We start from the raw sequence: 70,111 nt of genomic DNA on the forward strand, positions 1-70,111 counted from the left end.
TGGTCTAACCACCTCGCTAGTTGCGCCCCTGCTCGTCTCGTTCCTACCGGATTCGTAGCGAACAACTGTTTTGCAGGACAGGCGTCCGGCATTCCAGCGTATCCGGCCAGCCTTCACCCCTTTCTGCATACTGGAGTCACCGTAGAGTCACGCGAGCTCGTGGTACATCCATCGCCTCCAAACTCTGTTCTTCTGCACGCCGCCAAAGATGGTTCCTAACACTCGTCGCTCGAATACTCCGAGTGAACGCAGGTACAACCGAGTGTCCATAGTAAGCCCGACTTCAGCTGATCATTCGCCGCCGTATTCCACGGCTGGTGTCATTATCTGCGGTCACCGGTTAGCCGAGATAGACAAAGTATTCGACTATCTCCAGCTCGTCGTCGTCAATCGTAACCTTGTTATTATTGGACAAGTAGGCTCAGTCGGTCTTGGATCCACAGGCCAGCATATACTTCGTCTTGGACGTATTAATCATCAACCCAATCCTTTATGCTTGGCGTTTTAGTTTGCGGTAGATTTTCTCCACCGCCGGAGATGATCTGTCGACTATAGAAATATCTTCGAAAACCCAGATAAGTTGACTGGATCTGTTGAAAATCGTGCCCCGTATTTCGCCTACACTCGTCGAACAACACCTTCTAGCGCCACTTTAAACCTTTTTGCCTTTCTAACAGAAAGGTTTGGTTATCGGTCGATTTGAGAGATCATTAATTATGGGTCTTAGACATACCTTTATAGGTACCTATCGACTCAGCTCGACGAGTTCTGTTGATGTCCGTGGATTTGTATGTGCCATTTTAAAAATGTCTAGAACGTTTTTGCGAAACTGGGCTGCACAATTAAAATGATTTTAGTCTCAAAAGAATGCATTTTTTTTTCTACACAACCCTTTCAAAAACGGGAAAAAAACAAAATAGTTGAAACCGTTTTCTTTACCAAATACATATCATACTTATTATGGCATAAAAAAAAGTTGCTAGTGGCGCCTCGAAGCAGCAGCACCAGCAATCATTTATAAATTGAAGATAATCAAAATAAAAAAATAATATTTTTATTAACTCGAGAATTGAACCAAAACCCTTCAGATCCCAAGTTGCAAGCGCTATCCAATAAACCATCGGCACGCTTGATTGAAAGCGGCTCAAACTCAAATAGGTAAAAGGCATTACTAAGACGCACCGTGGTCTGGGCAGTTTCTCAGTCTGCTGGGGCAAATACGGCAACAGTGTTTATATCTTACACTTCTTGCTTTTCAATGCAGCAAATGGCGGATGGGCGTTTCCTTCAGAGTCCGCCATGCCTATAGACATTATAATTTCATTTATGAAATTATAGTGTCTAAAGCCATGCCGGGTGTCAACAAAATGCAGAGCCGTACAGGAAACTGCGTTGGGGGGGAATTTATATGAAGATCTTATGACCCTCGTTTTTTTTACTCGTGTTGAAGAATGAATTTATGTTTTTTTTTTCATTTCTACATACTCATACATAATTTAGATTCAATTTCAGATGCAGAATTCAGATTCAGTTTTCAAATTCAGGATACAGGTTTAGGAATCAGAATTCAGGATTCAAAATTCAGAATTCAAAATTCAGATTCAGAACTCATATTCAGATTCAGAATTTAGATTCAGAATTCAGATTCAGAATTCAGATTAAGAATTCAGATTCAGAATTCAGATTCAGAATTCAGATTCAGAATTCAGATTCAGAATTCAGATTCAGAATTCAGATTCAGAATTCAGATTCAGAATTCAGATTCAGAATTCAGATTCAGAATTCAGATTCAGAATTCAGATTCAGAATTCAGATTCAGAATTCAGATTCAGAATTCAGATTCAGAATTCAGATTCAGAATTCAGATTCAGAATTCAGATTCAGAATTCAGATTCAGAATTCAGATTCAGAATTCAGATTCAGAATTCAGATTCAGAATTCAGATTCAGAATTCAGATTCAGAATTCAGATTCAGAATTCAGATTCAGAATTCAGATTCAGAATTCAGATTCAGAATTCAGATTCAGAATTCAGATTCAGAATTCAGATTCAGAATTCAGATTCAGAATTCAGATTCAGAATTCAGATTCAGAATTCAGATTCAGATTCAGAATTCAGATTCAGAATTCAGATTCAGAATTCAGATTCAGAATTCAGATTCAGAATTCAGATTCAGAATTCAGATTCAGAATTCAGATTCAGAATTCAGATTCAGAATTCAGATTCAGAATTCAGATTCAGAATTCAGATTCAGAATTCAGATTCAGAATTCAGATTCAGAATTCAGAATCAGAATTCAGATTCAGAATTCAGATTCAGAATTCAGATTCAGAATTCAGAATCAGAATTCAGATTCAGAATTCAGATTCAGAATTTTTGTAAATTTATTTTCGGCATATCGGTGAAAAATTTAGATTCATGGAGAAAGAATATCAGAATTAAAAATTGATGAAGCTGGATGTTGCGAGGTAAAGTATGGTGTACGTTAATAAATTTTCCTTGCAAAAATGTTCTTTCGCTCTTTTCATCATCCGTAAAATTTCTCCTCACTTTATCAATTTTCAATTCTGGAATTGTTTCTCCAAGAATACCAATTTGCACAGTTTTTGATAAATTTGCGATGACTTAAAGATCATTACGCATGAAAACACGATTTTGTTTTGTGAAAACTTTTTTTCACAATTTTTCTGAAATTAAGTTTGCTGCATACTTTTAGGGGTAAAACCATACTATTAAAAGTTGTAAAATCCGAAATCATAAAAAAAAATTTGGATGAAAGAAATTTCAATGTTGAAAACCGTGTGATGCAAAACAATCAAAATGAGATTTACAAGATTAAGAATTCAGATTCAGAATTCAGATTCAGAATTCAGATTCAGAATTCAGATTCAGAATTCAGATTCAGAATTCAGATTCAGAATTCAGATTCAGAATTCAGATTCAGAATTCAGATTCAGAATTCAGATTCAGAATTCAGATTCAGAATTCAGATTCAGAATTCAGATTCAGAATTCAGATTCAGAATTCAGATTCAGAATTCAGATCCAGAATTCAGATTCAGAATTCATATTCAGAATTCAGATTCAGAATTCAGATTCAGAATTCCGATTCAGAATTCAGATTCAGAATTCAGATTCAGAATTCAGATTCAGAATTCAGATTCAGAATTCAGATTCAGAATTCAGATTCAGAATTCAGATTCAGAATTCAGATTCAGAATTCAGATTCAGAATTTAGATTCAGAATTCAGATTCAGAATTCAGATTCAGAATTCAGATTCAGAATTCAGATTCAGAATTCAGATTCAGAATTCAGATTCAGAATTAAGATTCAGAATTCAGATTCAGAATTCAGAATTCAGATTCAGAATTCAGATTCAGAATTCAGATTCAGAACTCAGATTCAGAATTCAGATTCAGAATTCAGATTCAGAATTCAGATTCAGAATTCAGATTCAGAATTCAGATTCAGAATACAGATTTAGAATTCAAATTCAGAGTTCAGATTCAGAATTCAGATTGAGAATTCAGATTTAGAATTCTGATTAAGAATTTGGATTAAAGATCAACCTGGAATTTGAAATTGGAACTTATATTCAAATATTAGACTAAGTGTTGTAACTCAAAATTCAAACTTTAGAATCAGAATAAGATTTCAGATTTAGTTTACAGAATGAGATTAATCATTTAATAGTCATATTACTTTCCCCTCCTTTTGTGGGAATTTTTCCTCTATGCATGGTTGAGCTCTAAAAAGGTATCATGCTAGGGCACGCGTCACGGCTATCCATCAATATTGTAGTTGGTTTTACTTATTCAGTAAAAAAAAAGCATAAAAAAACAGTAAGATTCGAACCGTGACCAGCAACGTGAAAGTTCTGGTTGCTACCACGGCACCATTTCAGCGTGTTATAAATCTTGGAAATTCTACTGTTTAAATACCATTCTTTCCATACATAAAATGAGCTCCTTACATACCAGTTCGCTTTTCCCCAAAAAAACGTATCAGGCATCATTTTTTTATATTGAGATTGGAATTTTTCGTGTTTGAATATCTGAAATCATACTTATATGATTCAGAGGGAAGGAATCTATCATGTATATTCTATATTATTTTATATATTTCCAAATATAATTTAAACTCTGTTAGAAAGGCTCCAATCCACTGTTAAGTGTATTAAATCGGGTTTTTTTTCTGGGATTGTCATCCTGTTGGATGATTCATCCCTACACGTTGAACATCATGCAGGAAAGACCAATGTCTTGTCGAAGTCCCCTGCAGGACTCGAATGAACTCGACATTTCACCCGAAATCCGCACACAGCACTGCGTTCCATCCATCGTCGCCTTGATCAGTCTGGTCAGCTTCCCTGAAAAGACGTTCTCGTCAATGATTTCCCATAGCTCGTCACGGTCGATCGTGTCGTATGCGGCTTTGAAGTATGGTACGTAGGGACTTGGTATTTATGTCATTTATGGGAGATTTGCCGTAGTGTGAAGATCTTGTCCGTCGTAGACCGTGAAGTCCATGAAGTCGGCCTGATGACTTCCCACGAATCTGTTTGCTTGTGGCGTTAGGCGGCAGAGTAGGATTCGAGACAGCACTTTGTAGGCGGCATTGGAGACAGTAATTGCTCCACAGTCCAATTTGTCACTCTTCTTGCTGATGTGGCAGATTACCCCTTTTTTCTCCATTCCTCTGGTAGCTGTTCTATGTCCCAGATCCGGACCATCAACCGGTGTAGGCAATCGGCCAACTTGTCCGGGCCAATTATGATGAGCTGCGATGCCACTCTTGCCAGTCGACTTGTTGATGTTCAGCAGGCGAATGGCTTCCTTGTTGGGAGTGGCTCCTCTACGTGTCGTTTGCTACGCCGGCGATGGTGTCCTGCATGTGCGCCGTTCAGGTGTTCATCGAAGTACCGCTACCACCTTTTGATCACCTTCACGATTGTTCGTCAGGATGCCTACGTCCTTATACTAATGTCTTGCAGCACGAAGCCTTTGAAGGAACAAAACGATGTTAAAATATTAAAAAAGGGAGAGTTTGAGGCTTCGTGCCTTTCTTACATTTTTAACTTTCTATTAACCTTTTAGCATTTTTGTTTTCAAAAAGAACAAAGTAACATTATTAATAAAAACGATAAAAATTACAAAATAGGCTAAAATAGAAAAAAAGGGATAGGCTAAGTTCAAAAAAATTAAAAAATTATAAAATGACAAGATTGAAAAATGAGAAAAGATTGGTTAAGGAATAACATCTTGTATATTTATTGGTGTTTTTTATATCTACTCATATTTGGTTTGTAAACGCTAATGCATTTCTGAGCAAAATATTTTAAAAGATACCTACGCTGATGAACAAAAGTAGCTAGCTTATTCCTCTCATTTATTTCAATCTGCAGTAACTCTAAATAGTTTGTGATATTTGCATTTTATGTGATAAGATTCCGGGAAATGTTCTCTGTCTAAGGGCATAAAATTTCCTGTAGGGGAGATGGGGGCATAATGGCCACCTTAAGGAAAACTGTTATTTAACCATAGAAAATAGCTATAATATGGAGGTTACATTATTGTTTCGTGTTCAGACACTTGAAAAGCCTATTCCCTAACGGGCTGAAACGCGAAAAACTAGATGAAAACGTTAAAAAATGCATTTTAAAAAATTTTGCTAAAAGCTGAAAACCAGCCACTGTGGAGGCATAATGAGAACACCCCCTGAGGCAGTATGAGCACCATTAATCAGAGCAAGATGTGCGTTTTCGCCGGGGAATCTAGCAGCGAATTCAATTCGATGAAGTCAGGTGAGTCGTAGATTCATCAAACAAAGCAATAACAAAATAATCTAGGTCTGTTTGTAGAATACAAACAATTCACGCACGCTCATACATTAAGTGCTTTGTTCGGAGGATGATGCTACTAGCCGTATAATGTAACAATAAAAAAATCGATCATGAATTTTTTTTTTTTTTTTTTTTAATCATAGGTTTGTTTATTAAGGCATTTTACTTTTTATAAAGTTTCGTTTTGCCGAGTGTATCACTTTATTAATCTATGTTAGTAGAAGGGGGAGCCGTAATAGTCGCGGCGACTCAACTGTTAGTTGTATTCTAATTTGGGGGTTGGGAAGGGGAGCGTTTAGGGTTCACTATCGGAAACATTTCTCCATCTGGGCTCGGTGGTGGCTTCCTGTAGCTGTGGATGCATGAGCTACTTCAGATTGTCGTCTTCCTGGCCAGACTTCTGGTGGAGTTTGTGGAACCCATTGGACGGTAGGTTACTCTATTGAATAGATGAAATGAACATTAATAGGGTACATATACAGGTGAAAAGCCACGAAGGAAGGAAGACTAAACGACCAAGTCAGACATTTTAAGATATTTGTAGATAGGGTACAAATATTCAAGATCAAGTTTTGCCAAGATGTCTCGAATTGGAACACCAGGTGGTTTACGTCGGGCCCTAAGGGTATCCAGTAGCCAAGCCCTCGATCGATCAAACCGTTCACACGTCCACACAACATGATCAATGTCGTGGTAGCCATCCCCACAAACACAAACATTGCTTGTAGCTAGTTGTATACGAAACAAATGCGCGTCAAGCCGGCAGTGATTTGACATGAGCCGAGAAACCACGCGAATGAAATCGCGACTCATGTTAAAATGCTTAAACCATGCCTTCGTCGGAACCTTAGGGATAATCGTATGGGACCAACGTCCCTTTGTGCCATTGTCCCAGCTAGACTGCCAAGCGTTAATCGCTAAAGTGCGAGGTATTGAAAAATATTCATTGTAAGTTATTATCCTCTCAAAGATTTCACCTTGTAACGCGCCCACCTTAGCCAATGAGTCCGCCTTCTCATTACCTTGTATAAGACAATGAGACGGGATCCAAGCTAAGGTAATCCTATACGAATTTTCGATCAGAGCGCCCAATATCCCTGAAATTTCCTGCAAAAAATGGGAAGAGCGCTTCATCAGTTTCATCGATCGAATTGCTTCAACGGAGCTGAGACTATCCGAATAGATGAAATAGTGGTCTGCAGGCAGTGTGCGAATGTGTTCCAAGGTGCAGTAAATAGCGGCTAGCTCAGCAGTGTAAACGGAGCATGGCTCTCGAAGCTTAAACGAAGCTTCAAAGCCCTCATTATAGACTGCGAAGCCAGTCGCGTTGTCGATTCTAGAACCATCAGTAAAGAACATTTTTATAGGATCAATTTCACGTACTTTTGAAGCAAAGATTGAAGGAATAATGTTGGGTCGGACGTGATCTGGTATTCCACGGATGTCAGCGGTCATGGACAGATCGAATCTTATCAAGGAACTGCTAATCGGGTAAAAATGACTCGTGTCCGAATTTAATAAAGAAGGATTTATTTCTAATTGTCTAAAAGATTTATAATTATTTACATATGTTACTTGCGGATTAATATTCATAAGCCTTTCCAAATTTTCTATCACCAAAGGATTCATAGTAACACTTCGAATTAGGAAACGTAGCGATAAATCGAAGAACCGGTTTTTCAACGGCATTACTCCCGCCAGTACTTCGAGACCCATCGTATGTGTCGACTGCATACAACCCATGGCAATACGCAAACAACGATACTGTATTCGTTCTAGTTTAATCAAGTGGGTATCCGCGGCTGACCCAAAGCAAAAGCTTCCATATTCTATGACCGACAGTATCGTTGTTTGGTATAACCTGATGAGGTCCTGTGGATGAGCACCCCACCAGGTTCCAGTAATCGTTCGAAGAAAATTGATTCTCTTTTGGCATTTTTGTGTCAAGTATCTAATATGTTTTCCCCAGAGGCATTTAGAGTCGAACCAGACACCCAAATATTTAAAACTAAGAGATTGAGTTATAGTTCTACCCATCATAAGGAGCTCTATTTGAGGAGGGGAATGCTTCCTTGAAAAAACTACTAACTCGGTTTTACTAGGCGAAAACTCGATGCCTAGATTCCTGGCCCAATGTGATAGATTATTAAGAGTTTCTTGTAACGAAGATTTTATTTGAGTGTCTGTTTTACCTGTGATATGAACAACACAGTCATCCGCAAGCTGTCTTAGCGTACAATTTTGTGCCATACAAGCATCGATTTCTCGGACATAAAAGTTGTATAGCAGGGGGCTTAAACATGAGCCTTGGGGTAGACCCATGTAACTAATTCGTTCAACTTTGGTTTCTCCATGGCTAAAATGCATGATTTTTTCAGACAACAGGTTGTATAGAAAATTGTTCAAAATTGGTGAAAGTCCGCAAGAGTTAAGATTACTAAATAGCACTTCTATGGACACCGAATCAAATGCCCCTTTGATGTCCAGAAATACTGCCCCCATCTGCTCTTTTTGGGCAAACGCCAATTGAATGTCTGATGAAAGTAATGCTAGACAGTCGTTCGTACCCTTGCCTCTACGGAATCCAAATTGTGTACTTGACAACAGATTGTTTGATTCAACCCATTTATCCAGCCGAAAGAGAATCATTTTTTCGAGCAATTTCCGGAGACACGAGAGCATTGCAATCGGCCTATACGAGTTGTAATCAGAAACTGGTTTTCCCGGTTTTTGGATGGCGATGACTTTCACTTGTCTCCAGTCATGCGGAACAATGTTCAGCTCCAAACACTTATTGAATAAATTCAACAAGCGTTTCTTAGCGGTATCTGGCAGATTCTTCAACAAGTTGAATTTGATTCTGTCCAGCCCGGGAGCTGAATTGTTGCAAGACCAGAGCGCAAGTGAAAGTTCCACCATCGAGAATTGATCCTCCGTTTCGGAACTATTCTCTGTATCCCGATAGTGTCTCTGAGCTGGTGCTGCGTCCGGGCAGACCTTTTTCGCGAACTGTATCAGCCATCGACTTGAACTTTCTTCAGTTTCGTTCGAAGGTGTGTGATTTCGCATGTTTCGTGCCGTTCTCCAAAGCGTGTGCAAAGACGTTTCTCGAGATAACCCATCCACGAATCGCCGCCAGTACCCCCGTTTTTTGCCCCTGATCAAGTTCTTGAACTTGCGTTCCAAGGCCAAGTAACGTTGGAACTTCTCTGGCAATCCGGTTCTGCGAAATTCAACAAACGCCTTGCACTTTTCAGTTCGCGCGCGCGAGCAATCTCCATCCCACCACGGAGTGGGAGGCCGTTTCTGTATCGTCGAGCTTTCATTCCGTCTGACCTGTGCCCCGATTGCACAGTCCACAATTGTCCCGGAAATAAAACTGTACTCTGCCTCCGGAGGCAGTTCTTCTGTTGAGTCAATGGCTTCAATGACGTCCGATGCATACTTTTTCCAATCTATATTCCTTGTGAGGTCATAAGGAATATTGATTTCTTCGGGTGGACTACGACCATTGATGACAGAAATATTGATAGGCAAATGATCGCTTCCCTGAGGGTCTTGGATTACCTTCCACGTACAATCCAAACTCAGAGAGGAAGAAGCTAAAGAAAGGTCTAAAATACTATGCTGTGATTGGGATCCATTAATTCGAGTCACTTCCCCATTGTTTAAGACAGTCATGTTGAAGTCGTCGCACAGCTCATAAATAATGTTAGCACGTTCATCATCACGTGAGCTACCCCAGCCCACGCCATGGGAGTTGAAGTCTCCCAGAACTAGCCGGGGTTCTGGGAGAAGTGAAATAATATTCGCCAATTGGTTCCGGCTCACGCTTGAAGTTGGCGGAATATAAACCGAGGCTAGACAAAGGTCTTGACCTTTTATTCTAGCTTGGCAACTAACGACTTCAATACCTGGAGATGGTTGTATTGGAATACGATAGAAAGAGTGGCATTTCTTGATCCCCAAAAGAACACCACCCCCTCTTTGCCCATCACGGTCCAGGCGAATAATGTTGTGGCTGTGGAAGTTGAAATCTACGTTAGGAGAAAGCCAAGTTTCGCATAAGGCGAATACATCACAATTCAAATTGTGTACCAAAGCTTGAAAAGAGTCTAATTTTGGTAGAATACTTCTGCAGTTCCATTGTAATACAGAAACAATTTCTCTTCCCTCATTGAATGAATTAGCCATCAAAAGAAATTGTTTCTGAAATGAGGGTCATGGTGAGAGCTTTCTTTTTTAAAATTTCTCTCAAAAGGGGTACAAACATACTAATCATAGTTCTCCATCCTGCTGGCACACTGAAAAAGTCCAGGATGAACGCAACAATTTCCGAGAATTTCATCTTACCATCAGCCGAAAAGCTGGGAAAACTATTCGACGATGGATCAGATGCAGTTTCTCTGGAAATTGTTGCATTCCTGTTAGCTACTGATGGGCCTGAATTCTGAAGGGAAGCCTGGGGTTTTGACTTCCCAGAAAGTGGAGGGAAGTCCTTCGGGGATGGATTAAAACCCGGAGGATTCTGAATAGGAGGGGAAGAATTACTATTTCCACTTTGAGGATTTCTTTTAGTTTTAATTTTGCTTGCAGCTAATAGGGGTTGTGTGTTAGTTGTGCGTTTCCTTTTTGTAGCCTGTGAAACATTATTTTTAACAAATGGCCCAGTTGATGTTCCTTCACATGGATCCTCCCCTTCGGACTCATAGTCACTTAGAAGGCCAAACTGGTTTTCTGAGACGATTGGCAAAGACTTCATCAGCATGTCTCTATATGATTTTTGAGAGCGAGTTTTCAAAGAAGCCTTGATTTTTTCCCGGCGCGATATGTACTTTGGACACGCTGAGAGAGCATGAGATGCTTCACCAGTGCAATACAAACACCTGTTTGCTGCTGGTGTTGTACATGAAGCTTCCTCATGCTTCTCCCCGCACTTAGAGCAGCGTGCCTGATTGCAGCAGTAGGCGGCCGTATGATCCAACTGCTTGCACTTCTGGCAGAACATGACCGAAGGCACATAAAGTCTCACAGGTAGACGAACCTTCCCGATCGCAACGTAGTCAGGAAGTGCAGTGCCGGATCATGAATTGTGAATGGAAAAAAATCACCTCGAACAGAAATCTAACTCTAGTCATTTGATTACCTCTCCGACACCTTACCAATAGGCTAAATTGTCGGATGAAAACTAGTCAAGGTGTGGCGCTATAAATCAATTTTAATTCGCTGCTAGATTCTACGGCAGAAAATGCTCATTATGCCTCGATAATATGGTGCTCTATATGCCCCTAGTCAACAAATTTAAGTAAAAACGTGTTTTAAAATTGATAAAAGTGAAAAATCAAAAATTTTATGATGGTAAAAATAGAGAAACAATGTGTACATCATGTTGCAGTGCGTACATTATAGATCAAGGTTATTTTAAGATCATAAGAGCTTATTTCGTGGTGCTCAAAAATTATAATATTTTCGAAACTTGAGAACCAAGCTAGTTTTTTTAAATATCTCTGTAAAGATGATAAGGAGATTCCTTTTTTTGTGAAAAATTAATACTATAGGAAGAACGAAACAAATCCTCATGAAAATTTATTTAAGAAAATACGCACTTTCGTAGAAAAGCGTAGTTCTCATTATGCCTCGGGTGCTCGTTATGCCCTCATCTCCCCTACTCTTCTTCTATAAAGAAGAGAGAATATGTTAAAACAACGAATACTTCAACAGAACACTAAAAGTCTAGAATACTTATGTCATCAGTGTATGTTTTATTTACTTTAAATTAAGGGCCCTGGTAGAAGAATTCTGGTGAACGGTAGGAGTCAAACCCTTTAAATTAGCTTTAGATTTTTTTATTTACAAAGGGGCAGTTCGAATATAATGTTTAAATACAGAACTATCAAATTTACAGCCAACTTTTTATTCTTTACTCTTCACTCGGGTCGAAATGGTCAGCGAAACCGACACGGCAAACGTCTCTATCAAATCGGACGTAACTCTTTCGGTAATCTGCCTCAGTTTGCCATTGCCCTCGCCACACACCAACCGCTCAATGCGTTGACTGGGACAAGTCACCACGGCGCTTGCAAAAATCTTTCCCTTAATGTTTTCGTAAAACTCCAGCTCAGTTTGCAAATTGTAGGGTATTTCTTGAGGAAGATAATCCAACAGTCGCGCTCGAACACTTGCAATGATGAGCTGTTCGGGTGACTGGTCAGTGGTTTCTGATGCCAGATGCTCCCAGGAGCCGAGTTTGGCATGCGAGTAGATGAAATCCATCACCTCTTTCAAGCCATCGCCCGTGATGGCCGACACCATGAAGATTTGAGAGAAATTTGACCATCCCTCAGATTCTGGTTCTTTCTTGGAAGTAGGCGTACTTTTCCTTTTCTTTATGTGGTAGTTTTTTATATTTTCCAGCTCATTGTTCGTTATGTTGCGGACAATGTCCAACAGTGCTCTTTTGGATTTCAGCGTATCTATTTTGTTCAGTATCAGAAAGCTAGGAATATTGGTGTGTTCTTTGAGCACATTCAGCAAGATTGGATTCAGGGTGTTCCGAGTCCAACTGTTGGAAACATCGTGAACCACACCGATTAGATTTGAATTCTGGATTGCATGCCGACAAGCGGATAAGAAGCCTGATCCCAGCTGGTGCTTCTTTATTTCACGATCACCTACCAGCCCTGGGGTGTCGAATAAGATCATCTGTGAGTTGGAACGATTGTGAACGGCCTTTGCAGTATCTCGAGTTGTGTGCACCTTCATCGATGTGGGACAGACCTACAATGGATTTCAAATAATCAACCAAACGTTTTCCTTAACCTGAATTAATAGTTCATTGTAACTGATAGGCTACGTTTAAGTTAATAAATTACAAATTACAATTACAATTACAATTAAAATAGTCTACAGTTATCGGAAAATATTATTACGCTAAATTTAAAATTATTACCAAATATTTTTATTACCAAAAAATAATGCTTACCCTATGATTGATCAAATGGTTTATCAATGTGCTTTTTCCCGCATTCGGTACACCGATTATGGCAACCTTTATCAAACGCTCCTTTGAAGCTGGTGTTGTGTGGCTCGAATCCTTTCCGGCAGAGACCAATCGATCTTCTCTCTTCGAGGTGACCTGTTCCGATGCTTTGACACTGAAGTATCGACTCGCCTTCAGGGAGCCGATCGCACGGCTGCTCCGGAACAAACCTATCACATACATTATGTCCATACCTTGTTGAACTATTCAAATTATAAGGGAAACCGGCGATCCATTCCGGACCGAGAAGAATAAAATCCTGAGCAATGTTTTTGTTTTTCTTTGTTATGTCACCCGCGTGCCCGCGAGATTCACATGCTGTCAATTTTATGCTGAGGCTGTGAAAATTATGTTTACACTCAAAATTAAAAACCTTTTTTTTCTAAATATTTCGTAATTAATTTTATTTTCAGATTTGCATGCTTTTTTTTTATTCCTTATTTATTTCAAACTCACAAACAGTAGTGTAAAAGTTTTCTTATAGAATAAAACTTGTTTTGATATTGAAGCGTAAAATTTTCAACACTTGATGGCTGATATTTTAATGGAATTGATGACTTAAAATTCAAGGCAGTAAGGCCCCTTGTCCCTCATGTAAGTCGTGGACTAGTTTAAAGTGCCATGTATCCATATTAAACAGTAACTGTTAAACTTTAACAGTTCTTTTCAAACATGATTTTCAAACTGCATCGATATAAAATCATATGAGCTAACGTTAAATCAATAAAGCACAATTACAATTACAATTACATGTCCAAATGAAATATTGTGCAGGTTAATATATTTTTTTTTTCGATTTAGCGATCCATCTGGCAGCACTTCCCGTTTCGACCAATCAGAGATAACCACATCGGCCCGAAAGCAAAAGTGGGGTGGACTGGGCAGTTTTTCATTCGATCGCAAACTTTCCCAGAGGTTTCATCATCCGTCTAGCTACGTCTCGCGACTGGAAATTCTGAAGTGCCATGAACCAGGATCAACATTTCCAAACAGTCACTCCAAGAGGACGGAACAAACCCGGTGAACAGTAGTAAAGTTAATATAGATGGAAATCATCTAATCGATTATCTGGAGACGAAATGAATCAACCTTGACGTGAATTATTAGGCGAAGTAAAAGTGTGATACCTTTGTGTTGAAGTATAAAATTCAATAATTAATCAACGAAAAATGAGCGCTCCACTTGTGATAACGGTTCCGACCAAATACATCCCTATCAATCTGGCCCCGGTCATCGGCACAACGATGGTGAAAAAGGAGTTGAAGCCTATCGCGGCGGGCTTCTCGGATGGGGAGGAATCCGTTTCGTCGATGGAGGAGTTCCTGGTCCGGGGCAAAAAACGTCGCCTGGATCATCTAACATGGGAGGAGAAAATTCAACGGAAGTAAGTAGCCCCCTGATAAGGCAACGATTTGTTTTGGGTCCGGGAATTCCCACAGCGATAACCTTGGAGGCAACAAAGCAGTAGAATTTTCCAGAATCAATGAAGGTGGTGACGTGTCACTGAACTGCCTGTATGAGGCGATATGATAGGGTAGAAGTATCAATTATCGGTTTAAAAAAAATCGAAATTTCTATGGAAATCCCATTGACAAGGAAAAGGTTTAGAAATTAGATTCTTTGATCTAATGAATTATTAGAATTTTGATAAAAAAAACAGTTTAATTTTATTGCTTTAATTACCAATTTAGAATGTTGATATTCAGAAATTTCGATATACCATTCCTTTTTTTCTAATTCCATAGAAACACATCGTAGACATTTTTCGTTATGCTACATTCGTATGGAGCAAAGTTACTTATTGCGTCTTAACAGTTGTAGAATAAAAATGCTGATGAAATATTCAATGGGAATGGGGGTGCAATTGGCCTACAGTAGAATTGTAGCGAAATTACTGAAATACAATACTCATATTAATGAGTCATATTCTTGTGTAAAATGTTCATGCTGAAATCTTACGGCCTCTATAATAAATGTTTTTTCATAAGTTTATGAAAGCGATGGGTCAATTTTAAATTAAAAATAATTATTTATTAAAATTTCAATTCCCGTAAATTTAAGCGAATAAATTTTTAAACATTTGCAATTAACTTGAATTTTTATCCTAATTTACAGAAAACTAAAAAACCGCGTAGCGGCACAAACATCTCGGGATCGCAAAAAGGCCAAAATGGAAGACATGGAAAAAACCATCCAGGAACAGTCGGATCAAATCGCCGAACTGCAATGTAAATGTGACACGCTACAGTCCGAGAAGAACGCCATCTACGAAAAGTATTTCGATCTGGAGAACCGTTTCGACGAGCTGAAGCGAAGACTCGACGAGCAACTAAACCAACAACAGCAGCCGCAGCAACAATCTCAACAACCTGCTACCGTTCCAATCAAATCGGAACCTGACACAGATGCCCTGCATAGTGTTGGCTCAGTTTCCACCCTACTAGGATCAGCAGCATCCGCTTTTTTCCCTCTGCAGCAGGGATCTTATTCAATGGAAACTCAGACGACACTGGGCCGGGCCGGTCAGAACAAGAGCGACGACGAAAAGGTAGCAGCTCTTTGGAAGATAATTGCTCTTTGCCTGCTCTACAGGACATGCTCGAAGAGTTCGACGTGTCCAAGCTCGAAGAGCTCGCCGAAAGTCTCCTGGCCAACGTCACCAGCGAGCTGGAAGACTCTGATCGAGTCGGCGGCCAGCCAGATGCCCAAGATGCAGGCACCTTCAGCCGGCTGTCTGGACCAATGGTGGGGACCCCAGCAGAACAGCTGGAACCCAGCCAAGAAAGCGATGATGGTCAAGGAAGCAGCCTAATTCTGACCACCCACAACTACTCCAAGTCACCCTTCCACGTAGAACGACTATCGCTTATCCCCGAGAGCCAACAACAACAGCAACAGCCAGACTCGAAACACACTCTTTTTGGAACCTACGATGACGAAAGCAACTGCATCACCATCGTATTGAAGGACGAACAAGACGAAGAACAACTCCCACTGGAAGAGGAAATCATCTGTGAGAGCCAACCCGACGACGACGCCGAAAATCTAGAATTCAAAATCAAAATGGAACCTCCCCAGGAGCTGCTCTCCCCAATCCCGAGCAGTTGTTCCAACTATTCGCTGGACGAACAAACTCCCCAAGCATCCCAACCGGACATATTCAAAAGTCCCCTCACGCCGAGCTCATTCATGTCCGATGCCGGTTACGAATCGCTCGGATCGCCAACCGGATCCATCGATTACAACATGACTTCGCTAGACGAACTCTGGAATCTAGACCTTTTTCCAATTTTAAACTAAAACCAACCAGTTTAGTAACAGATTTGTAATTAGTTTATGTTTGCCCTTGTAAATACTGCAGTGATGTACAAAGTCGTTTCTAATTGTAGGAATATAAGAAAATAGTTAAGTTCGAGTTAGGCTGTTTCTGTAAAAAATAGTTTATTTATCTAGCGCTTAGTGACAGATGAACTGTTTTCTCTCTTAAGTGTTTTGCGTTAAGTCTCTAATTGATAGAATCACGTAACAGTAGATGCTATTAGCTTATTTTGTGCACAAAATAATAATTGTTCAAAACATGAACGCATCACAGGAAAAGAATTTTAAAATAAGTAATGATGATCATTGTTACAGATTTTGCAATTTTTCACCTATCTACTTTTGTCAAAACTGCAAATGTGGCACGCGCAAGAATTTGACTTGGAGTCAGTCACAAATACATTTTGATATCAACCAAAAACTGTAGTTTGGTTTTTATTTCTGGGAAACTAGCAAGCTATCTCGAAACGGAACACTCCCTATAAGCAGTTTTTATTTGATGACAAGTTTTTGAATGCACAATCTTGGCCAAGAATCAGTCCAGTAAACCAGAAGCTGTCTTAAATTTTAGCTCGACCATCATTTCCTCGAGTGCCTCGATGCGTTGAAAGTATGATTTTTTGACCGTCGAAAATCACAGAAAAAAGATTTTGGGAACAAAAGAACATATTATTGGAGGATGCCAAATGATTGCGTAAAACATCTTAAACTGGTGTTCAGCGGAAAAAAAATTATTGCATAAAATCAACTTTTTAGGGTTTGGATAATTTTAGGGCGACAAAATGTCTATGAATGAACTTAAAAATAACAAAATACAATCGAAATAATCACCAATTCTTGTTATTTTCATCATTTTTTTGTATTTTGCAATGTTTGTTGCATTTGTAGTTTTTGCAATTTTGACATTTTTCTCTTTTTCTGTTATTTTTGTCACTTTTGTCAATGTTGTACGTGGTCGTACCTAAATATTGTTTTTTTTTTTTATTGATTTTGTCTTCATTTTTTAATTAGAACATTTTTCTGCTCTTTGTTTTTGCCATTCATGCCCGTTTAAAACTTTTGCCAGTTTTTCAATTCAAGCAATTTTCTCATTTTCGCTTTTTGCCAATTTCAACTTTTTCGTCATTTCAGACATTTGGTATGTTTGGTCGTTTTTGTTAATTTGGTCACTTTGATAATTTTTGTCGTTTTTGTCATTTTTGTCATTTAATTTTTGCAATTATATCATGTTTTTATTTAATTTTTTTTTTTTGTAATTCTTGTCCTTTTTTGTTATTTTGAAAATTTTGTGATTCCATCATTATTGTCGATTTTACACTTTCTTTTAATTTTTGCTATTTTTGTAATTTATATTATTTTTGCAACGTTAAGTAATTTTTGTAATTTTTTATTTGTCATTTTTATAAGTTTTGTAATTATCTGTAGTTATTTTTATCATTTTTTGTCATTTTTGTAAATTTAATAATTTTTTTTAGTAATTTTGATTATTTTTGTGATTTTTATCTTTTTTTTTGCAATATCGGTTATTTATTATTTTTGTTTTTTTTTTAACTTATTTGTAATTTGTGCCATTTTATATATATTTTTTTTAAATTATTGATTTTTTTTATTTCTAAATTTATTATCTTGTCATTGATAATTTTATTATTTTGTCATTTTTGTAAATTTAAAAATTTTGACATTTTTGTCAATTACCTAATTTAATTTGTCTCAATTTTTTGAATTCATTCTTCATTTGTATTTTTGTCATTATTTTTTGGTAAATTTTGTAATCGTCGAAAAAATGGGAATTTTTGTAATTATTGTCAATGTCTATCAGCTTTAACTAGTGGATTAAAAACATAAAACCAATTCACGATGCCTGTCTTCCGAAATTTTTAGAGAGCCCAACGGTGATAATTGAGAATACTTCCTTCCACGTAATACAATAATAGCTCGACAGTTACGTGCATTTTAACAATCTTTTATTTATGCATATTTTTAAACAGACTTTGATCAAATGATCATAACCATGAGCTACCTACCATCTGGAAGAATAGCAAATAGTGGTCTAGTTTGGTGCTGAATTGACAATACATATAGGTAAAATCGTATCGAGCTTGATTGGAAGCAAGAATTCACAAACGCTTCGGGCAAAAAACCAACCTGTCGAAAGACAATGATGAGCCAGCATGCCCATTAGACAAGACGTGGCTAAATATGATGGACCGAAAGAATTCCAGTTCTGATCGAGTCAGCACATAACATTTGTTGGAAATACTTTGGTTGACAAAACCGGACTGTGTCGTTGAAGGCGTTTGAAAAAGCCCGCGGATTGACTGAAGGTCGTCAGGAAGATTGCACTCCTGATCCACTCAAAAATTAATATAAAGCGTGGCACATCGTTCGGACTAGCTTTCAAACTAACAAAGTTCAAACGATTCGACTCATTGAATAGCGATGTACGGTTTATTGTACGTTTTGTGGGTTAGTGTAGTTGGAGCTGCCGTCAATTCTCTAGAATCAAATGCGCTCCTGAAACGATGTCCTTGTGTTCCGATCAATACATGTTACAGCCAGGGTATAAGTTTGAACGAGCAGAACTATCTTAACCAGTATTTCCAGTGCGTTGACCACATGAAGATCCACTGTTGTGGGCCATACTATCCTACGTTGGGTAGTGAGGACTTCTATTTCGATGAATCGAATCTGGAACCACAAAAGTGGCGTGCCGGGGAAAAATATGAAACAGTTTTTGTGGGAAACCCACCCGAGAAAGTAATGGTCGTTATGGCGGAAAAAGCTACAACTGCACCACCGGCCAGAGAAACCGTTCAAATCGTAACTGTTGTACCAGAAATTTTGGAAACGACCACACAGTCTGATGAATCCACCACTATGCTTGATTTTGCGGAGGCAACAACTGTAAAGACGGAAGAGATCACAACAACGGAATTTATCGATGATATTACAGAAAGCCCAGAAGTCGTGACTAAAACAAGTACAAATGAGGTAGAAGCAACGACCGACTATCTAACAACTTCCATCCCCAGCACAACAGTAAAGGAAGAACAACACAAGACTGGCAAATACCTTAAACGAAAACCCACCAAAGCGGAGCGGGAATTTCACCAGAGCGAACCCCATCGAATGCGATTCCTACCTACAGTAACTCCTTCTAAAGTTCGTTCTACAACTCCTAATCTGCGAGTGGTTCCGATCAGAAAAAGTCTATACAACGCTGAATTCAGAAAACGATACCTTAGTGCCAGACTTAACAAACCAGCTTCAACATCTACGAGCAGCAACTAGTCGGCTTTCTTTTCTGTCTGTTCAGCAATTACCAAAAAACCAACCAACATTTTTTCACAAAAAAAAAATGAAAGCTGCTTTTGAGTAAATGTGCATTTTACATTATTGGTTTTTCGTATCAATAAATTTTAATAAACTTACACAACACTGTCGATTGATCCAGCTTTCTAACACTCCGAACGTTCTAGACCTTCTTGACAATCTGGACGACATCCTCGTCGTTGAGGACGTGATCGATTCCGACCTTTTGCGGCTGATGCTTCACCGAGGAACCCCAAACGAGAGCACTGGAAATTGAAAACAAAATTAGTAAAGCATGTTATATTATATTGTCACCTTGACTTACTATTTGAATTCCTTTGCAATCGTACGATGGAGCTTATTACAAAAGCTTTCGATCGACGTGTGCTCGTGGTGCAACACAATTGGTGAGCTATAGTCCGGTAATTGACCCTTCGGTTTAGTGTAGCTAAATTGAAAGATTGATTCAAATTGAATGTTTAAAATGTTCGTACAATTTAAAGATCAAATACAAATTGTGATGTTTGTCTTGAATGCATACTCACATGCGCACCAGCTTCAAATAGCTCCACATCATTTCCAGCAAATCGTCAAAGTTCCAGTGATGGTGGGCGGAAATCGGTACGCAGTGGGGAATCTTGTATATCACATCCAGCTCTTCGATGCTGATCTGATCGATCTTGTTCAGTAGATAGATGCACGGAATATAGATCCGGTTGCCTTCGATCACGTCGATCAGATCGTCGGTCGTGGCGTCATACTTGAGCGTGATGTCCGCATTATGGATCTTGTACTCGGACAAAATGGACTTTACCGTGTCCAAATCCAGTTCCGATTGGGAAACGGTTGCATTCAAATTCACGCCGCCCTTGTCTTTCTTGCGGAAACTTATGTTCGGCGGTTGTTTATTCAACCGCAGCCCGAAACCTTCCAATTCATGTTCTAGTAGCTTTTTATGGGTCAGCGGTTTTAACACATCAAGCACCATAAAAATTAGGTTGCAAGTTCGGGCCACCGCAATAACTTGTCGACCACGACCTTTACCATCTTTAGCACCCTCGATAATTCCGGGTAAATCCAGCAACTGAATCTTTGCGCCCTTATATTTAATACATCCGGGAACCGTTGTAAGCGTGGTGAACTCGTAGGCCGCCACTTCAGAGTAAACACCCGCTAAATTAGATAGTAAAGTTGATTTCCCCACCGAAGGAAACCCGACAAAACCGACTCGAGCGTCTCCGGTTTTGGACACTTCGAAACCCTGCTCAGATGCACCGCCGCCACCTTTGGGGGTGATCAGTTCCCGGCGCAGTTTAGCTAATCGAGCCTTTAGCAGACCCAAATGGCCGGCCGTGGCCTTGTTCCGTTGAGTACGGGCCATCTATGGAACCATAACAAATATATGAACCATAACCTCTCAAAGTCGAACAACTCCAAAAATCACTTACCTCGGCCTCGATTTGGGCGATTTTCTCCAGAATTGTACTCATGGTTGCAGAATCGGTTTAAGCTGATCGTCCCAAACAGGTTCACCGATGTTCCGGGGCGATTTTTACAGTTAAAAATGACCTAAAACCGAGGAAATAACTTCAAATTCGACAATGTGTCAGGCAGCCGACTGAACATGGTAAAAAAATTAGCAAATACGTCAACATGTTTTTTGTGGCCGTCTATAAATGATGACAATTATTCCGAAATTTTTCGGCTTAAAAAGCCTTTTCAAAGTAATCTTTTCATCACTTTGAGCATAGCAAAATAGTATCTAAATTTAAATTGGTTATCACCCTTTTGTTAAACTATATGTGTAGATGGAATAAGAAGTCCACCAGGATGAAGATCCAAAAACAATATTCCTATCCATTTGTTAATGATCAAATTAAATATTGTATTTAAAATATATCTGCAAGCATAACATATTTTAAAAAAAACTTATGGTTATTAAAATTAAATTTTCATTGTGCCTTTTGATAACTCAAACATGTTTTCAGCGTAAGTTTATTACGTTTATTAAACATTTATAAAATATTTTTGTCTTTAAATGCTACAGAATAGTTAATTGAAACGGGTTACTTACCTTTTTTTTTAGTTTAACACGTTTTATTCAATCCATTTTTTTAACTTGATAAACTTTGAAAAGGCTTTTTTAGATTAATTTTAAATTTAAAAAAAATGGAAGCCCTGCTTCAAATTTCAAAAATCAAAACACGAGCGACATGCGTGTCAAAAAAGCGTTTTATGACTGAGAAAAAATCGTTTTATGGAATCATGTGATTTATCATCAACTTCATAACTGAACATTCATAAGCTTAATTTTTCAATTTATGTTACTAAAAAAAGGTAATTTATTAGTCATATTATTTTTAGCCGACCAGAATACGCAATTCTTTCATAGTTCATAACTGACAGGATCATATTTAGCATCAAACTTAAATATCTTCTCTGAATTCATCAGTTAACACAAATTTATAGGTTATCATCTGTTGTCTATGGATTTTCGAGACGAGTAAAATATGGAAGAACAAAGCATTGGGATTGGGCCTGCTAAAAAGAATAAAGCCTGCTCTTTACTCTTACACAGATTTCCATAAGAATGACAGCTAATCGGAGTGAAATTGGAGTGAAGGCTGTTTCTCTCTCTGTTTAACACACGAGAAATCGTATACCGGGACTGCGAGCGCGCCCATCGCCCATTGTAATTTAATTAAAAAACGGAAAATGTTTAACAGAAATGGTAAATATTCCCTTTTACTAGTTTAAAATACATTTTTTCCATATTCGAATTCTTTTATCAGCGATGGGCTTCCCAAGAACTCCCGCCCCAGTTCGAAACTCATCTCTGCTGATGTCGGCATCGGCCATCCTCGAAACACCAACAATGATCAGGAAAACCGGAAGTCAGAATACTGGTCCGGCGAATAGTGGTTCCATTTTACAACCTGCTTCAGCGGCATCTGCCGCAGCAATGCAGTTCCTCATGATGCAAACTGCCTTTACCAACCCAGAGAAAGCCCACGCCGCTCACCAGAAAAGTATTCCGGAACGAACGGTAAATTTAGTTGTACATTCCAATCTGTTATAAAAATTCACTTTTAATTCTGGCATCCGATTTTAAGGAATCGAGCGTTTCCCATTTTAATTTGTCCATGTCCAATATTCCGGATAGCACAACGACGGTTGCTACACGGATTATCGAAAACTATCAAGTTTCCAGTAATGGAAATGAACTGAAAAGAAAGTTGGAGCCCGTACCCTCGAAGTCGTCGAAAAGAGGCTCATTCGAATTGCTTCCCTTGAGGCCGCACAACCGAATCGGTAAGTCCAATTTCAATCTCAAAGCTCTCCCACCGATTCCGTCAAGATCGGACAGACAAGATTCGTCCAGCACAGCCAAACCTAATGTCGGCAGTATGCTTCGCATCATAACTGGTTCGGTTGATAATATACTGAAGCTTAGCAAAAGCCCACAATCCGGAGACGGATTGACCCTGGTGGAGCTTTTTGCCAATATATTGAGCTTCAAAACGGGTGCGTACGATTGCGAGAAGATTCTGCTGCTGCGCAATCGATCCGGTCCCATTATTCAGGGAGTTTTCTACGAAATAGACTTTCGTATGGCCGGAATTGGGGTGGGTGATCTGGTGCGTTGCGTTGGCCGCCTTTCGGGTGGATCCCGATTGCAGATATTGAAGATTACACATGCTTCGCTCGAGGACGAGCAAATGGCTGCTCGGCTTCAAACCGTGAGCGGATTTGTGACCAATGTTAAACGTTGATCGAATCGTAATTAATTTGTATAATATTCTTTAAAACTTCTGAAACTGAAATGGTGTGTAAAATATATGTCGTCATACATAGAATCTAAAACTACGGATTCATCTAATATGATAATCAGATTTTTAGTCAAACTCATCTTCTTAGTAACCGGTATTTTATAATAAAATTTGCAACTTATCATTACTGTAACTAAACTAAGGTTCTTTAAATGGGGTTTCTAATCAACAGTAAATAAACAAGACACGTCTGATTTGGTTGGATACCAGAATCATAAGGACTGGGTCGTTTATTTCATCTTATCTTCAGAGACAGCGAGGTTTCTGTTCCCAGAAAGGGATTGGACCTTTATATCGAAGGTCAGGGTACTATATTAAAATATTGCTACAAAACGATCGCTTTTTAAACTTATCTAATTAAGTCACTCGTTCAGAAAATCTAATATGTGGTTCCAGATAAGAAAGATTCAACTTTCTTTTATGGGTTTTCGGGGATAAGCTAGGAATAACGACTCGATTCTTTATGAGACAACATTTGTATACTTACCTAATTTATTAAGAAGTTTGTTTGAATTAAATCATCTAAATAATCATAGCGCGTGCTTTAGATCATTTATGAATTGAAAACACTAGATTTAAAATAAATAAAAGAGACAATATACTTTTTTCTTGGGACATTGTTCTCGAATTTAACGCATCAATAAAAACAAAACTCTTTTAGGAACTGATAATATATTTGTACCAACGAGACTATTAAAGTTCACTGCCCGAGCGAAAACGAATGCTCAGTTAATAATTGAATACAATTAAGATACATAAAATCTATTGGAAAGTAACTTAAGTATAAAAAAAATGTTAGTCTTATTTTCATGTCCACAAACAAAAATTGTAGCTGACTGTTATTTACAACAATGCTAAAATTACTAAATCTTCCCTGCTGCCATTACTTTTAACTTTTTTGCCTTCTACACTAAAACTAAACTGAAACTAAATTATTTCTATGAGAATATGTGATAAATTTGAAGCCACTCTGTTTGCCAACGATCAATCAAGGTTCATCTTTGCTTAAAGATGAACCAGATGTGTGCCAATGTGTTCAAAGAGCTGTAAGGCCACAGGTTTAATTTTCTTTGTCATAGACGATGAGTATGAGTTACTCGACAAGTAATATTATCATGAAAACCGTAAGACCACTCAAGAGGGCCGTCACGTAGCCCAAATGGAATCGCCTTTCTTTATCGGAAAAGTTCCTAGAAAAGAAAAAAAAGTGTTAGTTAAAAATATATTTCGCGAAAAATTATTCAACTTACTTCTTCTTGCTGGCCGAAAACGGAGTCGGTGGATTAACGCCGGGAATACTGCTGTCCAAATAAACCACAAAGTAGGTAAACCAGGTGACGCCGGCCCCAAACAGCGTAGCCAACAACAAAACTGATGGATCCTGGAACTGGGCCAACGTATCGTTCATACGGCTTTGGAAGGCTTCCTGGTACCTCGGAAGACTGTCCTGGAAGGACAGAACGGTTCGCTGAACGATGGCCTGCTGCCACTGTTCAGCTGTGGCCAGTGATGCCGCAAACGTATCTGAAATGAACTCTTCGAGGGAACACATATCGATTAGTTTTCTGTGGTGTGGCGAGCAACAAAAAGAGCTGCTTGAGCAGTGCGAAATGATAAAGACTAGATAAAACAGGGTTTTATCCTATATGTGTATTGCTTGTACCTATTTTCAGTTATCTATACGATGACCGGCCACCCATTCTGAGTGGCAAGTTTTTATAACGATGATTTCATCCCTATTCCATCCGCCAGCGAAGATGGAACAATCGCATTCGGTGATTCGATCGAGTACGTATTTCCATCACAAACTGTTTGATGCTTCTGTACGAGTGCGAGCAATGTGTGCATTTTTCCACTTGCTAAATCGTACAGTGTCGCTGGTGATAATAGAATCGTTAACGGTTTCTCTCATCAGCAAAAGCAACAAATTTTAAACTTCAACAATTGCAAATGCTTTAAAAACATAAAAAGACAAAAATATCAAAACTTTTAAAAATAAACCAAAATGCCAAAATTTAAAAAAAAAAAATCAAAAATGATAAAAAAAAAATAAATAAATTTACAAAAAATATCGAATTTAAAAGTAATTTTTTTAATAACAAAAATGGCAATATAAATAAAATGAAAAACTATGAAAAATAACAAATCAAAAGCAAAAACGGCAATAGTAAATAGAAAAAGATAAAAATCAAAACTACAAGAAAAAAGCAAAAATAACATGAACAACAAAAACTTCAGAAAAGATAAGAGCCAAAAATTTTAGTGAAATGATTTTATACCATTGTAATACTGTTTATAGTTAAAGTCATTTTAAAATGAGCACATCCAGTTAGCTTTTAGTGCTAACTTTATTCAAAGTTTCGCAATTTCTTTGTGTTTCTTATCAACTTTTTGAAGTTTAATACCTATCTCTTGCAATTCAAGTTTCAAGCGTTTATTGAATTGCTCTACTGAAACTTAAATTTCCCACTCAGTGGCATTCGTCACTACCCTCTTAGACCTTAGCTTAAGGTGCTCTTCCTGTTGTGTTGTGTTGTCTTATTATGCTTCAAAACCTCAAACCAAAGCTTGCTATTCCTTGACCGTTTTGCTCAGATCAACAACAGTTTAGTGTATGTGAGTCAATATTTGCAGCACCCTGTTGAAATCGAAGCGTACACTGACCGAAATCTGGCTATAAGCTTTATCAGATTTTTTAGTGATTTTGCACTAAAGGAAAATCCAATACTTTTTACGAATGTATACACAACTTGAAATGTATAGATTTTTGTTCTGATTATCTTTATCGGAAATTCCAATGGATGTAATAGTTTGTCAATTTGATTTAATTTACAGTTCAATGCAGTGAAATAAATGTTTTCGTTTTTTTTTCGGATTTCGTTTAAATGATACATCGTGATTTAAGTTTAGATTGTTTTTATTGATAAATTATGTACATATACCTGTAGGTCTGGCTGACGCATGTATGGTTCAAACTTCTGAAGTGGTCGATGTTCCGTTTTCCTGCTGCTAATCCACCGTTGCGATTAAAATTGCCACTTGATGCACACTAGCATCGTTCCAGAAGTCAATCTTGCCGGGAAATAGATTTGGGGATTCAGGGGCCTTCCGAGGGCAGAAATTTATTACCTTAAATAAAAATAAAAGAAATATTTTTACTGAATAAATTTGTTGAGTATGATTTATAAAGACAAATTTTCAATATTCTTACCTGAGGGTCTACTAGAATCTTGTTCAAATAATTTGAATATCCAGTTCAGGTGAAGTTCTCTCCGGAAGAACATCTCCTCGTTCATCAGAATGGGGCGCTTCTTTTACACCATCGAAATATTTCTTTTTCCTGTGGGGAAAGCGATACGAAGGATTAATTTTGATAATTGGAAAAATAATGAGACATTTAGCTTACTTACCTGTTTTACAATCCAATATTCGCCATTTTCCGTGTTTTTCCTATCCATCATTATAATGATTGTAAACATAGAACAATTTTAACGAACATCGGTTTTTCTTTATAATTTCACAGCCTGAACCGAAAATTATTTGTTCTGAATTCAAACCACACCTACTAAAAACTATATCGAATCATATTTATGAAATTTATTAGATTTTCAGATACAATTAATATAGTGTAGTATTACAGAACGAATGTATAAAATTTATTGGATTTTTGATTAGTCTATACTATGTACATCGTAGACAAAAATTAATTGTACAATTTATAGGATTTTAGCATTACATTTATTGGATTTTCTAGTACTTTATATCCACCTTCCTTAAAATAAAAGCTATTAAAACGATTTAGTGAATTTTATTGCCTGATTTGGTTCAGTGTACCATTTATAAATGGTAAACAAAATTAGCTCCATTCGCAGCTCGCCCTTTCGTTGGGTGTGTAAATGAAAACGTTCAGCTATTCTCGCAGATAAACAAAAAAAAAAAACCTACGACCGACCTTCTAGGGTCGACAAATATGCAAATGATGCCTGGAGCAATCGCGTAGGTACACCTAGGTACGTGTAGGTAGCTAAGGTAGATGACAAGTTTTGACATCAAAGAAAACGCACTCACTTGTATCGAATGGCAGCAGGTATCCAAAAATCAGGCCGACAATGGCACAGCATGCTGCAAGGGCCAGAACCACTCCGGGCAGTTTCCTTCTAGTTGATCCTAGCTTTAGGCGGCTCAACTCCATCTCGGTGTCGTCGAAAGATAATTTCCTGGGTGGTCGTTGTTGGGGTGGCGACAGAATGGCCGTTGCTGCCACCGGAACTGCCGTCGTCGTTCCATTGCTTGGTTCCAGAAGGGTGATGTTGGAGGGCTGTTTCTCCGCTTCAAACGGCACCGTCTTGTGGACGCCGTTCCCATTGGATGCTGCCGCGCCGTTGGCGGAGATGGAAGACGCCATCGATACTGGGTGCTGGAATACCGGAAACAAGAACTATTTTTAGACGGTTTATTCGATATTTGTAAACACGTACAATCTGTTTTGGAGGTCTGGCGAAAAAAAAACTTAATTAAGGTCATCGTATACGCTTGCGTGGGAGTCCTCTAGTATGCATTGCATACTCCTTCATTCCCCATTATTTATAGTATGGGTCGAAAGATGCACTTTCTGAACAGCAGGCTGTGTGAATGTCGGCAACCAGATTCTATTCAACCGGTGCCTGCTACGATTAAATCTGTATTTTGATTACTTACCACTGTTGTTCAGCGTCTAAAAATCACGTTGTTCAACAACGTGGATACTTATCAACTAAAAAGTTAACTGTATTTAAAAAAAAAAACCTCACGGAATAATAAGCAGGGATCAAAATACCAACTAAATTTGACACAAAGCTTCGGCTCAACTGGCTGTTGACCGTTTCATCGTAACGAAATGAAATGCAGCTGACGGGTGAGAGAGATCTACACAGAATGAATACAAATAAGGAGGGAGATTAATGCTGGGCTATGCTTTCCGGACCGGGCCGGAGGGAGCCCCCCATGTGAATCCCTTTCGCTGAGAGAGCGGATGTTTTTTGGAGGTTTAGTGCTCTCTCAAAAGCATAGAAGTGTGAGTGTAGCAAGTTCAAATTTTTCTTTGCGCGTGGAAAACGGAACAGGTAAAAATCGTTGAAATTTTCAAAATAATTGAAAATGCTTCATTTTGGCGCACTTTTTCCATATGAAGGAAAACCAGGAAAACAATTTACTCGCGTAAAATGAGTGAACTCTTAATTTAAGCATGTAAGGTGTCTATTTTCAATTCAAATTCAATTAAAATTTAACCCACGTAAATTAATAAACAATAATTTATTGTTTCAGTTGTTGAACATAGAAGGCCGATAGGTAAGCACACATATTTTTAATTTAATTCATTTGTTGAATAAATTTCATAAAGTTTACGAGCTTCAAAGCTCAAAGCAATTCAAAGCTCGAGAAAAAATTCATAAGATATTTAAATTATTTTTTAAATCAGCTTAACTTAAGAGCAAGTTCACTGGTGTTGGGGAAAAGCGGTAGAAATTTTGTCACTTTTTGCACATTTTCAAAATTTTGTCATGTAAAAATATTTTCAAAATTTTCAACAACACGTGTTGTAGTTTCGCATGCTGTGATGAAAAAATAGCAATATTTCTATCACATACGGCTAAAAAAGAAACAGTTCTGTAAAAAATACAACACCCAAAGATTTTGAAAACACTTTTGCATGGTAAAATTTTCAAAATGTCAAAATTTTCACCACTTTTTCCGAACACCAGTGAACTTGCTCTAACGCCCTATTTGGTGTATTTTGAAGTTTGCTCATATTATACTCGTGGTCATTACTCAGATTTGGGCGCTGAAGAAGAGCTAGCACTGATCAGTATGGTTGTACAAACACCGATATGTCTCGGAATAAGGGGTATATTGTACCGCATTCCTGGCAAAAAATAAAAAAAATAAAGAAATTGTTCCTCAGTCGGACAAGCACCATGCAAAATATCCGCTTATTTAGTCAATCCTAAGAGGTCGCTCAATAACGCTCAACTTCTAAGTTCCTTAAAATACTTTTTTCACTTTTACAAGGTCAAAAATGGTGCCAAAACTCCATAAAACTTGAACTTCCTTTAGCGACTTCCTAGAGTTAAACAAAAAAGCATATTAGATTTAGCATGGTGTTTTGACTAAGTCGATTGTTTTTGTATGTTATTGGATCTTGAATCACCCTTTTGTCCAGGCGTCAAAATCTTGTCCAAGTTATTTTAAACATATTTCTCATGTATAAAACACATTCCAATAGACAAGTCCTAGAATTGTAACGCATGCGCTCGCAACTATCCTTTCTTCCGAATTGGTTGGAAAGAGAATGTTTTGCTTGCTACTGGCTGAGGTATGTCGAACCGAAAACACCTGTTTCTAAAGGTTCTAGTTTCACACGCCCGGCAAATTTGTCCTTCCCTGCAGCATGCCTTACTGACGACCTCGAAGAGATGAGCACACTAATCACCCGACCACCACCCACTCAGCCTCTCGGCCTCATGGCCGAAAGAAACAAGGATTATCACTTTTTAATACCGCATCACTTAGGAAGTTTTACTCCTCGTTTTGTGAACCACCTGTTCCATTCCACGTGGCCATGTCCTTCGCTCCTTCGCCAAGCTCATACCTACCATATACACTCGAACGACCGCCGATTGGTTTTTCAGCTTATCATCTATAATGTAGGTGGTATGTGGCAGTATCGATTTTTGTACCCGAGGAGGAGCAGTCTGTCTCTTTAATTTGACCATAGAACGTTTTCCATTCGTCACGAATGGATGCAAAATTTTCAAGTTCATCGACCAACAACGACTGCATTTGGCTGCTGCTGATGTGCTGTGATATATTTGGCTAATCAACGAATCAACTATCAAAGGAAACGGAAATGTCGTCCGGACACAAGCAGCTTTATTCCTGTGTAACTTTTATCCTATTTTTGGTGGTGGTAAACTTTTACAAAAACAAAATCCAACAAGCCAAGGAACGGGAAGCTTACGTTAAAAACAGAATCAAAGGCCCGGGTGGACGCACAGCTCAGAACCGGATGTTGAGTCGACCAATGGCAGGTATGATGGTGGATGCCGAGGAGGATGGCGATAGCTGGTTCCAATTCGGTGGAGGAACGGGCGACAATTTTTACTACTCTGACTCGGTCTTGGAACGCATGAAAGAATATCCCAATGCCTGTCGCGATATGGATGTGTTTTACAGGAAAATAGATCAAAAAATGGGAAAACAAAGTGCCAATCCAGCTAACACACGACAGGACAAGAATTCAAACTCTTCGGTGTACGTTTTCTTATCGGTTTTAATGATACTACTGATAGCAGCCGCAGTTGATATTGCCAAACATATCAGATCCAATCCCAGGCAAGATAACATTCGTCGATTGTCGCTTCAAAACTATCAAACTCTTATTCGCGAAAAGCAGAAACAGTTTCGCATGATGAAACAACATTATTCTCAACCATCAATGTCTATCAATCGATCTATCGATGATTCCGCCAACTACCCCATCGTTCCCCGAGCGACCAGTAAAGAAGATTTGGAATTCCATCCTAGTAGAAATTCCATCAGTCCTGCACCGGCACCGCTTCTCCGCAGACAATCTGTTCCGGTCATGATGCGCTCACCTGCCATTGGAAACCTACATTCAATCAATGGCTACAACACACCTTCAGCAGTCAGACATCAATTTTTGCGGCGCCCCTCAGTGGATTCATTCAACCTTGACCGATCTGCTGACACAGACCTGCCCTCGGGACTATTCAAAGTCAATGGCAACAAAAATTTCGGCGTACTGAATGGTTCACCGACAGAAATGCGGCGCCGTGTACGGATGCTACACCGTCATTAAAATTCGATGACAAAAGGAGGTTTCATTTGGTACTGTGCACAAACTAGAGTAATCCAATCGTTTGAACTGGAGATTAACTTATGAAGCGATTGCCATTTGTGTGGCAGCGAATTTTGATCTCAGGGGTTGGCTCGCAATTTGTTGGAAAATTGTGCTGAAGTTGTTTGTCGCTCGATTTATCCGACGATCCGACTCCCAATAAATGTGATGTTGATTAAACAGAAACTCAATCTTCGAAATCCGTTGATGGTTATATGCATGTGATGTTCCATATACAATTATCATTGAAATAATCATGTCGTTGTACCAGTTCTTGTGATAACTTTGAGATTTGTGCAATTAATTCATTACTTTCGGTGTCGAACGTTTCCTAGATGTCCGTGACATAAAAAAATCATAAATCTTATGTGTGAGTGTTCCTCAACAGAACAAGACCTATTACAGGGGTGAGGGTTATCCTCACTTAATAAAAAAAAGCCAAATCATCGTAGAGCTCCGATCCTCTTAGAGCATTTTTTGATACGTCCTTTTGACTTTTCTCGCTAGAACTGCGTTGTGAATGTGATACAAATCAAGAGACACTCTTTTATGCATCGTACAATCACAATCCTTGATGTGCCCACTATTTATTAAAACTGTAGATGTTTGATATTTGATGAACGATGATCAGATCACTGATCATTCAACGACACTGATTTCACTGATACACAATATAAATATGATCGTTACAAAGAGATACGTATATATGTAGTAAACTAAACTGATGAGCCAAAATAATTCAAAATAAATCTTTTGGAAAATAAAAATCTCATGTCACTATAGTCGTGATTGAATCACTTCAGCCGCATGGTTTCATTTAATCTTGCTTCGAAAAGTTTTGTTGGTTTTTAAATACAATACTGTTATCACTAAGTATGTTCGAAGATTAAAGCCACGGATTTTCTATCTTTTCACTCCAGCAGTTCATTCCGGTACCTTCCATTGTAGCTTTTTGCCGGTTTCGTAAAGATTCGAGAGGGCCATGGTGAATTCGTCCTTGGCGTTCAGTTTCAGGTAGTGTTTGTAGAGTAGCAGCGCGGTGCGAGCATCTTCGACGGAGTCGTGCGTTTCGGATTGAATTTTTATGCCCAGAAACTGCCAGGCCAGGAAACGCAGCGACACCATCCGATGGTGGGGCAGATGGAACAGATACACCGTATCGACAATCTGCTCCGGTGGAACGATGATGTTGATGACCCGGAAATCGTTCTTTAGACCATGGCCGACAAAAATAACTCCACTGTCGACGAGATAGCGTAGCTTTTGGTAGGAGTTTTTCAGTGTAGTCAATCGTTTGTTACTGAAATTAGCATCCAAATCACCTGGTTTGATACCGGAGAACTTTGTCAAATAATCGACCACTTGTTCTTGGGTTGAGATGTAATCATCGACAAATGGTACTCCTTCGTCGGTTCCTTGTCCACGAATGCAGGTGATCCGAGCGACGCTCATATGACTCGGTTTTACAGTAGATAGCTTGCCATCCGATCTAATTTCACTTTCTTCTGGATTTAGCGTAACGAACTCGGCATCCATGGCCACCAAATCTCCCGGTTGAAATATTTCCTCTGAACCTAGGGGCTTGAAATTTTTATCATCCGTCGACTCCGTGTTCGTATTGTTGGAAGGCTCCGGCTCCATAAACAGATCGTTGGTGAATGGGTTTACATATTGCGTAAGACATTCTTTGCCGTAGCCTTCTTCATCGCGAAGCAAGGTGCTCGATGTATAGAACAGTACGCAGGGTACCTTCCAGTCCAAGGTGAACCAAACCGCTTCCTGTACCGAAACAGGTGAAATGCTAAAATCGTTAAATATATACCAGCTTCCATCGGTGAAATCAACACCACCCGAAGGGTCTGATGCGCCCGGTCGAACCTGCTTCAGGTCGTGATAACTTCTGGGAACGTGCACCAGTGCCACAAGGTTACGCTGAGCGCCATCGTTGATGTAGCAAACCGCAGCCGAGAGACTGTAGTTCTTCGATTTACGGGGAGATTTATCTGAAATTGAAAAAGTAGCCATTGAATTATTCATTAATTTCAAATAATAACTCTAACTCACCTTCGCCCAGGTACATCTCTTTGGGGTCAAACCCATCGCTGCTGCTACTGCTAGTGGAAGCACTCTTGAGTGAGCCGATTTCCAGATTTTCCTTTTCGTTTAGTGTCATACGGAAGCTTAGTGGGAACCAAGATTTTTGTGGTGGCGTTTGAGTAGTTGGATGAGAGATAGTCACCGATGGTGATGATTTTCTGAAGTTAAATTGAAATTATGATAAGCTGGTAAAAATTAAAACAGCAAAATTTTCTAACCGTGGGTGCGTGAAGTGACAATCAACTCGGGAACAGTTGATACCGTAACGGCACATCTTGCCATTGCCACCGTTACGCACTTCGTTATCCGACGATGATGATGCGTTCGAACTGCCACCAGTTCCTCCAACCTGGGCTGTTGGACGACTCATTTGTTTCTTCAGATATTCGAGTTCCTTTTCCGTCTCCAAACCACAGTTTATAGATAATATTTCCGGTAAATCGGTTACACGACTTTTCTGATGAGTGGGCGTGAATTTGTTACACTTTTCACACCAAGCCGGTGTTGTTTTCTCAACGCTTAACGAATTCTTGAGTATTGAGGCGAAGGTTCCATCGGAACGATTGTTGTTTGCCATATAGAGTAGATTGCACACCAGCAGGATGTTATTCTTAACCCTTTCGGTGTTGCATTTCAAACAACGTTGAGTACTCTTCTGTTGGGTTCCGAATAATCTGCTAATTTCGGTTTCGTCTTTATTGTAGGCTTTGTTACTGCTATTATTCGCCGAACTGCCATAAGCTTGGGTGGGATCTATAGCGGGGTCCATGTAAGGATCACAATCCTCAGGAAGCATTGATTGCTCGTAGTCTAAAATGATGGGAAATTTTATAAATTATTTTCATTAAAGAAATAGTAAAACTCACCAGTAGCAGCTTCTAGAAATTGGTACTTTTCGTTGTTCGAATCGTATTGCTCAACTTCACCATCCAGAATTTGTTGATACTCGTCAACCTGGTGTGGTACATGCATTTCCGCCCCAGGAATAAATGGCCTTGGCGATGCCGAAAGTGTAACTTTTCTCAAGCTATCTTGAATGTGGTGTTGTTGTTGCTGGACCATAATGTTCTCGTTTTTCTTAATTGCCTCTAGCAGCTCGTAATGCATCTGATGCAATATAAAACGATTCCAGTTTTGAATCAAGCTTATAAGATTCACATTCGCATTGTTGCTGCGATCAGAGGACAGAATCAAGCCCAAGGCCGATGCTTCTGGGACAGTACGGAAAGAGCGCAGGAAGTTGCTTGCTTGGCAAGGTTGGCTGGAAGTGCCAACATCCAGCATGTGGAATAGGAAACCAAGTTCACACGCCAGACAAAACTCTTTCGAGCAGCAATGGGACAAAATAGCTCTGCGCAATGGGATTATGAAGTAAAGCGATTGCAGCATTGCATTGCAATAGGCATTTGGAAGGTTTGCCTCTAGCCCTACGAATCCGGTTTGATTGTACTGTTCAAAGTCAAAGTCCTGACAGCCTAGTTTACTGTACTTTACTTCAACTTTCCGGTAGCGACGAGGTACAAGCTTCAATCCCTGATCGCCGGATCCTTTCTGTGAACTATTTATGGGAGTTGAGTTCTGATTAGAAGCGGATCCATTGTCCAGTAAATAGGGCATCTGATTACGAAGAGTAGTTTTAGGATTAGGGGCGTACCCGATGGTTCCTTGCATTTTCATGGTAGCTGTTATTTCTGGATTGATCGGTTTCGGTTTAAGATATTGGTATTTGTTCATAAATTCTGGCCAATCGCTAAGCCAACGAGTTCCAGTAGTCAAATGGGGCAGTAAAATCGAGGAAAGTGGAAAGTTTTTATCAGTTATTGAAACCATCGGAAGAGGTTCAACCGTATCTGCAAATTCTGTTTCTCGGGAAAATGGATTAAACTGCAGAGATGGTGTGTTGATCTTAACGGCTGAAATAAGATTGATGTGTCCGGACTGATCACCAAATGCCATAGCTTGTCCAGAAGAGCTGATGTCAAAGGACAAGCATTGAGTGCTGAATGTGTTAATTTGGAACATGCTAACTCGTGGTTCACTCAATTCTACTGTATCAACCAGTTGTAGTTGACCCATTGGAGAAACAACTGCCAATCGAGAGATGTCGGATGGCAAAAACTTCAACAATTGCGGTTCAATGAGCACTTGAATGGGCGAAATCAGTCTCAGCATCCTAATATCGTACACCATCAAGAATCTGTCCACGGCTAAGTTACCCTGCCTTCCACTGTACCCACACGAGATCAAGTAGTTTCCTTGAACGTCGAAATCCAGCAGGCTGCCCGAGTGGGTTAGTAGCTCATGTTCCATTGACAAACTGTTGGGGTCGCGCAGGATAATCTTTCCAAATGGATCGCCCTCACAGAGATATCTCGTGTGGCTTCTCAAAATAGCGCATCCATTTTCTCCGGCTTGAATTGAACCCATCTCGGTGCAAGTGGCCACGTCAAAATCAATTAGCTCACTTTGGTGGCCTCCCATGAGCATCCGGTTCGGCTGGTGCTCGATCATACACAAAAGATCTACCATTTTATCCGAGCGGAAGGTGAACTTCGGAGTACCTCGGCGAATTTGATGGCGCAGGGTTGTGCTGGTAAGGGCCAGGATTCCCGAATCAACAGTGTGTATTTGACGTATCATTTCGTTGGCATGAACCTAAGCAAAAAATATGAATATCATTGTTAAAGTAGGTCATTGAGAAAACTCAGTTTATTACCTGGAATGAGGTGTATTTCTGCATCGTCGGACCATAGTAGGAGGTAACGTGGCCGCCCTGGTTTCCCATCCAAATCAGTTCGGCCTGGGTGTCGAAGTGGACCGTCGAAACCCCGAAGCGATCGCCACCGTCCGCCATTACGACACCCTGCTCCATCAGTTCCGGCTCGGTGAATCCAATGTTGAAGGTGCTGCCGAAGGCCGTGGCCGGATAATTTCCACCACTTGGCACATCATCATACACTACACAGCCACAGGGTTCAAGGAAACATAAGCAATAACATTAAACAAACATGTAACGAGTAAACCCTTCGAACGACCTCCGAAGCAAAATTCAGTCAGCGAAAATGAAATTTTTGTTGGAGAAAATCATAAACAAAACTTACTCGTCAAGGTGATAATGTCCTCGGCACGGTTCCCCGGATCGCCACTCATGTAAACGTAATCCATTTCGGCGGCCGCTAGTGCTTACGATACTTTTCCCACAAAAATCATAGCCCTCGGGTGAAGGATTTGTTCAGAAAAACCGTAAAATTTTTCGCGATAGAATACTCCAGATTTTGCGATTTTGACAGTCCACTTTTTCAAGCACCTCTTTTTCTTGCGTACGTTGACCGCATCACAGCATTGCTAGATCTGTTCAACATTTTTTTTATTACTTCGAGCTGCTGTCCGTGTTGTTTGTTCTCAATATTGGAAAATAAAATCTGCTAAAATATTGAAGTCATTAAACTGAAATTGTATATTAACGATCTGTGTAAAACATTGATTTAATACAATATCAAATTTATTGATACAGTTTCTAAAACTTATAGATAATCCTAATTTATTGAACGCAGCTAGTAAACGAAAGTGCAACAGAGCCATAGCCTTTTTCAACAGTTCCAGTTTGCACCACTACATTGAACCGTGGATACGTAAACAAGAAACAGCTGTTTTGCTCCGCTCGCATGCACGCAGCAGAACGATTACGGTTCGCAGTTAAATGTGTGCGAGTTTTCCCGAAACGGTTCCTGTGATAGGGTTTCCAATCTAATTAAAAAAAAAAGAATTTTAGTTTGGAAATTCAAATAATATTGCCTGTCTGTTATTGCCGCGGGTTGTCCCAAACAGATCTTTCAGGCAAACTCAACAAAATACGCAATTGTGCGCGAGAAAGATAAAGTTTATCCACCCACCAGTCCCCCTTAGCTAAAGCTTACCGTTTCCTCCTGTGATATCGCCACCTCGGATCAATTCCCTTCGGCACTGCGAGCCGGTACACAAATACTCCTCCTTTCGGCTCGTTCAACCGAGCAACACTCTCGCTGGTGGTCGCGCCGCCGGGAGTTTACCTCCTAGGCACGCGAAAAGCAAGCGAAACTCCTTCGCCTCGTCTCACAGGAATTCAACAGCAACACAACATACGGCTGCTAATAACCGCAATTCGGCTCTGGCCGGAAACTGATGGTGGATCGCGCCGCCGGGATTGCTCCTGGGCGCGCGTCGGTTCTGCCAATATCCTTCTGGCTCGATGCAGATCTGTGCGTGGCCGATGTTGGGGCCGAAACAAAACAACAACACTAACTCGCGCCGCCGGGAATAATCCTGGGCACGGGACAATTGAACTCCACTCCTTTACTCTAGAACAGTGCTGACACTGTATGGCTACTCTGGCCGGAAACCACTGACACGTCGCGCTGCCGGGAATGATCCTGCGCGCGGGTTAACTGAGCCCAAATCCTTCGGCTCGTCAAGCAATTCTTGCTTGGCTCTTCTGGCCGGAAAATAATGTAAGATCGCGCTGCCGGGAATGATCCTAGGCGCGGAAATATTTAACTAAACTCTTTCGGTTCGTCAAGCAATTCTTGCTTGGCTCTTCTGGCCGGAAAATAATGTAAAATCGCGCTGCCGGGAATGATCCTAGGCGCGGAAATATTGAACTAAATCCTTCGGTTCGCTTCAGCACAGTGCTGTCACTGTATGGCTACTCTTGCCGTAAACCACTGTCTCGTCGCGCTGCCGGGAATAATCCTGCGCGCGGGTTAACTGAGCCCAATTCCTTTGGCCCGATAAGTTTCGATGCGTAGCCGGTAGTGTGGCCGAAACACCGCACAATACTAGTTCGCGCCGCCGGGAGTGCTCCTGGGCGCGTGTCTGTGCTACCAATCACTCTTGGCTCGGTGATTTCGATCCGGCTCTTGTGGCCAAAAAAAAGAACAGCAATGAGTCGCGCTGCCGGGAGCGATTCTAGGCGCGAACTCCTTGGCACGGCTCGGGCTTATTGAAACCCCGTGAAACGGCCTTCTTTCGAAGGCTGTTTCCGGCACGCTCGTTTTCGGGGCAGTTCGGCCTGCTCCGGCACCTTTCGCTTCCCGTTTTTTCCTGATTTGGCTGCTTTCTTCGCGTGTCGGCTGCACTTTTCTCGTGCGCTTTTTTATTTTGACAGCTCTACACGAGCTCTTAGCACCAGGGTGTGTCCACTCACAATCAGTGGTGTGCTTTTGTGTGGGTTTTTGTAACCCAAAATTGAGTGCATGTAATACAATCCACTTTTTACATTAAAATTTTGTGAATTTTTATGACAAATTCACAAAATTTTTAGGTTGCCGGTAATATCAGGAGAAGTCTTAGTTACTTAACTAATGCACTGTCGACAAATCTTTCTGCTAACTTGCAGCCACGACGAGTGTTCATTTTTCTTCTAATTGCAAGGTGTTTGCAATGAACTTAGGCCTAATTCTTGAATCTCGAACGAAAGTTTCACTGATGTCAGTATGATCAATCAGCATTCCAGCTGTGTTCTGGAAGATTTCTTACTGCTAATTATATTTCTTCTCCTGATTATGGTTTGACTGTGGTGTGGTTGGATGGTTTGATATGGGCTATGGTTTGGTGGTTCTTGTTTGATGGCGGTTCTTGATTGTGGGGTTCTTAGGGAGAAGTTTCAATATTTAAAATGATGCACTCTCGATAAATCATTCTGCAATTTTGCAGCTACGATGAGTGTTTTGTTTTGTCTCAAAACTGCATAGCGCTTGCAGCTAAAATAGGGCTGATACTCAAACTAAAGTTTGACTGATTGTTATAAATTTCAATCAGCTCTCCAGCTAAGTTCTGGAAGATATGCTTACTGCTAATAGTTACTTCTCCCTATTGAACTATTGACGTGAATTTGTAATATGGCATTATGGTTATTGCTTTAGATTTGGAAAGGTGGAACTTGTTGGTGGTGGATTTGTTGGTTCTTTTCTTGGATAATGGCGACTTATACTACAAACGAGGGCTTATTATTAAGGACATTATATGAATGGTTATAGTTTGACTTGGATTTTTGATTTGTTTGACTTTTCTTTAGCGATATTGTAAGTTGACATCTTGACAGTTGTTTCTTGATATTCAATGCTGCAGGTAAGGGTTTTTCTTGACAAATTAAACTTGTTTTTGTCAATTGGTCATGTTCGGTTGCTGGGATTCTTTCTTTCACGAATGGCGTGTTTTTGGCTTGATTTTTGACTTTGGGCATAGTACGTTGACTGGTGTTTTCGTGCATAGCTGTGAAGTGTGCCGATGCTTCGCGTTCAGTGAATTGTGGTTTTTCTTACCGCTGTGCGTATTTTGTGTTTTAGTGTTGCTAAATGTTGTTCGTTGATCTTGTCGTCGTTCATAGCTGTGTTGATTGTAGGTTTGTCATGTTTGGTGAATGTGGTGTCCGCTTGGCGTATTTTATTCTGCTTGTAGGTTGACGTTTGTCTTCGGACATAGCTTTTGGATTACCGATGTTTCTCGTTCGGTTGACGGGTTGTTGTTTTTCTTACCGCTGTGCGTATTTTGGTGTTCTGGTGGTGCTGACGTAGTTCGTTGATCTTGTCGTCGTTCATAGCTGTGTTGATTGTAGGTTTGTCATGATTGGTGAATGTAGTGTCCGCTGGGCGTGTTTTATTTTGCTTGTTGGTTGACGTTTGTCTTCGGACATAGCCATTTGTGTTGCCGATGTTTCTCGTTCGGTGGACGGTTGTTGTTTTTCTTACCGCTGTGCGTATTTCGTGTTTTAGTGTTGCTAAATGTTGTTCGTTGATCTTGTCATCGTTCATAGCTGTGTTGATTGTAGGTTTGTCATGATTGGTGAATGTAGTGTCCGCTTGGCGTATTTTTATTCTGTTTGTTGGTTGACGTTTGTCTTCGGACATAGCTTTTGTAGTACCGGCTTTTCTCGTTCGGTTGACGGGTTGTTGTTTTTCTTACCGCTGTGCGTATTTTGCTGTTTTTTGTTGGTTGATGGTTATCTTCCTGCATAGCTCTATTTTGATGACTGTTTCTAATTGGCTTTTATATCTTTTGCATGATATATGCCCTGGTGATCACTGGACACGTCTTCTAGCCGGTAGTTGTTGGCGCCTATTCGCTCTCTGACGAAGCAAGGAATGAATTTGGGTCCCAACTTTTTTGTTTCCTGTTTAAGCTTCGACGACAGATGGAATGATCTTCTCCAGACTAGTTGGCCTACCTCAAAACTCCTGGTGCGGGCTCGAAGGTCATACCTTGCTCTGCTTTTTTCATGAGCATCTTGTATTCGTTGTCTGACGAAGTCGTGCACCTTCGCTAATGCTTTGATACGATTTTCTTGCTGTTCTTGAGGATTCATGGAAGAGTTAAGACCTTGCAGCTTGTAGTTCTCGGTGAAGACGATCATTTCTCGACCATAGTTCGCGAAGTGTGGCGAGATTCCAGATACTTCGTGTTTCGCTGTGTTGATTGCGCAAACAATTTGTTGTAGATGTTCGTCCCACGCTCGATGGTCCTCGTCAATGAGTGCTCGAACACAGGTGATGAGCGTGCGGTTCACCCGCTCGGCGTTATTACACATGGGCGTATAGTATGCAGTTTTCATGTGTTCTATCTTGTACCTACGAAGTAATGAGACGAATGCGATTGCTTTAAACTGTGATCCATTGTCAGTTAATATAATTCGGGGTGTAGAAAATTTTAGAAAAACGTATTTTTCCAAGAAATTGATCATTTCCTGGGTTTCAGCGGATCTGAATGGTTGAGCAAGTACATACTTGGTAAACCAGTCGACTATTACGAGGATTACAGTGTTTCCCTTTTTCGATCTCACCAGTGGGCCAACCCAATCTATTGATATCAACTCCCATGGTTGCGAAGCAGGTTTTAAACCTCCCATAGTTGGAGTTAAACATTCGTTCGGAGCTTTAACCGCCTTGCATACAGAACAGTTGCGAACATACTTTTTTACATCTATCACCATGCGCGGCCAGTAGAACGATTTCTGGATCTTCTGTAGAGTGCGATCTACGCCTAAGTGTGCTGCAGTTGGTATGTCGTGATATTTCCTTAGAATTTCCAATCTGGCTTCTTGAGGGATGACTTGCTTCCAGATGAAGGTTTTAGCGCCTACTACGTCCGTAGTGGAGCAGTGTTTGAACAGCTCATTTTGGATTATACGAAAATTCGGGAATTTATCAGGATCTTCGGTAATACCTCTAGCTAAGTTCGAATACCATGAATCATTTGTAACTTCTACGGAATTAATTTCGATTCTGCTTAAGCAGTCCGGCACTTTGTTTAAAGCTCCTTTTCGATATTTTATGTCGAATTGAAATGCGTTGAGCCGCAGAATCCACCGAGACATCAGTGAAGATGGATTTTTCATATTTCTTAGGTATTCGAGACTGGCGTGGTCACAAAAAACAGTGAATCGTGAGCCTTCGACATAGCCCCTGAATTTCTCAATACATCGTATTACTGCCAGACATTCACGCTCAGTTGGTGAATATTTTCGTTCGGATGACGATAGTTTTTCAGAGTGATAGCATATTGGTTTTTCCGCTGCCTCTTCTCCTTGAGTCAGTACGCCTCCAATGGCTGTTTCGCTTGCGTCACATGCTATCTGGAATGGCTTTGCGTAGTCTGGTGTGGTGAGAACTGGTGCAGTTGTGAGACACTGTTTCAAACGTTGGAATGCTAGTTCAGCAGCTTCACCCCATCGAAATTTTGTCTTCGCTTTTGTCAGTTCCGTCAGCGGCACAGCAATCTTGGCAAAGTTGTTGATGAAGCGCCTATACCAGCCCGCCATTCCTAGAAAACGTTGAACATCTTTTCGGTTTTTTGGTTGTGGGAAGTTTGTGATTGCGGAAGTTTTGTCAGGGTCTACATTCCAACCGTTCTCATCTAGGATATATCCTAAATATTTCAATTTGGGCAAACAGAAGCTTGATTTCTTTTTATTGATAGTGAATCCTGCGTTTCTTAACCGATATGCTACTTCTCTTAACAGGTGTGTGAATCTTTCGAAAGAATTAGCTGCGATGATAATATCATCTAGATAAGCGAAAACCTCGGGTTCCAGATCAATGAACAGGCTCGTCATGACTCTAGCAAGTGCTTGACTTGCGGTGCAAAGGCCGAATGGAACTACGCAATACTGGAAGTGACCTCGCTGTGGAATTGTGAATGCGGTTTTTGGTTTCGAGCTGTCTTCTAACGGTATCTGCCAAAAAGCTGCTTCTAGGTCGATTGATGCCAACCATTTACATCCACTGAGATTCTGCATTATGGCTGCTATTTGCGGAATGGGAAAAGCTTCAGGAACTACAATTTTGTTCCATCCTCTCGCGTCCAAACATAAGCGTATGGAGTTATCTTCCTTGCGAACTGCTACTACTGGCGAGTTCCACGGACAGCAGAAGGCTTCTTCTATCACGCCCATTTTTAACATCCTGTCAACTTCTTTGTTTACATCTTGTAGGATAAAACGAGACATTGTGTAAAACCGTTGCTTCACTGGCTTTGCTCCATTGGTGTCAATTGCGTGAGTGTACAGATGCGTTCTTCCTAGCTTGCCTGTCGATTCAGATGAAGGGAATTCTTCGACTGCTTCTTTCAACTGCTGTTTTTGTTGCTCAGATAGACTGTTTAGGCGAGCATTGTTTTCTTCAGAGATGCTGTTCACTAGTAATTTCATTTGAAATTTGTTAAAGAAATCCATTCCCAGAATAAAACTATCAGGCAAATTTTCTAAACATATTACTGGCATTACGTGCCGCTTACCCTTGAGTTCTATCGGTAACATGACGTAGTGTGATATTTTGTGTTTTGTGTTGTCGGCCGTAAATATTGATCCTCGACCTGGAATTTTCTGAAGTTTGAGGGTTTCTGCTATTTCAGTTTTACTACCTCCTAGGAGTGAGCACATTGCTCCTGTGTCTAGCATTCCTTTCATTGGGATTCCTCTACATGTCACATCAAGATACGGTCTATTGTCAAATGTGGAGATGTTGTGTACAGCTATGTTTGAATGTCCAAAGTTTTTTACTATAGATTCTGTGGGGTCGGTTTTTGTCTTGGGCAGCAAATTTGGACCCTCTAACAGTTGCCGCCTCTGGCGTTTCCCGGATGGTTGTGCATGAGATCTCTGGCCATCTGAATACAGTCGGTACAATTCCTCACAGTGTATCCTTGTTTTCCGCATCGATAACAAAACAGGTGTGTTTTGGGGTATGGGCACGTTAGGAAGAAATGATCGTCTCTGCCACATTGCCAGCATCTCAACATTGATGTCGTGTTTGCTGTTGTTTGGCGATTCGGCATTCTTTGGTTTCGCCCTTGATTATCCACCTGAACTGCGTTGAAACTTGCTCCAATGAATTCGTTCCCGTATCTGGGTTCGGCAGTCTGCCCTTCCGTTGAAAGATCATAGTTCTGCATCGCTGGATTTAAACCTGCATTTGTGTTGCTATACTGCTGTGACATATCCGGCACGTTCTGCTGAACTAATGGCGAATTCCATTGTGGTGTGTTTTCGGTTTCGATTGCGTTAATCCCTTGCTGTGTTGTTGGCCTGTTGTCCCTTTGTAGCTGTGGTCTTAACTGCCTGTAAACATTTGCACGTCCGAGCTCTTGTGGTCGATGTGAATTGCCTGCGAAGCTACTGCCATTAATGTTTGCTTCATCCACCTCTTCGCAAACTTTAATTAAGCTGGCTAGCGATGATACTTGCGCGGCAATCGATACTAATCGGAAGTGTTGATTTAAATTTGTTCTCATAATGTGGAACTGGTCCATCTCCGAAAATGGAGGATCAGCTGCGCCGAACATTAACGTCAACTCCCAATGAAAAGTCTCAAATGATTCATTAGGTTTTTGTACTCTGCAGTAGACTTGTTTTCTTATCCACTGTGCAAAGTCTCTAGGAATAAATTGTTGTTTTATTCTTGTTTTAAATTCATCCCAAGAGATGTACGCATTGCATGCTAAACAGAACCAGTCTAAGGCTTTTCCAACCAGAAGAAATTTTATTTGTGACATCAATTCGTCACCATTCATGTCGTCGGTCATTGCAAATTTTTCTACTTTCTTGATGAACACGATCAGGTCTAGCGGACTTCCTTTTCCGTCGTATTTGAAAGGCCATGCGTGAATTGGTTTTCCTCTTGGTCCTCTCTGGTGCCTGTTCTGCTCTCTCAGAATCGACAGCAGTACTTCGTCGCGAAGCTCCTGAGACATTTCGTTGTTCTGGTTGTCTCGATGCACTCCTCGATCGCGCTGTGAATTTCCACGTTCAGGAAGATGATGCACTTGTTGCATTCCCGATTGCTGAAGAGCTGCATTAATGTTTTGTTGAGGTGCTTGATGAATTTGAGCTGCTTGTTGTGGTTGCGAGATAGGTAACTGCCTAAGCCTCTCCAAAATCTCTTCCAACAGTTCAAGTTGATTCCTTTTATTAGATTCGACGTCGTTCCTTGTTCCGGTGTTGTTCTGGCCCTGGTTGCCTTCCCTCGTGTTGTTGCTGGCTTTGGGAATGGCTCCAGTTCGTTGCATGGTTTCTGATTGACGGCTTAAATTGACCGGATTTGTCGATGGTACAGATGCACCCCTGGTTCGTCGATCGTTCAACCTCAGTTCCTCTTCGTCGAATCCTCTAAATGGGCTGGAGGTTCTCGGCATCCTGTCCAAAACCGTTAGATTTGATGCTGCCTCTAGCTGAATATTGTCTACTCTACCTGCATCCTCATTCGATGTCAACGCTGCATTTAACTGTTTCACTTCACTCATCAGTTGCACTAACAATTCACTTCGCGGTTGATCTTTCGGAATAAGATCTAATCTGTTACGGTAATGCTCAAGACGCGAGAATAGTTGTCGTTTAGCATTCGTATCATTTTCATTGACAGCTTTACGCACGTTTGTTTTTATCGCTTCTAAATTAGTCAAACATAAATTGAGATTATCTTCAATGTTCATCACGTGTGTTGAGGATCTAGCATAAGAATTTGCTTTTTTCTCCTCCGTGATCAAATTTCGCAACGCGCTAAGTTTCGTTCTGCGATTACTAAAACCAAGATCAAATTTATTTCTGAGTCGAAGCTCGTAGTCAATTTCCTCATCATTCAAGTCAATAATGTCCATTTTTAATTCTTGTAGTATCTTAAAAGGTTCTATTAAATTCGGGCGCCAATATTGCCTGTCTGTTATTGCCGCGGGTTGTCCCAAACAGATCTTTCAGGCAAACTCAACAAAATACGCAATTGTGCGCGAGAAAGATAAAGTTTATCCACCCACCAGTCCCCCTTAGCTAAAGCTTACCGTTTCCTCCTGTGATATCGCCACCTCGGATCAATTCCCTTCGGCACTGCGAGCCGGTACACAAATACTCCTCCTTTCGGCTCGTTCAACCGAGCAACACTCTCGCTGGTGGTCGCGCCGCCGGGAGTTTACCTCCTAGGCACGCGAAAAGCAAGCGAAACTCCTTCGCCTCGTCTCACAGGAATTCAACAGCAACACAACATACGGCTGCTAATAACCGCAATTCGGCTCTGGCCGGAAACTGATGGTGGATCGCGCCGCCGGGATTGCTCCTGGGCGCGCGTCGGTTCTGCCAATATCCTTCTGGCTCGATGCAGATCTGTGCGTGGCCGATGTTGGGGCCGAAACAAAACAACAACACTAACTCGCGCCGCCGGGAATAATCCTGGGCACGGGACAATTGAACTCCACTCCTTTACTCTAGAACAGTGCTGACACTGTATGGCTACTCTGGCCGGAAACCACTGACACGTCGCGCTGCCGGGAATGATCCTGCGCGCGGGTTAACTGAGCCCAAATCCTTCGGCTCGTCAAGCAATTCTTGCTTGGCTCTTCTGGCCGGAAAATAATGTAAGATCGCGCTGCCGGGAATGATCCTAGGCGCGGAAATATTTAACTAAACTCTTTCGGTTCGTCAAGCAATTCTTGCTTGGCTCTTCTGGCCGGAAAATAATGTAAAATCGCGCTGCCGGGAATGATCCTAGGCGCGGAAATATTGAACTAAACTCCTTCGGTTCGCTTCAGCACAGTGCTGTCACTGTATGGCTACTCTTGCCGTAAACCACTGTCTCGTCGCGCTGCCGGGAATAATCCTGCGCGCGGGTTAACTGAGCCCAATTCCTTTGGCCCGATAAGTTTCGATGCGTAGCCGGTAGTGTGGCCGAAACACCGCACAATACTAGTTCGCGCCGCCGGGAGTGCTCCTGGGCGCGTGTCTGTGCTACCAATCACTCTTGGCTCGGTGATTTCGATCCGGCTCTTGTGGCCAAAAAAAAGAACAGCAATGAGTCGCGCTGCCGGGAGCGATTCTAGGCGCGAACTCCTTGGCACGGCTCGGGCTTATTGAAACCCCGTGAAACGGCCTTCTTTCGAAGGCTGTTTCCGGCACGCTCGTTTTCGGGGCAGTTCGGCCTGCTCCGGCACCTTTCGCTTCCCGTTTTTTCCTGATTTGGCTGCTTTCTTCGCGTGTCGGCTGCACTTTTCTCGTGCGCTTTTTTATTTTGACAGCTCTACACGAGCTCTTAGCACCAGGGTGTGTCCACTCACAATCAGTGGTGTGCTTTTGTGTGGGTTTTTGTAACCCAAAATTGAGTGCATGTAATAATAAAAGTACAAATCCTTCCTTTTGGATTAAAGCAAAAGATGCCATCAATCAGTTAGCGTTGACAAAAATAATAAAAAAGACAAAAATGAAACAAATTCAAAAATTAAATAACTTAAAACATAACACAAATGGCAAAATTGACAAATATGTATTACGAAAATCACAAAAATTATAAAAATGACGAGAATGACAAAATAAACAAAAAACCGACAAAAGTGACAAACAGTGACGAAAATGACAAATAAAATGAACAACAAAAATGAAGAAAAAAAAAAATAATAAAATTGACCATATTGACTAAAATGGCTAAAATGACTGTTTGTTGACCAGAATGACACGAATGAAAAAAAAAAATACAAAACTTACAGATTCCACATAGTTGGCGAAAACGACTAAATTTTCAGTTATGACTAAAATTACAAAATTGAAAAAAAAAATACTAACATGAAACGACGAAAATGACAAAAATTTCAAAAATGTCAAATACTTATGTCAAGAAGGACAATTTAGGCCTCAAAATAACAAATGGAAAATAATGACAAAAAGGCCAAAATAACAAAAACAAAACATGTAAAATAATTGAAAAAATAATTAAGAAAAAAAAACTTTAAAAAACATAACTAGTTGTTATTTTTACATTCATGGAATGTTTTTTTTCTTTCTTAACGTTACTTATAAATTTGTTTTTTTTACCTCATGTGTCTCCCTCCCTTCACCCGTTTGATAAAAGACCAACTAAACAGGGATAAAGACCATAAGCTTATCCCATAAATGCGCCAACTATTTTCATCGATCGGTTTTTCCCGATTTTTTTTTTCGACGTCTTCCAGCTTCCATAAGTGATGTCCTTTCAATCTTCAAACTGCGCAGCGCATCTCCTGGGTGAGGTGATGGAAGCGATGGAAGTCTTTTTATAAGTGAGAAAGGAAAAAAAAGATAATCGTGACAGTTGCAGTTTCCCTTTTGTCGTCGTCGTCGTCGTGATGCTCGCCCGGGTTGCTTTGATTGATATTGATTTTTATGGCGCTATTTATTACAATTTATTATGATTTTTATGAGATTCACACTTTTAGAGCCAGCCAGAAGCTTGAATCGAGGAAAGGGAAGCTGGGAGAAGACAAAAAAATCAGCAGCTTTATGTCGTTTTCCTATGATATGATATGTTCCACTCGAAATCGGCGAGCAATCATCAAGAAGCGAACCGCAACCCAGATCCAGCAGAAGCCGGGTGCATTTCGTTTCGGTTCCTTCGCCGGAAAGCTGGATGGATGCAACGCAAAAATCGGGGCTCTCGCATGGCTAACAGATTTTCGCCTTACAATGGGATGCAATTTGTTCTCCGATCGAGCGAGCAGAGGGAAGATGCGCGACGACCATATCAGCGTGGACTTTTCGGGGACGACTTTTCGGCTCATTTGTTGAGTTTATTTATGATTAGATATGGAGATTCTTCGCTCGGTGGCGAGATATGCGACAAAGGACTGAAAATCGGTATTTGAAGAAAAATCACCCGACGTGTCAATACAGCTGTCAGGGAAGATGCATTTTTTTCCTATTCCGAATTTTACCTCAATGATAGTAACAAATTTAGTCCCATTATTGCTGTCGAAATACAAGGACTGTTCATGGAGAATCGGCCCTTTGTTCATATAGTCTCACAGGCATATTTAATGATTCATCTTGTCGAGAGTTTAGTTTATGAGGATGCTGTGTGGACGCATTTATTGCACTCAAAATAGCCAATTTTGGGTTGATGATCGAAACAGTATTTTTTTATTCGTAAATAGTTTCGGACTCTAGAAATAGGCAAGAGCATTTCGGTGGTATCATAAAATTGTAAGGTATTTTAGTGCATAAATCAAGGAACCCAACTTCTACACGGATGGTTAGAGAAAAAATATTTTATGTTTGGGAGGATTTTTCAACAGTTTTTTATTTCATATGAAATTTTTCATCTGGCATTTTCATCCTTAGGGATGATCCATCCCTAACTTCATATGATGGGAGATCCAGTTTTCCAAAGCTGCTTGATTGATATGTAGATAAGTAGGTAGTCATTGATTTTTTTGGTACCCGTTCCGTTCTGTGCATCTATTAGAAGTGCTTAGTAGAAAAAAAGTTATTCATGCAACAAGTTGTAAAAAGTGGATTTTTTCAGCACGAGTCGAAAAATTTATCCAACGAGCCTCGTCGGTATCCTTCAATCGGGAGGAATTTGCACCATAATTTGAATAATAATACACTTTGAAAAGATTAAATAGGCAATTCAGAATACATACTTGATAGCCATAGTTGAATTAAAATCAAACCAGAATATTAGGGATTAATTTGTTTATGATTATATTTCGACTACATTAAAAATGTTTGACTGATCTGAATTTTCGAAATGGTCAACGACATAACGAAATGAAAATAAGAAAGAGGATTGGATTGAAAGAAATATTTTAGACAAAAAACCCCGTACCTCAATCCAAAGTTCCCAATTGTGTTTTTCATCCCTCATGAATTCTCAATTCAATTCATTCTCGCAAACACAAAGCAAATAATTTTTATTTTGTTTCGATTGTAGTCCATTTTTCAGGCATTCGCGACTTTAAACACATCAATGTTGCAGTTGACAGTTATTTAAACACTTTTCCGCTTTATCTGTGTTCGAACTCACGGACATCAGCTTAGGAGGCACCTGGCATACCAACTGAGCTGTATCACAAGCCCTAGTAAATTATATTAAAATTAAAACTTGAACTAAAAAACCTTAATGGGATTAAACCAACCCAAACAGCCCCTTTCCCCAAAATACCCCCATCACCCGTTCGCACGGCTTACTAATAAAAAACGAGAAAAACGAACGAATCAACGCCTACTTATTTTTTATGCGCCGTTTGAAGTTGTTCAAATACCATACAGATTTCGAATGTTATTTCAATAAAAATAAGCTTCATTCGGTTGGCAACCCAAAATATTTTTCTGAGGTATATGCTAAATATGCGTAATTTAAGATCCATTATTTTATTTACATAGTATTCCGTCTCACGACATAACTTGACGAACATAATTCCTAAAATTCACTCGGTCCATGGCAACCGTTCTCCAATTCCTCGGGCACCCCACGTTCGCCGGATCACGCTCCACTTGGTCTAACCACCTCGCTCGTTGCGCCCCCGCTCGTCTTGTTCCTACCGGATTCGTAGCGAACACCTGTTTTGCAGGACAGTCGTCCGGCATTCTCGCAACATGTCCCGCCCAGCGTATCCGGCCAGCTTTCACCACCTTCTGGATACTGGGTTCGCCGTAGAGTCGCGCGAGCTCGTGGTTCATCCTTCGCCTCCACACTCCGTTCTCCTGTACGCCGCCAAAGATGGTTCTTAACACTCGTCGCTCGAATACTCCGAGTGTACGCAGGTCCTCCTCGAGCAATATCCATGTCTCGTGCCCGTAGAGAACAACCGGTCTAATAAGCGTCATATACAGGTTACACTTCGTGCGAGGGCAAAGTCTTCTCGACCGCAGTTGCTTGTGGAGTCCATAGTAGGCACGACTTCCGCTGATAATTCGCCTCCGGATCTCACGGCTGGTGTCATTGTCTGCGGTCACCAGTGAGCCGAGATAGACAAAGTCTTCGACTATCTCCAGCTCGTCGCCGTCGATCGTGACCTTGTTATTACTGGACAAGCGGGTTCGGTCGGTCTCGGATCCGCAGGCCAGCATGTACTTCGTCTTGGACGTATTAATCATCAACCCAATCCTTCCTGCTTCGCGTTTCAGTTTGCGGTAGATCTCCTCCACCGCCGCAGATGATCTGCCGACTATATCAATGTCATCGGCAAAGCAGATAAGTTGACTGGATCTGTTGAAAATCGTGCCCCGCATTTCGCCCACCGCTCGTCGAATAACACCTTCTAGCGCCACGTTGAACATCATGCAGGATAGACCATCACCTTGTCGAAGCCCCCTGCGCGATTCGAATGAACTCGACAATTCACCCGAAATCCGCACACAGCACTGCGTTCCATCCATCGTCGCCTTGATCAGTCTGATTAGCTTCCCGGAAAAGCCGTTCTCGTCCATGATTTTCCATAGCTCGTTACGGTCGATCGTGTCGTATGCGGCTTTGAAGTCGATGAATAGATGGTGCGTAGGGACTTGGTGTTCACGGCATTTTTGGAGGATTTGCCGTAATGTGAATATCTGGTCCGTCGTAGACCGTCCCTCCATGAAGCCGGCCTGATGACTTCCCACGAATCTGTTTGCTTGTGGCGTGAGGCGGCGGAGTAGGATTCGGGACAACACTTTGTAGGCGGCATTGAGGACAGTGATCGCTCGGTAGTTCTCACAGTCCAATTTGTCGCCCTTCTTGTAGATGGGGCATATTACCCCTTCCTTCCACTCCTCTGGTAGCTGTTCTATGTCCCAGATCCGGATTATCAACCGGTGTAGGCAATCGGCCAACCTGTCCGGGCCCATTTTGATGAGTTCAGCTGCGATGCCATCCTTCCCAGCCGACTTGTTTCTATTCAGCTGGCGAATGGCTTCCTTAACTTCACTCATCGTTGGCTCCTCTTCGTCGTTGGCTACGCCGGCGATGTACCTTCCCCCACCGTCTTGATCTCCTGCATGTGCGCAGTTCAGGTGTTCATCGAAGTGCTGCTTCCACCTTTTGATCACCTCACGATTGTCCGTCAGGATACCCCCGTCCTTATCCCGGCACATTTCGGCTTGCGGCACGAAGCCTTTGCGGGATGCGTTGAGTTTCTGATAGAACTTTCGTGTTTCTTGGGAACGATGCAGCTGCTCCAGCTCCTCGAGCTCCTCCTCCTCCAGGCGGCGCTTTTTCTCCTGGAAAAGTCGAACTCGCTGCCTCTTCCGCTGTCGGTGATTTTCCACATTTCGACGGGTGCCTCTTTGCACTACTGCCGCCCGCGCGGCATTCTCTTCGTCCATCACCCTCCTACACTCCTCGTCGAACCAGTCGTTCCGTCGAGATCGCTCCACATAACCGATGACGTTCTCCGCAGCACTGTTGATGGCTGTTTTGATGGTATCCCAACAGTCCTCGAGAGGGGCTTCGTCAAGCTCGCCCTCTGCCGGTAGCGCTGCTTCGACCGATTGCGCGTAGTCTGCCGCGACCTCAGGTTGCTTCAGTCGCGCGATATTTAACCGAGGCGGGCGCCGGTTTCGCGTGTTGTTCACTACGGAGAGTTTTGGGCGCATCTTCACCATCACCAGATAATGGTCCGACTCGATGTTGGCGCCCCGACAGGATCTGACGTCGATGATGTCCGAGAAGTGCCGGCTGTCGATCAAAACGTGGTCGATCTGTGATTGAGTTTGGTACGGTGATCTCCAGGTGTACTTGTGTGGGAGGCGGTGCTGAAAAAAGGTACTACGTACGGCCATTCGTTTGGAGGCGGCGAAATCAATGAGTCTGAGGCCGTTTTCGTTGGTCAGCTGGTGCGCGCTGAACCTTCCAATTGTCGGTTTAAATTCCTCCTCCTGGCCGACCTGAGCATTGAAATCCCCGATGACGATCTTGATATCATGTTTTGGGCAACGGTCGTATTCACGCTCCAGCTGCGCGTAGAATTCGTCTTTGTCGTCACCGGTACTTCCGAGGTGAGGGCTGTGCACGTTGATGATGCTGATGTTGAAGAACCGGCCCCATAAGATCCATAGCTTGTGAAATTAATTTTAGATCTAAAATATATTGAAAAAAGCAGCTATGATCCTAGTTTCTTTATTCATATTTGTTATGTTCTATTCTGAACACACTAATAGAATAGTAATTTTTGCAACAAGTTGCAAAAAGTGGATTTTTTCAGCGTATTTTATCCAAAGAAGTTGCCGAGTTGGATAATTTCGTCGAGTGCTGAAAAAATCTAATTTTGCAACGAGTTGCATACACAATTTTTTGCAATGCCGGAAGCTGTTTTGAAAACTATATCAGAAAGTACTACTTTTCGACACTGTTTTTCTCGTCCTATGCAACGAAAGATTGTTTAAAAATAAATGATATTTTAGTGCGGAGTTGTCAAAATATTTATTTTGATCTTCATTCTTAACATAATTCTGCAATTTGGTATTCTAGGTTCTGGCATTCAAATCTGAACTGAACTTGAAACTCGGAATATGGATTCGGTTTTTTTTTAATTTCGAGGGATTTAGGATAAAATTTGTTTTACTAAAATCAAAATTCTTGATTAATGAAGTTAATTTGTTTTGAAATTTTAAATAGAAGTTTCAAGTATTCAAAATCAAAAACCTCTTGGAAAATGTACTCGATGTTTATGACAAATTGTTGTTTGCACACAAAACTTATGCAAATCAAACGGCAACGGAAATGGCCATCTGTTGGCAATCATTAATTACGACAATTTTTCGGTTCCAAGATTACAAATTGTTCAGATTTGTCACGATTACGAAAAACTAGCTTCCTCAAAATGCACGGTCATCGTCGGAGTGAAAAATCGAAAGTTAATCCTGGCCTGTCCAAAAGTCCGTTACTTGGCCTCCAAGCCTTAAAAAAAGTGAATCAGTAATGCATTTCGGCTAAAGGGTTTCGGAGCGATCGTATATCATATGCAAGTGATGCCTCGTATATTTCTGGGAGGACACTTTCCCACCGACCACCAACCGGATAGCTTCCTGGGATCACCAACGGTCACCGGGACCCCGAGAATGATTAATTGAACCATCTTCGGGGAAACCCCAGGGAGAAATTCGAGTACCTATGTGCGTACCTTAAAACAATCAGCCGGATGCAATTCCGGTTTGTTGGCCATCAGAAGTGCTATCATAAGAAAAACTAAAAAGAAAAAATGGACCACATCAAGGTAGGTCAGCGCAGTTTAACACTTCTGGCCTGGCCTACTTTGCTTGGGTAAGAAAAGTGTCTCTCAACGAAAAAGGCAAGATGGGATTACAGCAATTGCTTTATTAAGCCTGAAGGATCGCACGCTTTCGTCACTTTCCGGTTGTGGCGAGCCTTCCGGTGGACATAGGTATGTAAAAAAAGCAAGGATGAGCAGCGAGTTTTGTCGTCCCTCTGTCAAGCCTCTGCCTTAATTTATTTGTTTCAAGGGTTCGCCGGTTTCCTACCGAAGTTTTGACGCAGCCTAGGACAACGACAACGCAGAGTGTCGGGGCAGATGAAAATAAACATAAACATCTCGAGGGAAACGGGGTAGAAAAAGGATGCCTCAAAGATTGCTCAGTCAGTTCCCTTTCTTTCGATACTTTCCCTTCGCTTGGATTTTTTTTTCAAAGTGTAGCGGAGCGGTCATCGAAGTAAACGATCGCGTTTTAGTTCGTTTCACAACTCTCCTTTTTTTTAATCGTAATTGATTCTTATATATACCCTTAAAAAGAAATGAACTAAGTTCATTCTGAACAGAACTAAGTTCATTCTCTTTCTATATCTCTTTTTGGCTACTCAGTCAACACCTGTTTTTTCTTCAATTGACTTGCCAACAAGAACTTTTCTGGGCCCCGGACCCACTCGAGTTCTTGCTGACAAAGTTGAATAAAAAAACAAAGCTGATGAGTAGCAGTGTTCGCTTCTTGGTACCCTGGCCAATAACCTTTTGCAAACCTACTTTGCGTGGGAATTGGCCTCAGGTCCGTTACATCTCCCCCTACTATCTGAGTTTGAAGCTATTCTAGAAGAGTATAGCTTCAAAACAGGGGAGTGCAGGAATCTAACTTTTATCTAGCTAATTGAAGATCCAAAATGCCGACCTTGGTTGAACTCCAAGCTTGCGGTGTAGTTAACTGAATTGCTGAGTCATCCTTTATATCGTTCCTGTTGCTGCCTTGTTATTTTTCCCAATCTGTGTGTTGGCTGGGGCTTATCTGCTATGGCTGTTGTCTCTGTGCTTCCGGTCGCTGTTTGCTACTGTAAAGATTAGGATAGTGTGCTGGTTTACTGCTGTTCCGATTGCAGCTGCTTAGCCCCGTTCAATTTGCTTTTATCTGTCCTCCTTTGGCGGAGTGAACCAGCCGTTCTTCTTGTGGATTTGGACCAACGATTTGAAACTCTGCTGTGCACGCGCCAAGCTGTCCTGGCCCTATGAATGATTCTTGGTCACACCAAATTGTATTCGGGCTGTACCCTTGACTAGAGTGGCCGCTTTCTGCATTATAATCGCCTCGACCGTGTATACTGAACTTCAGCCTTGTTCCGTAAACCACTCCATACAGATTTCACCACCCACCAGTACGTAACCACCGAATGAACGACCCGAACGCACAGTGGCTCGAAAAGATGCCTCTCCTTCAAGGTGATGTTGAGCAGGATGCTGTCCTTGTCCCTCCTTCTTCTTCAGCAGGACAAGATCGTTGTGCAACGGGCGGTCCGGGTCGACCGACATCAGCCGTATGTTCCACTCGTAAATCGAAACGTTGACCAGCTCTATCGAGTATATGTTGCTCTTGCACGAATCAGACCGGTAGATGTCCCGTAGTTCCTTCATCAACCGATCGGTCGCCTGTACCGAACCTGAGAATGATCCGTTCAGATAATCTTGTCGTTGACTTCGACTTAGTCTTTCTAGAGTTGCTAGATGTTCTACTTTTGTTTCGTATTTCTTGGCTATACCCCGTGCATTTCCAGATCCTCCTCGCCTTCGCTGTCCTGATCGCTTTCGCTCGACGTCACTCTCTCTGTTTTTTTTTTCGTTTCCATGCCCATTTTCCGATTTAGCTTTTCCGCTCCCTCCGTTTTTCAGCTTCGTCCATTGGCCCAGTATAGTTTCTTCCCCTCGTTGATTTCCTTCTCGTTCTCGTTAATTCCCGAGATGGCTCCACACTTTTGGATGTTGATGGCGTCATCGACAGCATTTTGGTCTTCTTCAGCGGTTTCCCTAATTCCTAATTCCTATTCAATGTAAGTGTTCGGGAAAAGAAAATATTCTAGATGTATTTCAATAAAATTCTTTGACCTAACCTCTAGCAAATTCTTTAGCCTAATATCTGTTTCCCTATTTATCGATGTTGTGTTAGTAGTTTTATGGGGTTAGTAGTGGGCGATTTAGTATTTTTTTTTTCGCATCTTTTTGTTGTGTTTTTTTTTTCTTCCTGCGAGTCAAAGTTTTTTTTTCGCATCTTTTTTTTTCAACTTATGGTGCTTTTTGTTCTTTTTGCGAGTAATTTTTTTTTCGCATCCTTTTTTTTTTTTTTGTTTTTTTTTTGTTTTTTTTTAAATTGTGGTAGCAGTGGTATTTTTTTTTTTTCAGTGGTGCTGGTGTTGTTGTTGTTGTTGATGTTGTTCCAAAGGTTGGCTGCGGTTTCCTCCCCCTTCGCCACTCAGGTTGAAATCGGTTGGGGATCAGTTCCACCTCGTCAGGATGGTTCCATATCATCACATCGTCGTTTTCGAAGTTCAGCTGATTCTGTGAATAAACTCATTTGGTTTCTTTTAAATAACAGAATATAATAATTTTAAAATCCATATCTAAATTTCCATTTAAAAAAATTGCACTATCTCTAAACCGTTTGTTTCTTGTATGATAGTTACTTTTCAGAAAGGGTCATCTTAAATCTCAAAAAAAAAAAATATTTTCATCATTCTAAAAGGCATTTGAAAAAACAATCAGTCTATTTCGTAAACAAACAATCATAATGTTCTTGGATGCGGATGTAAAAAAAAATTGAAACCTTCACTTTTTGTTATATCGCACAACGATATTCCTACGAAGGCAATGACACACGTTGTCATCAAAACGTGTGAACGACAACGTTCTGAAATTTAAAACCCTTTTACGTCGCGCCAAGAATGCAGCAACTTCGCAATAATGTTTTTTTTTTTTCATTCTGGGTCAATGCCTGGCGATCATATGCCCGGATTTACCTTAAGACACATATGGGATGGGATTATATAAGTGGAATCAAATGGATATATTTTCTCTTATGTTAGTATTCCTTGCTTCATTATTCATTTGTCCTTGATTTCTTATTTGTCAATTTATAATTTTCAAGTTTTTTCTTCAATAAGTGTCCTGAGTTTCTTCATGAATTCATTGCTATTGTCCTATGTTTCCTCCAATTTTGTTTAATATAAGAGTGTCATTTGTCTTCTCCTCGTTGATAAATTTTTGTTTAATTGGAGTGTCTTAAGTTTTCTCCAAGTTTAATTATTTTGAGAGCATCTTTTGTTTTCTTCACGTTTATATATTTTTGGAGTGTCTTTCGTTCTCTCCAAGTTTATTTATTTTGGGAGTGTCTTTTGTTTTCTCCACGTTTATTTATTTTGGGAGTGTCTTTCGTTTTCTCCAAGTTTATTTATTTTGGGAGTGTCTTTGGTTTTCTCCACTTATATTTATTTTGGAAGTTCTTATTGTGATATACAGCCCTTAAGGTGATAAGAGTTTATCCCTGTTTTCCAGTTCTTCGGTCTATTCAAAATTTATTTAAAAAATTGATAAACACATTATCGTTAAACTAACTGTAGGCTGTATATCTTTTGTTTTCTCCGATTTTATTTATTTTGTTTTCTTTTTGCGCTTTTAATTCTTATTGTGGTGTACAGCCCTTTAGGTGATAAGAATTTATCCCTGTTTTCCAGTTCTTCGGTCTATTCAAAATTTATAATAAAAAAAATTGATAAACACATTATTGTTAAACTAACGGTAGGCTGTATAGCCACCGAATTATAACGGATGGTCATTGCTATCAAGTACATGTTTCTATCGTAAAAGTGCTCTGGTAAACAGAATAGAGGAAAAGGCAAATAGCTTTGAAAGTTGATTTATGTCGTTGAGTCATTGATCCATTTTTTTCGAGTCTTGTCTGGTTTATAATTATGAAATTCATTTATTGTCACCTTTAAAGCGATTTGCCATTAAAAATGCCATTCAATCATTGAATTCATGTCTCTATCATGCTTGTTTTCATCATTCATTCTAGGTCGCGATCCCTTGTTTTTATCATTCATTCTAGATTGCACGCATTTGTCAATCTTGTTTTTTTTTCTTCATTCATATTTCATTTCATTTCATACTTATTCCAGTACTTATTAAATGTTCCGTATTTTGTCAGTTCTATTTTGAATTCGTCAGTGTTTCTTCGATTTTCAGTATGTTCGTTTTTCGGATAAGTTTTTCCATAACGATCCGCCAACTATAACGTTGATAAAGTCGCGAATGCAATAAAGATGGTAAAACGACTATATTAGAAACAAAAAAACAAAAAAAAAAATCCACAGCCGAAGGATAATCATTATCATTTATCCCTTGTTGTTTCAATATATCAGATTGTAGTCCACTGTTCTATATTTTTTTCATACTTTTGTTAAATCTTGGTTAATTCAACCTGTTTTGGAACGAACAGGTCACCATGAACCACCCTAAGAAGCGAAATGACCCAGTAGCAACATGGCGATGCTGCGCGCATTAACAGCGGTAATGCGCGCCAAAATCATCGGTTTTCCTCGGACACGAAGAGGTTTTTCCGAAGGATCGAGCCACCGTCGATCCTTGAATCGGGCTCTTTTCCCAGCCAACCACCATCGGAGACGGACCACGGTAACAAAGTCAGCGGCTTTTGGAGCCAAGTCAGAGGCCAGCATGGCCATAGTCAGAGGTCGAAAAGGGACCATAGTTTGTGTTGGAAAGTCTATAATTGTAATTTAGTCTAAGTTGTTTGAAGTTATAATACAGTCCACTAAGTTTGTAATGTTTTGAATGAGTGCATTTATTGATCCATTCATTCCATTCCACAGACAAGCTACACAAAGTATTTTCTTCTTTTACACGTTTACAGTCTTTACAGTGTCTTTACATACAATTGTTGATTTTTGCGCGGAAATTGGGAGGACATTTTCTAGGGCTCCGATTATTTTTTTTTTTCATTCTTATGCGCACAATATACATATTTGCATGATCTATAAAACCAAATTCACTACCCCTTTATAAAAGGGGAATAATCGTTTAATGGACGAAACTTTGTCAAAAATTTTTGGTTTTGAAACTAACGAGGGCCCTGCTGTGTGAGCTTCGTGATTTGTGAACGAAGAAAATAAAAATGGAGGGACAGCGCCGCCGATTGGTAACATAACCTTAAAAATGAAATGAAAATGGAAGCGTCGTGTGCTCTCACTATAAATGCGTCTAGTTGCTGGGAAATGTTAAAATTCGTTTCGTCGCTTTCTGATCTTTGGTTTTTTCGGTGCTGTGTGGAGCCTTATAAAATATCTGGCCAATTATCCAATAACTAAGGAGACTTATAGGATTTTTTCACTGTCACTCTGAAGCGTTTTTTTAGCATACAATTTTTTTTTGTTAAGGGGTTTTTTCTTACAATTTTACGCATCCTCATTCTCCTCCTCGCCATCCTCCTCGTCTTCACCCTCACCGTCTTCTTCGTCTTCGCCATCGAGGTCTTCCTCCTCGTTGGAGTCAAACTCGCCCCCATCGTCTTCGCCTTCGTCTTTTTTCACCTTTTTTAATTTTGTGGCTTTCTCCTCGACCGGCCGCTTGACACCTTTCGTCGCTTCCTTGGTTTCCTTGGTGGTCTTTTCTTCTCCGGCGGCAACGGTTTCAATTTCATTTTTTTCCGAACTCATTTTGATGGTTTTTGGTAGGTTTGTAACTTTTTTTTTTTTTTCTTAAGTAGACTTACTGTCCGGGACTAAAGCCGCCTTTTCTGCTTGACCACTTGTTTTATAGTTAGAAGAACAGTGCCTTTTAGAGTGTGATGGCTTGCTTCAGGTACTCTCTGGAGTAGCTTTTGGCTCTGATGCGCACACAACGATGTCTACATCGATCTGATCTCACGATTCTTCTCTTTTTTCTACTTGGCACATAGAACCGAGAAAGATGTTTTTTTTTTTTCTACAATCAATCCCCTCGAGACAAATTTAATTCCAAACATTAGCCAGTTGCTGGTCCCACCACCTCATCATAAACTCCACGACAGATGATGTTTATTCTGGTTCTTATCACTCTCTTTACACGCATGCACAGCGGTGTTGATCTTGATAACGGAAGACCCCACAACACACAGGTGTCTGCAATGCCGAGTTCTAGCAGAAAAAACACACGTAACACAACACCTGAACCGACTCCAATCTACAACGGACCGATCGCGTCGACCGACTACGATGCACTTTTCCTGTTGCTGGCTTTATTAACACAGTCAAAATCGTTATTAGCTTTCACTTAAAATCACAATTTCCAACTCGGTTTATTCGTTGAATATTTCAGAATTTTTCTTGACTCTATCGATTTTAACTGCAGCCTTATAGAGTCTCACTTTTTCCCATCAAATTTAGGATATCTTCTCAAGCTGGCTTAATTAACAAAATCGTTATCAGCTTTCCCCAAAAACCACACGGTCCGACTCGAACGCACTTAATAATCTTTTTTTTCTGGGATATTCGAAGCGATCGACTTATCGTTACGAATTAAAAATCACAACTTTAATTCAACAACGCGATGCAATTAATTGCAAACACCGGCAAACGATTCCGAATACTATTTTTTTTTGTTGGTTTTAGGCACCAGTCAGAAAAAAACGCGTACCGCCACTGCTGTGACTTTTCCGCTGTCACCATAATGTAGCGGAGCGGTCATCGAAGTAAACGATCGCGTTTTAGTTCGTTTCACAACTCTCCTTTTTTTTAATCGTAATTGATTCTTATATATACCCTTAAAAAGAAATGAACTAAGTTCATTCTGAACAGAACTAAGTTCATTCTCTTTCTATATCTCTTTTTGGCTACTCAGTCAACACCTGTTTTTTCTTCAATTGACTTGCCAACAAGAACTTTTCTGGGCCCCGGACCCACTCGAGTTCTTGCTGACAAAGTTGAATAAAAAAACAAAGCTGATGAGTAGCAGTGTTCGCTTCTTGGTACCCTGGCCAATAACCTTTTGCAAACCTACTTTGCGTGGGAATTGGCCTCAGGTCCGTTACAAAAGATTCTTACCGGAGACAACTTGGACTTTGACTTTTTTATTCAATAAATTATTCCGATTGTAAGAAGAGTGGGAATCCTTTCGAGATTGGAACATTAACACATTTGACAATTGTCATAAATTTAGGTGGAGTGCGCAATGCGCAATACGCAACCGACTCTTCAGAAAAAAAGGATTTTTTGTACCATCAACGAAACGATTTGATTTTGAAGTGGATGTGATGGGCTTTTTTATGCTTGAGAAATTTTTGGTTGAATCGGAAATGGTAAAGTGTTGAAGGGTGCGCGTAATTCAACTCGAGCTGTACAGGTAAAATAAGAGGAAAATTTGAACGTTTGGTTTGTTTTGATTGTCGTTGGCTGTCATAAACTCAACAATTTTATGATCCGCCGATTGATTTCTGCAATATATCGGGCGCCTTGATTTTATGACTTTGGGACATTGTGTTGAAATCGTTGGAAGGCAGCTTTAGGTCGAAGGTCTCTGCTTAAAATCCAAACATATTGTGACGTGTTGTGAGAAATTTCTGAACAATTGGATCACAAAAACTGACTCTCATAAAACTCATAAAGCGAGAAGAAGAGCTGTACATTTTCTTTCTGTTCGGACAATTTTCTCAAAAGAACGTTTCCACTTAAAAAAGAGGAGGATTATACATTTCTTTCAATTAAACTGTTCCGTAAATAGCACATTGAAAAATACAGAACGAAATAAGTAAATTATTTGGGTTGCTCATTTCTCGAATGCATCTTGAATGCAAAATGGAATTGGTTCTAATATTATTGTTTATATTACAAAAAATATAAAAGAAGATAACTATTGGAATGATACTAGAAACTAGCAAAAAAACTTGAAGAAAAAAATGACAACTTACTTACTTACTTACTTAATGATCCCGCGCCGATCCTCCGGTGCATAGGGCCGTGGTAAAAGACCTCCACTGTTGACGATCCGGAGCCAGCGTCTTCACTTGGTCCCAGTCAAGATTCTCGTCGACAGTTCGGATTTCAGCGGCTAGGCTTCGCCGCCACGAGTTTTTGGGTCTGCCTCTTCTTCGATGACCTTCTGGATTCCAATCTAGCGCCTCTCTGCAAATCTCGTTTTCATCTCTTCGCAGCGTGTACCCAATCCATCTCCACTTACGTTCCCGAATCTCAATTTCTAGCGCCCTTTGATGACACCGGCGATGTAGTTCCTCATTCGAGATACAGTTGCCAGGCCACCAAGCGCGGATGATATTCCGCAGGCAGCGGTTTACAAATACTTGCAGTTTTCGCGTCGTTACCGCATATGTGCACCAAGTTTCGCACCCGTACAGCAATACGGATTTGACGTTTGAGTTGAAGATTCGGATTTTTGTTCGTAGAGAGATCTGGCGTGACCGCCAGATGTTTCGGAGACTCGCAAACGCAAATCGGGCCTTTCTGATCCGGGTTTCGATGTCTTTTCTGGTACCACCATCAGGCGTTATCTGGCTACCAAGATACTGGAAGCACTCCACTTTCTCAACTTGTTGCCCAGCTACCATGAAATTGGAGGGATTTCCTGTGTTGATCTCCATCGACTTGGTCTTTCCGACATTGACTTTGAGACCTGCTGCCTTGGAACTTTCGGTGAGGTCGTCGAGTTTGCTCTGCATATCTGGTTGTGTTTGGGCGAGCAAGACAATATCGTCAGCCAGGTCAAGGTCGTTCAGTTGCTCCATTGTTGAAGGATTCCAAGGCAATCCTCGGTTCGGTACACAGTCAATCGATCCAATCAGGATCTCATCCATTACGATTAGAAAAAGTAGCGGTGATAGAATACATCCTTGTCTCACTCCAGCAGTTACCGGGATTGGCTCGGACAAGACACCGTCGTGCAATACCTTGCACGAAAATGCCTCGTACTGTGCTTCGATGAGATGGACTAGTTTCTCTGGGACCCCTCGTCGCCTTAGAGCCGCCCAGATGTTTTCATGGTTAAGTCGGTCGAATGCTTTTTCGAAATCAACGAACACCAGCAGAAGAGAATCCTGGAATTCGTTGATTTGTTCCAGTATTATTCGTAGCGTTGTGATGTGGTCCACACATGATCGTCCGGATCGGAATCCAGCTTGTTGCCGTCGGAGTGTAGCGTCGATTTTCTCCTGGATCCTGTTCAGGATCACTTTGCAGAGTACTTTGAGGGTTGTACAGATCAACGTTATGCCTCGCCAGTTACCGCACTCTGTCAGGTCTCCTTTCTTCGGGACCTTTACGAGGATACCCTGCATCCAGTCGGCCGGGAATGTTGCAGTATCCCAGATGTCAGCGAAAAGACGGTGCAACATTTGTGCTGATAGGGCAGGGTCGGCTTTCAGCATTTCAGCAGGGATGCAATCGATCCCAGGTGCTTTGTTGGATTTCATGTTTCTGATTGCCGCTTCTATTTCAGCCAGCGAGGGCGCTTCCGAGTTGACGCCATTAATGCGACTTACTGTTGGCGCTTCGAGCTGCGGGTTTTGTTGGCCATCACTATTCGTGACTCGGAAGAGTTGTTCGAAGTGCTCAGTCCATCGTTTGAGCTGATCTGTTCGATCGGTCAATAACTGACCTGCTCGGTCTTTTAGCGGCATTCTTGCATTAGTCCTTGCACCACTGAGGCGGCGAGAAATGTCATAAAGTAATCGGATATCTCCATTGGCGGCGGCTCTTTCTCCCTCTTCGGCTAGGGAGTTTGTCCAGGCTCTCTTGTCTCGTCTACAAGCTCGTTTAACTGCCTTTTCCAGCTCCGCATATCGAAAGCGGGCGGCTGCTTTGGCTGACCCGGTACATGCCTGCTCAATTCCGACTTTCGCCTTTCTCCGATCATCAACCATCCTCCAAGTTTCATCCGACATCCATTCACTCCTTCTTCCACAAACTTTACCGAGAGTACCATGGCTCGTCGTGATAAAGGCATTCTTGATTCCACACCACTGTTCTTCGACTGTTCCGTCTGTCGGCAGCTCCGAGGCTCGGGATTCTAGCTGTTCAACGTATGCCCTTTTCACCTCTGGATTCTCCAACCGGCGGACGTCGTATCGACACCCGACTTTCTCCTCGCGCCGTTGGACACGCGCAACTCTCAGTCGTATCTCGCCAAGGACGAGGTGATGGTCAGATGCAATGTCTGCGCTTCGTTTGTTGCGGACATCAAGAAGGCTCCTTCTCCATTTTCGGCTGATGCAGATGTGGTCAATTTGATTTTCTGTTCGGCCATCTCGGGATACCCAAGTGACTTTATGTGCTGGTCGATGGGGGAAGAGCGATCCGCCGATCACCATGTTGTTGTTGCCACAAAATTCTACAAACAGCTCTCCGTTTTCGCTCATAATGACAAGAACGGCAAAAAAGACAAACATGATAAAAATGACAAAAATGACAAGATGACAAAAATGATAAAAATTACATAAAATACAAAAACAGGAAAAGGACAGGTATGGAAAAATGACAAACATTACAAAACTTTCAAAAATGACTGAATATACAAAACTTACAGAAGCCAGTATATTTGTTCATTTGTTTGCAAATTGATTTTCTTATTTCGAGTGAGGTTCTTTGAATAAACGTAGATTCTGTCCAGGATACGACCGTTTCCTTAGGAATCAGAAGAAATATTGTTACTTAATATTTCAACAAAAGATCTGGGGGAACCGTTAAATGAGCCTTTCAAACAAACAATTTTGACTGTATCTTCAAAACTACTGAACCAATTTTCATGAATTATACCATTTTAGAGTAGTCTAGATGTTCAACGTCTATCTTTTTACGAAGAATTTTTTTTTAAATTATTAAATTAATTTATTTAATTAATTTTTTTAAAAATTGTGACGAAACATGGCGTTTTTGAACAAAGGTTGCGACTATCCTGGTATCCTGGTAGTTCATTCAATGATTCGTTTTAGATAAAACAAATTTTTGGTTTCCAATATCATACCCCATAAATGGAAACTCAAGAAAAACTGAAAAATCAGTGACTTTTTTCTTGAATACTATTGTTTTGTTTACTGAATAATCAGCTAATATTCACAAAAATGGGTTGATTAGTGATTTATTTTGTAAAAATAACAAAATCAATCAAAAATTACTGATTTTTTTCAGTTTTGCGATTTTTTTTACATTTAGATCTGCGAAACCACACAATGTGAGATTTCCGGAGTAGGTACGCCGTGCCTTATATTGACATAAAATGGACCGAATATGCAGATTTTATATTCTAGAGCTAATCAAAGGGTCGTTTTTCATTTTTAATAATATTGTTTGATAAATAAATTCATAGTTCTAGAATAGTAATGCGCAGTGTAACGAAAAGCGTAAAGCAAAAATCGATAATCCTCACATTTGGTCCTCAAGATGTTGGAATTATATGATTTAGTACTCGAATTGGTCATCCAATCAGTCTCTTCAAATAAAAATTCATCACTTTCGATAAGCAATTTATTTAATTGATCTGAAAAAAAAAATTCAATCATATTTCCAAGATTCTTATGTATAATTCCATGAGAGTCTCAGAATTTGGACTGAAAAAAATATTTTAAAATCATTCGAATTTTTTTAGAAATGTTTAAATAACCAGCTGTGATTATGACTTCATCAAACAGAGTTATCTTTGATGCAAAACACCCATTTTTTTAAGGACTTTGTTTGAAAGTGTAAAAAGTGTTTTTAAAAGTGGTCTTGTTCTAGAAAGGTGAGAGTTATTCATTTATCCCTTTCAAACAGAGAGAAATGACCAGCCTCAAAAAAACACACCACCAATTCGAAAAACTGGTGGTCCCTATGAAGAAAAACATAGATCTGGCAAAAGGATTTTGACCGGTCGGAGTGACTAAGGCGGAAGTTGAAGCAAAATGGGACGAGATTGGCGGTGAACTAGACGCATTTGGGATACCAATGCGCACCGGCGCGGAATGGCAAAAGGTAAGAATTAGAAAGAAACACTGAGGACTTTTAGGAAAATTGAAGAGAACACGTATAAAATTCACAAAGATCTTCAAAAATAGGTAGAGGCGCAACAGGAGAAAAACGCAAAAATGGTAGCTGATACGACTGATACTAAAGAAAGGGCACTGGACAATCTAGAAAAAAAAGCTGCAAGTTCAAGAGTTGGAGCTATAAAAAAAATGTTTTAGAACATCGTGAGCTTGATCTGAAGGAGGCATAGTTTATGATACGTACACAGCCAGATCTTGTGAGCATCCCAGTGAATAGTAAAAATACATTTACTATTCATCTTATTAAGACCGGGCCCACTGTGCAGTATTGGACGCAGAGACGACTGGAACCAGGGGAGGAAGAAACGTGGACAACAGTACCATACGTTCCCATGTTCATTTGATATTTATTCGTTGGGAGCATAGATGCTAGGATATTTCTATGCTCCTTGGTGTTGGGCTTTGCGATTCTTCCTTCAGGGGATGGAAATGAGGTTTTTCTACAGAGAGTCCCAAATTTAACAATACAATAGTTAAATAAATTTCTTTAACCATTATACACTGTTTAATTCTGGATCCCTGTACCTTCATCTCAGGTCATCAACCATGGTTATAGCGCCATTGCTCGGTTTTAAAAAGATTTGAAAGAGCCCAGAAATTATTAATAAAGCGCCAAAATCCTTAGAATTTTTCCATTCCAAAAGATTTCAGCTCCAAAAGGAATACATTCTAAAAACTAGTATTTTTTTATTAGATTTAATAACAATGATTAAAACAACGTGCGTTGCGTGCAATATACATATAATATCATTAGTTCTGCGTTATGTTTTCAGTATTGGTATTTATACAATTCGGTTGGCATCTACTAGAATTATCAGATCAATAAAAGGTAGCAAAATTCTGGAAAATCAAGGGTCACGTTGTTCGGCAGTATGATAAAAATGGTGTTAAAAAAGAAAACCTGTGAAAATGTCAATAAGAAATTTATGTATACAGTCAAATTTCAATTTTTTCATCGACGGTATAAATTACATTAAAATTGAGAATCGGAAGAAATCTTAGGTATTTCATTCATCTTCACTCAAACACTTCCGCTTCTCAAATCATTCTAAACCAATACAACCAGATTCCTTTAACACCCCCTGAACACCCACCTACGTTTCACATAATGATGAAAAGTGTTGTGACTTGTGAGTACCAAATAAAGCAGAAAGCGGAATGAAACGCGCCCAAGATCCGTTTGCTATACGAAAAATAGAAGTAGATTGGCTAAAAAAATAGCAAGAAAGATGGATAGTCAAACAAAGAGGCAAGTATTCTACGAAGCTCTAGAAAACTTTGAAAAATTATTATTGGATCGCAAATGAAATGGCTTAAAAATTCTTGAACAACACTCTCATCTTAACCACATTAAAAACACATAATTCAATCTTACAAGGCGACCTAATGAAAATGGTTCTACTTAGCTTTCAATTGGTAGTATCAGCATAAATGTGAACATCCGTGTGCCGTCTATGTAGTTGTCCGATTGATGAAAGTGAACCATTCTATTAAAACGGAATCCAACCAGAAACACATCACAGCAACCATACTTTCTTCTCCGATTTCACCATTTCTCTTCTTGTTTCTTATTCATAACCCACACCCGGCATCACAAAATAATTTAGGGGGACACCCTCCGGCCATATTTTACAGTCAAAAACACTAAAAAGCGACACAGCTTGGTAGCCAAATCACTACTGCAACCAAAAACACCTGTTTTTTCCAACTATTCAAAACTCGTACGAATATATTTCGACTCCCCCAAATTGAGAATGCATAGAAACCATTTCGTCTTCATGCTACCGGAAAACAACATTTTAATCAAATTAAAAATGAAATCCTCTGATTCCACCTCAATTCACAAAAAAACTCCTCAAAACGTCCTGTAAGTACTATTGGGATTCCACTTAGCTAACTCTCGGTAACTTTTTTCCTCAATTTCATTTGAAAATCACTTTTAAAATTCATTTTAAAGAAAGTTTTCAAACGCGTGCGGCCTGCAAAAGGCGTCGCCTACTTCCTCGAGCTTGATCTGAAGGAGGCATAGGCCTATAAATTAAAGTAATTAACGAAATCTTTCAGAAATGACAGAAAAATCAGTGGAAAGCCTGATATTTTGCATGAGGAAGCATTTCAAAGACGGGTTAAAAAATTTCAACATGACAGCCGCCATTTGAGCACTCAAATAATTCGATCAGTTTCACTCGGCTACCGTAATACGTCATTTCGCTAGACTCGACAGTGACTGGAGTCGAGTTACTCGACTCGTTTCATGTAATAGGGCCTTATATGACCCTAACCGGCTAATTGTGCTTTTTTTTGCTGGAAGACTCTGGTAACTCTATTCAAAAATCTCAAAATGAGAAATTGTAGAGCTCCTTATTTTAGGAAAAGTCAGAAAATTTCATGTATTTAGCTTCAACCGTTCCTGACATATCGCATCGAGAAAGTACAGTTCGGGTCATATATACCCCAATCGCAAAGGAAGGTTAAAATAGATTTTTTATTTTTCCAATTTTTTTAAGTCAAACTTTGCAAGTGGATCATAATATTGTAGAATAGATAGTTGCCTCATTTTATTCAACCCACTTCGGAAGAGCTAATGAAAAATTAACCCTAAGTAAAAATAAGTTCTAGAAAAAAAAACACAAAATGTTACACGTTGGTATCTCGATTTGCTCTCAAAATCCTACTACCTATATACGAAGTTATTCCATCAGCCTTAAGATCTTAAATTTTATCAACATACTATGAGAAACATTTTCGAACAGCCGTGGGATCGCTTTTAACAAATTTCAAGTGCTTTGTAATTGTAATGTCTCCTCGACTGATTGTTCAGAGCAGCCTTCCACAGTACATAAATAATGACTCCAGCACCCAATAATTGAATAGAGAACCCACCAAAGAACTGAGTACGTACATAGATCATGCAAGAGACAAATAAATCTCTGTAGATGCTGGATGCTTTCATGTGAACCGAAATAAATCAGCTCAAGTGCTGATAAATTGCCCATAAAAGGAAGCAACGAATTACCCCAAACATATAGAAAAACTGTTTTTTTTTTTTTCAACCCAAGTCCCATTGTCTAAATGTACAAAAAGCAGTTGAGTTTGGGCTGAAATGGCGGCAAAAATAGTTTGTAGAATCCTTTACTCTTTCACACATCTTCAACTAATATCACTTTAATAATTATGTTCCGCGTTTCCATCAGCGGAATTGAATGGCGTGAGTGTGGAACAACAACAGCTTCACCAGCATTCAACGACGACAAAACTCAAGATTTATGGGAGAAATATTGAAATCAGAGACTCGAACGAGCTGCGGAGATGACTTCTTCCGCCCTTTTTCTCCTTCGTATAAGAGAAGTTCGCCTTTTGCCCGCTGACATGTACGAGGAGTCACATTTCCTGCTGTGAATGGCTCTTCTATTACATTCGAATCGGAATGGGATTACAAAATATGTCAATTATCTATTCAGTCAACCAGCCAGACGGCAGCGGGAGAAATGGCTTTGGAGAAATTTGAATATCAAGAAGAAAGGTTCTACTCGAATCGCGAATTAAAGAGAAAAAAGGGGTGACAACATATAGGAAACACATTTTTATTAAAGGAGAACAATCGAAGGCAGGAAAAGAAAGTTGATAGCGCGCATCGGGCTAAATATTTAGGCAAATGTACAGAGGAAAAACGAACATGTTTGCACACACAGTGGGATATGATGATGAGGATGGTGACTTATGTTGACAATTGAAATATTATCTGCCGTGAGATACAAATGGGATTACCGGTCGGCTTTGGATTCTTCGAAGAGGCGGCTTTCTGCGCAAGTAACGTAGAATTCTATCCCTTTAATTCCATGTAGCTTGCCAATGATTCGCGGAGTCCGTTAATGGGAGAGGAGGGAACACTGGAAATAGATATGTTTTAATGCACATTTCAGTTTGTATGCAAAGATCCGATGACAGTTTTGGCAAGCCCTTGATGATCTTCTTATTTTGAACAGTAGGCTTTGGCACCGTTATTTGATAATGCGAAAGACATTTTCTACTAGTTTTTTTATTAATTCTAGCTCTGCTTCAAATCCCGTACCGATATTTAAGTTTAGGTCTATTATTGATCAAAACCAATTTTTTACAGGTAAATAATTTTTTTTCGTTACTTCGATTAACTTAACTAAGTGTTGAATTCCTCAGGAAAAATAAAATTTAAGTTCAGCTTAGTGAATGGTACTGCTTGAAGTCGCGAATGCAATTAAATTATATA

General features: G+C 40.3%; 6 protein-coding genes and 2 pseudogenes across 9 annotated transcripts; 3 read left to right on the plus strand and 5 right to left on the minus strand.

The window, feature by feature from the left end:
- Positions 1 to 11,723: 11,723 nt before the first annotated feature.
- Positions 11,724 to 13,182, minus strand: LOC129747062 (GTPase Era, mitochondrial-like). Its single transcript, XM_055741075.1, has 2 exons — positions 12,825 to 13,182; positions 11,724 to 12,619 (listed from the first exon to the last, which is right to left on the minus strand). Exons 1-2 carry the CDS (start codon positions 13,071 to 13,073, stop codon positions 11,756 to 11,758), a joined length of 1,113 nt encoding a protein of 370 aa, XP_055597050.1. The 5' UTR covers positions 13,074 to 13,182; the 3' UTR covers positions 11,724 to 11,755.
- A 570-nt stretch (positions 13,183 to 13,752) lies between these two features.
- Positions 13,753 to 16,620, plus strand: LOC129744807 (uncharacterized; annotated as a pseudogene).
- A 1,703-nt stretch (positions 16,621 to 18,323) lies between these two features.
- On the plus strand, positions 18,324 to 19,628 carry LOC129745945 (uncharacterized). Its single transcript, XM_055739343.1, has one exon. It carries the CDS (start codon positions 18,639 to 18,641, stop codon positions 19,488 to 19,490), a length of 852 nt encoding a protein of 283 aa, XP_055595318.1. The 5' UTR covers positions 18,324 to 18,638; the 3' UTR covers positions 19,491 to 19,628.
- On the minus strand, positions 19,566 to 21,144 carry LOC129745944 (GTP-binding protein 128up). Its single transcript, XM_055739342.1, has 4 exons — positions 20,960 to 21,144; positions 20,057 to 20,892; positions 19,837 to 19,959; positions 19,566 to 19,777 (listed from the first exon to the last, which is right to left on the minus strand). The coding sequence occupies exons 1-4, from the start codon at positions 20,999 to 21,001 to the stop codon at positions 19,675 to 19,677; spliced, it is 1,104 nt and encodes a 367-aa protein (XP_055595317.1). The 5' UTR covers positions 21,002 to 21,144; the 3' UTR covers positions 19,566 to 19,674.
- Positions 21,145 to 21,922: 778 nt separating this feature from the next.
- LOC129749748 (uncharacterized) lies at positions 21,923 to 23,479 on the plus strand. 2 transcript variants are annotated; one of them, XM_055744815.1, is made up of 4 exons: positions 21,923 to 22,014; positions 22,090 to 22,242; positions 22,304 to 22,557; positions 22,625 to 23,479. In XM_055744815.1, exons 2-4 carry the CDS (start codon positions 22,227 to 22,229, stop codon positions 23,282 to 23,284), a joined length of 930 nt encoding a protein of 309 aa, XP_055600790.1. In that variant the 5' UTR covers positions 21,923 to 22,014; positions 22,090 to 22,226; the 3' UTR covers positions 23,285 to 23,479. The 2 variants fall into 2 exon arrangements, with proteins under 2 accessions (XP_055600790.1, XP_055600789.1); XM_055744814.1 differs by lacking the exon at positions 21,923 to 22,014 and having other exon boundaries at positions 22,037 to 22,242.
- Positions 23,480 to 23,996: 517 nt separating this feature from the next.
- LOC129749749 (uncharacterized) lies at positions 23,997 to 28,267 on the minus strand. 3 transcript variants are annotated; one of them, XM_055744817.1, is made up of 5 exons: positions 28,158 to 28,252; positions 28,040 to 28,094; positions 27,410 to 27,758; positions 24,592 to 24,877; positions 23,997 to 24,531 (listed from the first exon to the last, which is right to left on the minus strand). In XM_055744817.1, exons 3-5 carry the CDS (start codon positions 27,744 to 27,746, stop codon positions 24,435 to 24,437), a joined length of 720 nt encoding a protein of 239 aa, XP_055600792.1. In that variant the 5' UTR covers positions 27,747 to 27,758; positions 28,040 to 28,094; positions 28,158 to 28,252; the 3' UTR covers positions 23,997 to 24,434. The 3 variants fall into 3 exon arrangements, with proteins under 3 accessions (XP_055600792.1, XP_055600791.1, XP_055600793.1); XM_055744816.1 differs by having other exon boundaries at positions 27,410 to 27,779; positions 28,040 to 28,267; XM_055744818.1 differs by lacking the exons at positions 28,040 to 28,094; positions 28,158 to 28,252 and adding an exon at positions 27,820 to 27,963.
- A 3,236-nt stretch (positions 28,268 to 31,503) lies between these two features.
- On the minus strand, positions 31,504 to 36,649 carry LOC129749747 (PAN2-PAN3 deadenylation complex catalytic subunit PAN2-like). Its single transcript, XM_055744812.1, has 6 exons — positions 36,437 to 36,649; positions 36,052 to 36,293; positions 34,202 to 35,990; positions 33,554 to 34,145; positions 33,303 to 33,493; positions 31,504 to 33,241 (listed from the first exon to the last, which is right to left on the minus strand). Exons 1-6 carry the CDS (start codon positions 36,498 to 36,500, stop codon positions 32,163 to 32,165), a joined length of 3,957 nt encoding a protein of 1,318 aa, XP_055600787.1. The 5' UTR covers positions 36,501 to 36,649; the 3' UTR covers positions 31,504 to 32,162.
- Positions 36,650 to 54,319: 17,670 nt separating this feature from the next.
- LOC129749750 (ubiquitin-conjugating enzyme E2 Q2-like) lies at positions 54,320 to 60,552 on the minus strand (annotated as a pseudogene).
- Positions 60,553 to 70,111: the final 9,559 nt, after the last annotated feature.

Source organism: Uranotaenia lowii, chromosome 2, assembly GCF_029784155.1.
Source record: "Uranotaenia lowii strain MFRU-FL chromosome 2, ASM2978415v1, whole genome shotgun sequence".
Taxonomy (NCBI): Eukaryota; Metazoa; Arthropoda; class Insecta; order Diptera; family Culicidae; genus Uranotaenia; species Uranotaenia lowii.

Bases quoted from the DNA above. Each gene is read 5' to 3' on its own strand.
- LOC129747062 (XM_055741075.1), bottom strand. From the start codon at position 13,073: ATGGACATAATGTATGTGATAGGTTTGTTCCGGAGCAGCCGTGCGATC. The intron at 12,620-12,824 runs GTAAGCATTATT...AATCCATTGTAG, and splicing joins ACCATTTGATCAATCATAGG to GTCTGTCCCACATCGATGAA.
- LOC129745945 (XM_055739343.1), top strand. From the start codon at position 18,639: ATGTACGGTTTATTGTACGTTTTGTGGGTTAGTGTAGTTGGAGCTGCC.
- LOC129745944 (XM_055739342.1), bottom strand. From the start codon at position 21,001: ATGAGTACAATTCTGGAGAAAATCGCCCAAATCGAGGCCGAG. The intron at 19,960-20,056 runs GTGAGTATGCAT...CTTTCAATTTAG, and splicing joins TATTTGAAGCTGGTGCGCAT to CTACACTAAACCGAAGGGTC. The intron at 19,778-19,836 runs GTAAGTCAAGGT...TTCAATTTCCAG, and splicing joins ATTGCAAAGGAATTCAAATA to TGCTCTCGTTTGGGGTTCCT.
- LOC129749748 (XM_055744815.1), top strand. The intron at 22,558-22,624 runs GTAAATTTAGTT...TCCGATTTTAAG, and splicing joins AAAGTATTCCGGAACGAACG to GAATCGAGCGTTTCCCATTT.
- LOC129749749 (XM_055744816.1), bottom strand. From the start codon at position 27,746: ATGGCGTCTTCCATCTCCGCCAACGGCGCGGCAGCATCCAATGGGAAC. The intron at 24,878-27,409 runs GTGAGTGCGTTT...GTTCCCTCGAAG, and splicing joins CCTGCTGCCATTCGATACAA to AGTTCATTTCAGATACGTTT. The intron at 24,532-24,591 runs GTAAGTTGAATA...TTTCTTTTCTAG, and splicing joins TTTTCGGCCAGCAAGAAGAA to GAACTTTTCCGATAAAGAAA.
- LOC129749747 (XM_055744812.1), bottom strand. From the start codon at position 36,500: ATGGATTACGTTTACATGAGTGGCGATCCGGGGAACCGTGCCGAGGAC. The intron at 35,991-36,051 runs GTAATAAACTGA...TTTTTTGCTTAG, and splicing joins AGAAATACACCTCATTCCAG to GTTCATGCCAACGAAATGAT. The intron at 34,146-34,201 runs GTGAGTTTTACT...CCATCATTTTAG, and splicing joins ATTTCTAGAAGCTGCTACTG to ACTACGAGCAATCAATGCTT.